This window comes from Pseudopodoces humilis, chromosome 1, assembly GCF_049639895.1.
Source record: "Pseudopodoces humilis isolate 2021_Gansu_Grassland_sample_001 chromosome 1, ASM4963989v1, whole genome shotgun sequence".
Classification (NCBI taxonomy): Eukaryota; Metazoa; Chordata; class Aves; order Passeriformes; family Paridae; genus Pseudopodoces; species Pseudopodoces humilis.
The window spans coordinates 115327750-115399838 of NC_142200.1; the positions used below are offsets into that span (position 1 = coordinate 115327750).

Genomic DNA, 72089 nt, shown 5'->3' on the forward strand with positions numbered 1-72089 from the left:
ACAGCCCTTCTCTGCTTCTTCCTGTCACAGGCAGGTTTTCACATAAGGCAGGCATCTTTCCAGCTCTGGTTTCAGCATCAATAACTATCACCATTTTCTGAGGCCACAAGTATGTAGCAAATAATAAAACCCCCAAATCTCACAGAGGAAGGAGTTCAGGCCTGGAGATTGTGCAAGCTAAGTTCTGACTGTGTCAAAGGGAAGTGAGGAAGAAGCAGTCTCTGGGTGGAGATAGAAACAACATGTGTTAAAGGGAGATAACTGCATATGGGACTTGTCTGTTTGGACACAGATCAGATCCTCGATCCTCAAAGCTCAGGAACATCTTCCATCTTTGGTGATTAAAAAATGGTGATTGTAGTGCTGAACTACAGAAACAGAAAATAATCTTGCCTTACCCTATTAACAGCAAGCAGCTCCAAGTGTCATAGCTAGAAAGGTGTTCCAGAAATATGAGAATTACTGAGACAATGGTATCGTCTGCCATATGAGCCTCACGCTCTGCCTCAGTTCTGTCCCTTTTAGATAGGCCAATGTATGACAGACTAAGCACTGACCAGGAGGCTTTGTTATGACACGTACAGTAAATATGATTTTTTTGCCCTTGAAAACATGTACAATCTCGAACTGGTTCACTCCCCATTCTTCTCCATCTAATTTCTTTTTATCTACTTCTATTTACATCTCAGAACATTAAACTGTGTTGGGTTTTGGCTCCGTGAATAGGCACAGGGAAGCTGCAGTGAGCTAGAAAGCTGAATTTTATCTTTCACTGCGAGGTTGGGAGTGCTTTAGCTTGCTGTATTGTGCTGTCAGTATCTCAGTATTATCCTTTAACCTGACAACAAAAACCCTCCCAGTCTGTATTTGTTCCTGATGAGAGAAATGCAAGGAGAGAAGGAAACACAGACTAATCTTTTTTACTTCATAAGAGATCAGCAAAGTGAACGTTTCTTTTTTTTTTTTTCTTTATTTTTACAAGGTTTTTAGCTATTAACATAAGCAATTTATATTGCTTATGTTAATATAACATAAGCATATCATAAAAAATTAACATCAGGGCTGCCCTTTTAATAATTACAAGCAAAGTTATTGCAACTGAAGAGTTGTAGCCTATCTTGTTACAGGAATTATTATGTATATTATCCTGGTTATTTACACATTGTAATTAACTGGGACTGTTTTGGCGCTTTGAAAATGTGATTTGTTAGCACTTACAGACACTTACCAAGATACAAACCCATGTAAAATGTATGTGAGTGTTAAGGATTCAGTTTGCTGAGATCAAACTAATGTTTTGATGAAAGTTTTCAATTTCCTGTCTCTAATCCAAGGGGCTTTTATATACATTAAATATAAAATGAGTTCATATTTAAAAGACTGACGAAAAATAGCTTACCAGGTATTCTGTATGCATTAGTCCTAATTTTTCTCAGGCCTGAATGCATCATCGTAACGACAGCAGTGAAAAGTCTTGTGCCATCTCTCAGTCTCAAATTCACATAATGCAGAATAAAGGCAAAGGGACCTGCACAAGCTGTTTTATCCATGTACCTCCTTACCTTGCCCTGCTGACATGGTGCAACATTTTCAAAGGAGTCTGATGTTCACCTCTTGTAGAGAGACAGACTTTCCTATAAACTGGTCCTGCATCAGACTGACAGCTTTAGCCAGCTGCAAGCCACCTCCGCAAGGATAAACTATACCAAACTATAAGGGGCTATTAAGTGGTTCTACTTAATACCATCACCCTTTACAGAAGGCATGTTGCAACTGATCTACCTCAGCTGATCAGAGGCACTTGATTCATTAAGATGTATTATGATTAATTTGAGCTGGAGGAGGTTAGGGCTTTGACTTCTAACAAAAATTTATCCAACGATTCCCGCAACAGAAAAGAGGCACGCATTGAAACACAAACTGCAGGAATCCTTATAATACACAGGTGATGGAGAGAAGTAGTAAGACCAAAAAATTGTACTTCCTAGCTGAAATCCTGGAAGAGGAAACAGGTGCAAAATAGTTTATTCAGGTGTGGCTGTAAGGAATGTAAAAAGAGAGACTCAGTAAAAGAATGAGGTGCAAGTAGGATGAAATTCCCAAAGGCTGCTCTTGTAATGTGGCTGTGGGGTATTACTGCTGCTAAACTACCTTCCTTTTCCCCTGGTGATGAATTATCAGCAGTTAACGTAAGATTAACTGAAAGAGAAATCTCATAACAGAGAATACAACAGCATATGCATTTTGTCTGATTTTTCTCATCCATACAGACATAAATGGTAAATAAAAAACCCCATAATCAACTTGAATATAAACACTATGTTTTCATATTTAGTAGATGCATGGAGTATAGGCTGGCAAGCTTAGCTGCTCACATGGTGTCAAGAATTTTTGTGTTATGGTGTCTGTGCATGTATGTCACGTGCCGGTTTAGGGCGAGAGGATATTATGAAAGAAGCAGTTCATACTGACATTTTCCAAGCCTGAAGCAGAATCACTTGGAAAAAAATTCTAGGTAAAATGGCTTAGCTGTTTCTGAGAATTGGATTTGGAAAATATGTTGTTTTGAATGAATTAAGCCAAAGGTCTAATTTTTTCCTAGAGAAGCTCCAAGATGGTCAGGTTTTATTTGGCTGAAATGGCATCAGCAGTGCATCTTTCGTCATCCTTGTCAATTTGCCCAAATCAGAGCAAGTTACACTATTTAGAAAGCAGCACCAGTTTGCCCATGCCAGGTAGAGACATGCCAATGTGCAGGTACTGAATCCAGACAGTAATCTGAATCCTGTGTGCCACCAGGGCTCTGTCAGGAAGCACCTTGTTTGGAGGCTCTACAGCTCTGACTCCTGGCTTTGCAGACCTGGGAATAGCATGGGGCATCCAGAGTGAGGTGAGAGCTGATGGGGGAGACTGGAGCAAGGAGCTGGAGTGGAAGAAGTGGAGGTACACGGGGACAGGAGGAAGATATGAGCTCTGGCTGGAGGATGGGCAGGCTGGTGCTGACTAGAGTCAGCACCCTTGCAGTACTTAAATTCTATACTGCTAAATTCCCTGAGACACATAGGCAGCAGATTCATTATTCACTTGAATTCCTTGTGGATAATCCCACTCCCACACCATATTGTGATCTTGCCAATATCAACAATCCTGGCACTTCTAAGAAAGTAAATAATTATTTAATAAAAGCATTACTGAGTTGCTAAGATAAAAATTCCACATGGCAGAGAGTCATGGAAGACAGGTTTATTGTGCTGGACAACCATGAAAGTAGGTCAGATACATGCTTTCTGTAGATTCTTGATGGCTGTCACGGTGTGACAGCTACAGAAACAATTGTGGTAAAGCTTCCACTTTTATTTCTTGAACAGCTTTCTCACATAGATTCCTCCTACAAAAATAAAAATGAGAAAGAACAAATTCTAGAATTTTTTTTTTGCCACACTAATCAAGGCAGATAACAGGGAAAAAGAGAAGAACCAGGCAACGAGGAGGCCAACAAAACTAATCTATTATGAAAGTGTATGCCAAGTCCTTTTGGAGAATGCAGATTTTTACAGCTGGGAAGGAATGAGGATTCCAAAGTTCACTTTCGTGGCTGTTCAGTGGTAAAAAGAATTCCTAGCGAAGAGATGGATGGCACTGGGGAAGAAGAAAGAAAACATCCTGAAAACAACGCACACAGTTCATTAGCCAGGACAGCCAAAGGTGTTGCTGGGCTACTGCATGTTGCTATTATAGGTAAGTACATTCCACATCAAGATTTTTTTCCCCTTCACCCAATTAGGAGAAAAAAAGGAAAAAAAAAATAAAAAAGGCAAGCATAAAATAATCTAGAGATTTGTTGGCAGTTGGTATCTGGAGATAAAAAGCAGCAATTCCTTTAGCTTGACAATGTGAAAAAGACATGATAAATTCCCTCACAACTGATACTGCTATCAGACAATAATATTCAGCTTACTAGATAAGTAGCCTGAGCACAATACTTGAATTAAAGCATTTAATTCAATCTACTAAAGTAAAAGAGTTAGGAAGCATTCTGTAATACACAAGTGACCTCTTGACCTCTTTAAGAATAGCATGGTTTTTTGTTGGTTTTTTGTTGTTTTTTTTTTCCTTTTTTTTTTAATCAAGAGGTTTAAGGCATCATCACTTTAGGAAAAGCTTCTGATTTTTGATCTGATAAAGTCCTTGTGTCAATAAAACATGCTTAAAATATTCATTCAATTCATTTTTTTCATTAGACTAAGTGCCACCACATTTTGCTACCAGCAAACTGAAAACATGATTTGAGGGAATAATCTCAATTATTACTTTCTGAAATAGGAATCTGTTGTATTTTACTGTTAGAAAGAACTAATTAGACTTGTTTCCTTATGAAATAGAACCTTGCTTTTCTTTAGTACAGAGTCAGTTATTTATCACAATCAGAAACAATGATACATTCCTAATGCTTCTGCACCCACCCCTGCTACAAGGGACACTAGAAAAAGCCCTTGCAGACTAGCAACTCTAGTCATTGTATTGTCCCACATGGTGATTTTTGTTACCACTTAAGCCCTCTTGCGTACATAAAACAGCTGTGAGATTACAAGCAAGATACTTGCTTTCCCACAAAGGTATGCACAAGCACAGTTAGACAAAAAAGCTGGTGAAGAGTTCCAGATGGATTTGTGTCTACAGTTACATTCTCTTCCAGCCTCTGCCTGAAGCACATGCCCAGCACACCACTTTTCCATCGCTTTCCCTGGCATCAGTAAGGAGTGGGCTGACACTGCAGCTGACATCAGAGGAACTCTTTCTTCCTGTACTGTGTGCATTCACACAACTTGTAAGACTTCTTCATATTTTTCCATATGAAATTTTACCAAAATTAACGAAGAGGGTCAAAGATCAGTAGGAAAAGGGAGAACCATCTGAGAAGCTTCATTTTTGTCAGGAAAAAAAAATTAAAAAAATCATGTTCCACATTTGAAAAAAAACCAATTCCAGATTAAAAAAAATGTTTTTGCTTAACGATAATTTGCACTCTGCCAGTCTGAGAAACACTGTAAACCAACCTGATCATGCACTGACACTGAATTAGGTAACTGGTGTATCCCACTGCCTCCATTCTTCAATGCTTGCTGCTGCAGCTGTAGCTCACCTCAAACAAGCTTTCTGCAGCCACATGAACTTTACTGGTACAGGTATCAAAACAGGCTGTTTAGCACTAGCCCAGCTATTCTTTCAGGAAATGCAGTCAACACCTTTACTGGAATACAGCATTAACTCACAAAAAGGCTGCAATGTTTTCAGATGCATTTGTTTCCACCTTATTGGGACAGAAACACATTTTATTCCAGAGATTGATGAAGGCAAGAACTGAGACTGGGTGAATTCTCTACCAAATTGCTTCTGGGTCTTTTTACCTGCCTCCATCCATTCCTTACAGAGAGGATTTCATGCTGGCTGCAATTAAGGATACCATAAATTCAAGCTGTGCTAACAAGTTAAGGTTTGAAGTTCATCAGAGGGACTTAAAACCCCTTATGATTAAAATCCACAATTCTGAACCACCACTAAATACACACTAATTTAATCTAATACAATTAATTTTCCACCAAATGTACCACAAAGGAAAAAAATTCATGCAACATGAACCTTCATTTTTCCCCAAGGAGTGTGTTTTTACAGAAGTACAGATGTTCCTTCAGCTCCAGATAAGCAACTAGAGTATGGCCAGATACAAGGAGCAGGAGATGGTGACATGGGGCATCTTCTTCATTTAGTCCCATATTGATAGGTCAGCTAAGTTTTGATTCTTTTGCCCTATCTCTAGTTTGCAAGAGAGATTCAAGAGAGACTTGAATCCAAAAGGCATGAGATTTTACTCTTTCTGCAGTCAAATTGTTCCACATGGGTTACATTATGCTCTCTGCTAGGATTACAGTTGGTGGTCTTGCTCCAAGGGTTCAAAGAATATTTTACACTTTCTTCTAGCTCTCCACGGAAATCAGAGGAAGGAGGTGGAAGCAAGTACAAGGAAACATACAGAGAACAGCTTAAGGCATCTAAAATTTATAATTAATTAAAAAGGTGCATCCTACAGTTTGGCATTTTGAATCACTTTCTGATTTAAGGCAGAAGCAATCTGCCTTCACAGACTACACTTAAACTGCCCAAGAAACACTACTGTGTAAGCAATGCCTACTCATACACCCCTTTTCAGAGGTCTGTGCCCCAGTCTAGCCAGATGGTATTAAAAATGCAATAAAAAAGAACGCACTGCAGCCAACTTCACATCTAGAAAGCCACCACATCCCAAGCAAGTTCCTTTCACCTGACATTGCTTTTGCCCTTATGTTTTGTCCTTACACATCAGAGCAGACTGAACATCTTCCCTAAAGCAAGAAATGGTCTCCCAGGGCAGGCACAGAGCATCTCAAACAATACAGCACTTTGGTTCTGAGCTCTTTCCTTTATGTGCTGTGTTCAAATCTGACACAACCAGCCCCTTGCTGTGTTGCAATTTCTAACACTTTCAATTCTCAGATTTCAGAAATGTTCAGGGACAGGAAAAATACCTCTTCCTACTAAAGAAAATAAACTAGTCCTCAACTTCCCACAATGCCTAAAAATTCTTGCTCCCTTGGGTGCCTTAACCAAGAGATTTAAGGTACCATGTAAATAAACAGTAAATTCCACATAATGTCCAAATTATTTTCAGGTACTACAAATTGTAGGCTGCTAGAAACAGTCTGAATCTGAAACTTCTTGCTGAGTTCATTCAGACACTTGAAAGCACACATTCCCATAGGAGGGGGAAAGAAAATGAGAAAAATGGAGAAGCTGCACCTTGATTGTTTTTAAACAAGAGTGCACATTTTTCATATTAGATTGCACTTTAAACTGAACTAAATGTCACCTAAGACTCCTCATAAGAGTTTATTTGCAGTCAGGAGATTAAGATTTCAGAACAGTCTTCTAAGAATGGAAGGGGAAAAAAAAGAAAACTTTGCTGTAAAACCAGAAATTGATTCAATTACGGACATACTGTTGCCTGTGAAGTAGATTATTAACTATGACCTCTGTCTTTTTTCCAGTCCTTAAAGAAAGGAATATATACTTTAACAGCACGATCTTTAAAAACCTAGTATGCTATAAATATTATTTCAACTTCAGATGATGTATGTGCAATATTACATATAAATGGAGTCACACCTCTCAAGAGCACAGCACTTCTAATTTGAGAGAAAACACCTCAGAATGGTGGAAACATCAGCGCTAATAAACCAGATTAATAGAAGGATACCTGATACCAAGGGCTCTTGGACATCACAGAGCTCTAGCAAAAAGAACATCTGTTATACCTGTACCTCATATTGCATCTGTCCCTATCAGTGTTACTTGCCAGTTTCTTATTTTGGCTTCTAATGGGCTTTGAGTTTTGGATTACCTGAAGTACTTGCACCTACTCTTAACATAAACTCATTATTTGAGAATGCATGAACGCTGTTCAATGAAACAGGACTTTGTGTGTGTCATTATCTAGTATCCTTCACTGGAAACAACTAACTCCAACACTATTAATCATCTGCCAGATTGAATACAGTTATCTTATTCCAGTAATTCTTATTCCAATGTATCTTCCAATATCTTATATTAGAATATTATATACTCCAGTATCTTATTCCAATAATTTGTGTTTTTTAGAGTGCCTCAAAAGCTGAAACAAAATCAGTGAATATGTTCTAGGAAGAATTACAGGCAACGTAAAAATGGAATTCCTAATAAGGAAACCAATGACCACAAAAATCAACCTAATCCAGAACTGTCTCTTTTCAGTAACAATGAAGTAAATTCATAGAACAGAGATACACTATTTCAACTCTAGCACACAAGGTGACTCTGAAGAACTCAGTTTGAGGGCAGAAAATTTCATCTAAGTTTTCATCCACAGTGAGACTTCAGAGCAAGAAGAAACAAACACTTTCTGTGCAACCTGTCCAAGTCACAGCTATAACAACTGCCAGGGAATGTCCTGGCATCAATGTCTAAAGCCATGAAAATGCCCCCAAATAGACAAAACCATGCTATCTAATTCTGACTCAAACACTCAGAGCTGGCAGAAAAAACGGACTCCGATTCATTTTGTGACAAACTGCAGGTGATGTTGGTCAAGAACTGCTCAAGACTGTATCACCATTGGGTTCAAAGCCACTACCACAGTTTGAAAAGAACACAAAAATATACCCGATCAATTGCAAATCAAAAGCTGCAGAAGCGACACAGTCAGCTCAGAGACACTGCAATGCAACAAGTCACCTTGTGAACAGCTGGCAAAGACTGCATTAGCTGCAGGTTCAAGAGTCAATATTACAATTTTGATCGTACTTCTAAATGGATGTGATACCAAATTACCTCAACATTTAAAGATTTATCATAGGACAACTGGAGTGCCACAGTATATATAGGACAAGCTTATATTTAGCTATGCCATGAATTTATAGTAAGCATCTTAAATGCTGACCCATACAGTGAATCAGACATCTTGTCTGGAACTGTACAAATGTGATAAAACCTTCTGAAACTCTCAATAAGAAACAGTAATCAAAAAATTTTTAAACCACTTTATTCAAACCTGAGCACCTCAATATAAAACTAAACACTGGTGAACTGTCATTTTTCTTGCTAAACCCAGATTACTGCAAATTTAAAATCTGCACAAGTAAGTTTCTATCAGTTCAACATTTAAATAGACTAATTCATCTCTTCTGACACACTTTGTAGATTTCATATAATGAAAATAACTAAACGAATTAGTGCAATATACTGGACTGATCAAAATAAAATGTACTTTGGAAAACAAAGTTGCGAAGTTCATTACTGACAGACAGCAGTACTTATGTTACAGATACAGGAGCATCATTTATTACTGTTCTAGCCATTAAGGAAGAACTCAGAACCCCCTTTGATTAGAGAGGAAAAAAGTTAGCTTTAAGTAACTGTACATTCTGTATACCTTTAAGCAACTCTTAAATATTACAGAAAGTATTAAACAAATGTAGACTACAATGCAGAGTACCTATTTACAGTACATTAATATCCAAATTTAAAATCAAGTTGGATGTACATAATTGTTAGTGCACTATGTTTTTTTCCTTAGGGGAAAAACAAACTGTAATGGCCAGCAATGATCAGAAACAAGAAAGAAGTCACAGACACCAAGTTTGTTGTGGTTTTACTTGAAGAGCTCTTACAGTTTGTAGAGGACAAAAAACCCCATATCCTAAGTTGTAGAGTTGAATTTACTGGTCTGTACCCTCTGAACAGATTAGAAATGAAGTTAGACTTGATTCATCACTAATTCATTAAGACAACTAACTGGGTTGATATAATTTACAGTGTACCAACTAGAACTCCACTTTCTGGCAAGCATAGGATTCTTAAAATTGTTAATGCAAGTATTATTTGTAATAAAATTATTAACCTATGGAATGTATAACTAAACAGTGGATACCTGCAGAAACAACTGGTTGCATCAATACTGCAAATAAGTTTAAGTAATTTTTAGACCCTGTTTCTAAGGAGGTTTTAAAGCACAATTGAAAATTATGAAAAGACCCAATTCTATTTATTATAACAGTGATCAGTATCAAGGCTACAGGAACTGGCCAATTAGGTCCACAGAAAGTATTTCTTCTACACCCCTAATAATAACAACTGATTTTTAAAACCTTTCAACTGAAGGAAGTTTATTCCGCTTCCATCTCTCCTCTACTGCTGAAACATTACAGCCAGTGGTGGATACATGCATGTTAAAATTTTAGGTCAAAAGAAAACTCTGTATCATGAACTTGACTATTATCGTAAGTCTCTTCGCTGTTTGGAAGCTGTACTGGACCAGGTTAAGCACTCCAATTCCATGGTTATTAACAGTTACGAAGCAGAAGAATATTCAGAACAGTTTAAAGCAATTGATCTTTTAGTTACTACAACATTGACTCTTGGGTGGTTGTGTGGGTTCAGTAAGGTCTACTCCTCTTCCTCTGGCAGAGCTGGCTCCTGCATTCTGTGGTTCATTCTTGGGCAATTTTTTTGCTGTAAGGTGAACAGGAAGTAAAGAATTAAACCTGAGATTTTACTAAGATTGAATCACCAGAATAAACAGAACAACACATTATAGGCATATCAGTATACTCATTGTATAATCAGATTTGATTCAGTGCATTGGTAATGGAAGAAGTGAAGACACTTTACTTCTTAATGATTAGCTACTTTGTCTGTGATTTCCAGGAGTGAAATACATTGGTAACTTGAGCAGCAAAATGTATCTGCACAGGTGTGCTATGCCAGCAAATGACAGCTCTTGCGGGAATCCACCCACACAGAACAGGCTTTAAGATAAGGATATTAATACAAAAATATAGAGAAATATTGAAAAGGCACAAAATACAGACAGAAATGGGTCAAACAGTTCCCAGATATCCAGCCAGAATAAGTGTTTGCAGACAACATATAAAATGGCCCTCAGCACCAGATCAAGCCACTCATTTTTTTCAAGCTGCCTCTTCTCTCCAGTTCTTAGGAGTCAATTGACTGGCAATTTCTTTGTTGCCCTTGTAGCTCCAAGGTTCCTCCTCAGTCTTAACATGAAAACTAAGGGTGAAAGCTGCCATCCTTCTGAGCAGTAACTTCTCCTAGATTTCTCTCTATCAGAAAATTGCTAAGTTCTACACAAAGGACTTCCACGGGCCTATCTTACCAGGGCCCAACAACCACCGTTGTTCTATAGGTTGGCTGAATGGCTTCCCTGCAAAGTAATTACTTCTGTCAGTTTTTAAAAGAACTTTATCAGCCAAAAAAAAAAAAACAACTGCAGAGCAGACATCAACTTGTTGTGGTACCAGATAACCTCAGGGTGCTGGGCAAAAGGGTGGGCCACAGGGATCCTCTGAGGGCCCCTCCCACTTGGGCTGTTCTACAGTTCTGTGATAAAACCCAAGAATCCACATGGTACTAAGCTGCTAAGCCAGTACAAAGAGACAATGCACCAAACGAAAAATGTCTTCAGAGCAATGTTTTGGATTCTAGAGCTGTATCTAGAACTGAATTAACGCTGGGTTTTTGAACTGTGAGTTCTGAATGAGTGTTGAAAAAGTCAATTTACAAGCAGCTGCAGCTTGCATCCAACAGCTCTTTCAACATTCTCATTTTTTATTTTCTCTCATCTTTAAGATCATATTTGCACATGGTCCTGAGGAATGCATCCACATTTTGCAGGCTGTTCCAAATTACATGCAATACTTATAACCTCATCAAAATTTCCATTCAGAGTCTATTACTGCACAGATCTTGTTCTGATGCACTGACAAAGACGAATTTCACCCCACTGATGTAAAACACTCACATGGGCAGAAAACATTGCAGACACAGTTACTAATTGGACATTTTTTTCCTCAAATTTACTTTGTAGGCTTCATTAAAATATGGAGGCAGGAATTATTGTTGATATATCAAATTAAAGAAAAAAAATCAGATTTTGGGGATTTTTTTTTTTAAACAGGAAACAAACTGCACCATTAAACACAGTAATTCTGAAATTCCACCAAAACAATACAATTAAGCATTTCTGTATCACTAAATGCAGGCCTATCTTGAACATTTGTGAGAAAAATATACTTTCCTGTCATACAGTTAAGTGATTCTATCCCCTTTCTTCAAGTGTTTATAATAAATATGAAGCAAGTACTTGTTATAAAGTGTTGCTATACTGATAATTTAATTTGCATCTGCTGAAAGTTTGAAAGACACCACAAATTACCTCCTGCTCTCCTGACTTAGAAAGCAGAAGATTAAGACCTCTTTAAAAAAATTTAATTTTAATATCAGTGATGTTTTTTCACAAAAAAGTGGGTTAGAGAGGTGCAACAGAAAAAATAAAATTGAAAAAGTTTATTTAATGCTATACATTACTATTACCCACTAGCAAAGCATCTACTATAATTAAGGTTACTGCTAAATAGTTTATTGGCCAGCCTTGAAAATGAAATCTTTTTCCTCCACCTTCAGAAGTTTATTAACAATTGTATATAATTTTGGGTATCAATGGAACACACAAAAAAATCTTGGTTTATGCTTGCTACTACGTTAGCATCTTGACAGAAATCCCTAAGATTATGTTAAGTTAAAAATATATGAGTAGATTTACTTTTCACATGCAGGGTCCTTTATTTATAACTTGGACACTGAATCTAAGCACACACTGCCATCTTTGGCACAGCTTTTGGATTTCAGATAGGTGTTTAAACAAAATTGAACAAATGAAAAGGCCTAAGGACACTTCAATACCAGAAATAACTTATATGAAAAACACAGATCTTATGTTACGAAGATTGTTGTGGTCTGAATCTCATGAAAACCATTCCCTTTACAGTTCTCAGTTTGTTCATAAACTTACCAATTGCCATGAATATTTCATTGACGTTCATAGATGTTTTGGCAGACGTCTCCATGAACAATAGGCTGTTGTCATCTGCATAAGCCTGTGCTTCCTGAAATTTAAAGTAAGAATACAATACTTCATCAAAACAAAACAAAACAACCTCATACAATCATTACTCACTGTACTTTTAACTGCTACAAAGGAACAATCTCTACAGCATTTTGAAAGAATGACAGTTTGTGGAAACACTCATCTGACAATGTTATACACCAGGTATGGAGAAGTTACAATTCCACCAATCCGTTAAACAATTAGAAGTGGAACCTTAAAGATCCCTACTAATCTTAAAAATATCCAGGTGGAAAAATCTCAGGCGAAACTAAATAATAAATTAAAATATTTATGAAGGAGACAACCCCAATGCAGAACATTAGCTCTGACAGTAAGAACAAAAAAACTTCAGAAAGTGCCATCAAATTTCAGCAAGTCCATTATTACCCTGGAAAAAGGTAGCCTGTGAACTACCTTGAATCTTTCAACCACTGAGGCAGATGGATCAGAACAGTTTTTTTACCCTTATACAAATTCACAATTATAGCAAATAAGCAGTATTCAAGTATTTTGCCACGTTACCTCCCTTTTCAGTATGAATTTTAATCTGATACACTGCTCATAAGAACCTTACTATTTTTGCCCCTTATTAGTCAATTCAGCTGAGAATCTCTAGCTTCTTATGATTATGTAACCGCCTTTGCATTCAAAAAGAAATCTGCAAAAAAGCTGAACTACAGAACACCTATGATGGTAAGAATAATCTACAGCACTCTGTAATTGTGACACCTGCTAAGTTCCATGCAATTATATCTGAAACAACATATTAACAAGTACCTAGAATCTGTGATTTGCAATGAGAAAGGCCTGTCAGGCCCACAAGGAGCCCATAAATCCACAGCAGCAAACCCCCTAACATTTGAAAAACATGAAGACTGTAATTGTTCAAAAAATGGTACATGTAGGTCTACTCTGGTAATTAAATGTGATTACATTATTAACTGCAGTCATGTATGAAATTTTTGTTAAATACCACATTTTTTGATAAAACATCAAAGCCTCCTGTCAACTGTCACAGAAGTATAAAATTAGAAAACTGGCAGCAAAACACCTGAACCACTGCTAACCTTATAATTCAGTTCTCTATAGTTAAAAAAAGATTCATTACTACATGCAGCTGTATCTCATACGGTGACCCCAAACACAGATTAAAACCCGTAAATTACTGAGTAATAAATACACTCTTAATTCAAAATCAGTCAATCATGAATGGACCAAAACTACCTGCAGTCAGTTTAATTCAGCTTAAAGGCTATTTTCTGATGACTTGATTAAACTTTCTAGAAGATAAAATACACCAGTGAGAGCACAGATGTAATCACTAAACCAAAAGAAATGCCATGAAAAGCCCAATTAAAATTTGAACACTGCTTCAACAGTAGAGCCTAAACAAGTTAGGCACATCAATCAGCTTTGTATCATACGATAATCAAAATTCCCTGGCTGACAAGCCAGACAGAATAGTTGTACTAAGTTACTGATATCTCATCCCCTGAAACTCTAGTTACCAGTAATTTTGGACAGAAGACAGAAAGAGGTCACATCAAAGAATGGGTATTCAATTAGCCTTAAAGATACGCAAATCAATTAATTATTCCTCAAAGTAAAATTAATTATTCCAAAAAGTCTATTCCTCCATATTACTTGTACAGAAATAGGTTTTTCAGTAGCATAAATAATTTAATTAGTCTCAGTTGACATTTATATTTAACAGCATGACCTCCATAATAACTAGCTAGGCTATGCATATAATCTCCCTATAGGTTTATTTACTATCTATTCAAACAAAATGTAATTTCTGTGAACAAAAACTATGTACATACCTGGAAATCCACAGCTCTTTTGTTAGCTAGATCAGCTTTGTTTCCTGCTAAAGCTATTACAATATTAGGACTTGCTTGTCGCTGAAGTTCTTTGACCCAATTTTTCGCTCTGGCAAAGGACTCCTGTTAATGATTGCAAAATGATGCAACTGAGTTTTATCATCCTTCTGTACTCACCTATTATCCCCATCTCTGTTATCTACACTTCAAGCATGAAACGCCAATGCAAGGCTTGCTGCCTTAGTCCAAAGGCACATCCAAACTGCCAACTGAGCTTTCAAAATTAAACATTCCTACCTTAGTTCTCAACTGTGCTTAGCTGGGATAATGCTGAAGTAAGTAGGTAGGACAATCTTTGTGTAGACAGAGTAAGGAAAGAAGTGGTTAAGAGAGGATTTTCAGTTTCTCTAGGAGATTCAAGTGTATGAACAGCTATATTGGAAAGGCCTCAAAATTACTTTTTAATTATTGATGACTGTTCATTATGGTATATGATTTCTGGGGTTTTTTGAAAGCTTTGGATTTTGAGTCTCATATCAGAAACAAATGAAGTTTATCTGATCTAAGTTTAAATAAAAAGAAATTTAATAACATTAGGTTTTGGTCCGAATAGCTTGTGCTACTTTTCCAATCCTGAATCAAAATTTGCCAAAATACAATATTAAAATAATGTCTTCACTATCAGAAATAAAAGTGCCAGCAGCAATGTGATGAGAGCAACAGCTCAAACTCTATGAACTGATTTAAGGGTGGTTTAGAAACACTTCTACAAGAGGATTTTTTCTCTTTCTTTGTCTTTTTAATACAAAAGAACACCAAAAAAACAAACAAAAGAAACAAAAAACCCCAAACAAAAAAAACTCAAAAAAAAACCCAAACCAAACAACCACAAGACAAAAAAAACCTCCCCAAAATACCCAAAAATCCCAACCCTAGAAACAGTCTTTTAGCCAGAAAAGTTTAGAGACATAAATTGAAATTACACAGTACAGTATGAAATGAGCAATCTGGTCCAGCAGAAGTGGCAGGAGTGTTGGACCAGATGACTTTTAAAGGTTTCTTCCCATTCAAACAAAGGTTGGATTGTTAGAACTATGATTCTACAAAATGATGAATTGATTTACACAAGTCAGTAAGAAAAAAATAAGTATATATCAGTGTGAGACTGGTAACTTCCAAATGCCCCTTGTGCATCCCTAATCCAGTACCTACCTCGTTTGTAATGTCGTATACCACTATAGCTGCTTGTGCTCCTCTGTAGTACATGGGTGCTAAACTGTGGTACCGCTCTTGCCCAGCTGTATCCCAGATTTCAAATTTTACCGTTGTATCATCCAGACATACAGTCTGGGTTAGAAAAGCAGCTACAAAAAAGACAGAGGTGCTGAAAACAGAAGTTTGCTTTATATCTCTACATTCATATATAGTTATGTTCACAGCCATGCAAAACAATTCAAGCCTACTATTACAATAGATTTGATACAAGCAATAGCTGACAGTCTGCAACTGATAAACACAAAGGAGTTATTTAAACAATCAGACTTTCCTCAAGTTAGACATAAGAAAGCAAAAATTGGTAATAATTCCCCTTTTCAAAATAGTGAATCTGAATAACCGTAAGCCTTCTCTTAAATCTTCTAGATACAGTCTGTTGAAGCAGTCTGTGTATTAGAGTACCAGTAACAGCATCCCATCATGCTGTAATATGCTATCAGCTATACATATTATATATATAGGTGTGTATATATATACACACACAGAGTTGACAGCTCAGATATTTTCAGTTCTACACATTTATATTATTTGACCAGTATCTTAAAACTTTGTTTTTCAACTCCCAACAACTTCACCTTAACTAACAGGTCTGGAAGGAAAAAGCACTTCTTGTAAGCTCTTGCTCTCAAAGCAGCTATATTTTTGACTTTGCAAGTCACCTCAGGAATTAATTTCAGCACGATTTCAACACCCTGCAGTTTGAGGAAAATTTGCAGCCATTGCTACTACAGCTGAATGCCTTAGCATAAATAATGGTCTTCCAAGTTAGAGAAGATACTAAGTAACTCATTCCAAGTCTTCAAACAGTTACTCCTAGTAAAACCTTTCCATTCTGTTTACGGTACAATCAGAAGTATGGAGGTAAGTGGCCACACAGCATAGAAACCAGTATTAAAAACTAAGGAAAGCCCACTACTTAGTTGAAGCAGGAACTCTGATCACTAGGCACACTGACAGATTCTGGCTAACTTAAATCAAATGTCTGAAGAGACTCTGACCCATAATGCTTGCATACCTGGGATTTCATCCTGCCCTACATACTCTGAGACATCATAGCCTATGAATCATTCCAAAACTGCTGCAACCTTCAACTCAACTCATTACAGAAACCAAAATGAAGCCAATCTTGCTCTGTAAAGGACATTGTAACTTGCATACAGAAGTGTCCCTGTCTCAGCTGTGAGCAGCAGCTGCATGGTACTTAGTTGCTGGCTGGGGTTAAACCGTGACCAGAAGCTGACTCCTTAAGTGGTCAGGTGCTCCTGCTTCAGGGGTATTAGCATCCATCACAGATGAGCAGGCAGGCTGGAGAAGGTAAAAGCTTTGATGTTCCAATGTTAAATAAACATAAATCTCTCTAAATGCTACATATCCGAACACTGGTAGAACAGGCTGCACTTGGCAGCTCCCTAGGCAGCCCAGAACCAAAACAGAATGGAAAAACACCATACATCCTGCACTAAACTAAGGGCTTCCTCCCCAGAACCAGCTCAATATTATATTTCTCCAAGGCAGAGACAAGATGTTAAACAAACTGATTTTGAAGTTTTCACACCCATTGTTCTCTTAACAGAAAAATATACCTACACTGCATAAATGAAGGTATGTACTTAGAAAGAGAATTAAACAACTGGCTTATTCTATACAATCCTTTTGTTTTTGTCAAAAGTAACATTTAAACCACTTTAAAATGACAGTTAAGTTTCTTTGACCTTGCCAAGGCCATAATAAATTGACAATTAATCATCTGTTAATTATCTGAAAGTCTATCATCTTTAACAGCCATACTTTTGTCTTAAACAACTAACAAGCTTTGCTACACTAGTCTGAAGTGGCAAAACCACACCACCACCATCCAACATGTCTGCCTCTAACTGCATGCCCTTTCAGATGTTTTTATCCAGATTCACAATGCACATAAGCCTCTCTTTGTTAAATGGCCCTTCTGTATACAAAGAAAATTATGCCTTAGGCAACTACAAGCCACAGAGTTAGACAGCTTTCTCTAAAGAAAACTTTTCTGAATCCTAACATTGCTGCATGTAATAGCTCTCAGCTGTATTATATAGCATCTCCTTGTTTCTATTTGACAGAGAAGAGGCACAAGTTAATACAGATTACACTAAGTCTCATATATCTGAACTTGAACTTAGGCTCTTGTTAAACCTTTGTTTAGATTTTCAAAAGTGTGACAGGGCTCCAGTTATCCCAAACAAAAAAAAACAAAAAAAAAACCAAAAAAAAAAAAAACCACAAACAAAAACCCAAACAAAAACCAAAAAAACCCAAACAACTAAAAGGAGGTTAAATTAATTTGAGATCACTGAAATGGAACAAAACACTTAATTTTAACAGTTTTTTTTTAAACTAAAAACCTTGTTGATACTGGAAAGTTAATCCATTACACATCTTTTGAGAACTCTCCATATTACCACAAAGCTGTTTATCAGAGCATACAGAAACTTTCCTACCAACACCTATCCTTCAAGCCATGATAAAATGCACAAAGCCAGAAGTGTGCATTAGTAAGACTGCTAAAGTAGAAAATATGTGGTTCTCTATTCACACTGACAGATAGGAAAAATAAATACATGTAACAGCTAGAAATAGGGCAAAAGAAGAATGCAATGAAATTCAGCTTGCATTTATTTTTGTAAGCTTTGCAGAGTTTTTACATTTCAACAACTGCTGGTGTGTGAAGACACATACAGAAGACTGAAAGGCCTTCACACAAATATTACAATGGAACAGGCTGACTCATCCAAGCTGCAACAGCAACTACTGGAGAATATTTATCAATTCATAAAATCCATACTTTGTAAAGTCTGTATGCTGTTCAGTAGTTTTAGGATATGTTTCAATTCATCCAAGAAGGAATATAGCTTAAAGCACAAACAACTCCAAAATACAATATAACTGAAGAAATCTGCCAAGGTGAAGACTGTCATAAGATCTGTTTAAAGTTAAACAGATTTTCTTTAATTCTAGTAGCCAGTACCTGTTTTGTCTGAAGTCACAAAATGGAAAAAAAGCACAATAAATTTTGTGATTACCAACACAGAAATATACCCAGAAATGTAGCAAGTTCTCCAAAATCAAAATCGAAGTCAGCATACATGACAAACACAAGCTTTTTGGAAGATGCAATACTTGTTTTTTTTTTTCCTAGAAACTAAGCTCATAATTCTTACCAAGCAGTTACTTCATGCATTAAGCATACAGCACAATTGAAAGAGCCACACACCCACTTACATACAAAATGTAATATAAAGCCCAGATTTCAAAACTACACAGTTCAAGAACACATTTACTACCTCCACTTGAAAAGGATGTTTACATTTAACTCAGAAAGTTACAGTTCTCAATTACTGACACAGGGTGCAGTTTTGACCCTTGCTGCCCATGGCCCACTCTACAAGCGCCACTACATTAAAGGTTTTCAAGGGCAAGGACAACATAAAAACATAACACAAAACAAATTAACAGGGTAATTTTCTCACCTCCAATTGTGCTTTCTTGAAATTCATGAAACTGTCCTTTTACAAAACGAAGCACCAAACTTGATTTGCCAACTGCAGACTCTCCTAAAAGTACTAGTTTGAATTGGCAAATTTTATTTCCAGCATTTGGCCCGTTGGGCCTTGTTGCTCCTCGATTAGCCATGTCCAAATTAGAAAGCAGTCCTTTGTTTCAACAGCTTTTGAAAGCAAGTTCCACTGAGATCTGAATCCTGGTTCTTCGCCAGTAACAACCTATTTTGTGAAAAGACAGCGGGTGCATTAGATTTACAAACCAAGTAAGACAAGTCTCATTCACTAATGCTATGTATTATATATAACTTGACCTAGTATTTACCGAAGTCAACAGTCCAGACTACAGGTACCATCATTGGTAAGTTGTCAACTATAGCCAGAATTTATGACACATGAACCAGTTATCCTCTTCAACACCTAGTCTTCCCATTAAAGCTTCAAATTAGCACATTAAAATCCAATTATGCTTCTTCTTGCAAGACCTCATTTTCCTGTTAGTTCTTAACAAATCAAGACTGATGTATAACACAACAGATTCAGACTTTCAAATTGTCAGTAAAATAACAAATGACAAGAAGCAGTAACTTTTCATAATCCAGCAATCCTATTGCTAACCAGTATTCCAAAATCAGCACTGCAAGGATGCTAAAAAACTGAGCGAATTGGGAAAACTCAAACACCACAGTATAACTTCTTTGCAAGCGTAGTTCATTCACTTCTATCCCATCTATCAAATACAACCTCCTTAAATAGAAGTGCAGATCTTCACATACAAACCATTAATACCCTCTCTAATTAACAACTGTACTAAGAAACAAAAGTGAAGCCTTCCACAAGAAAACCAAGTGACCAGTAAGAATTGCAGGCAACTTCGTACAAGCTACCAGAGAACTACCATAGGATAATAAATTTCTATTTCCAATACTTACACTTGTCCTAGGTCAATATTAACAAGAGAGATCTTTGAGTATGAACAGCATATTGCTTAGTCTGCCTACTCCTCTTTCCAGCTGCTTAAAAAAACCCCACCCACAGTACTTATATACTTCGTATGGAAAGGGAAGCCTTTAGACTCTGCTGGTATCACTTCTGACCCCAATATTTATGCTTTTACACACTTAAGAGTAGATACAAAATAAAAGACCTCTCAAAACTAGCCCCTAATTTTGTCCTATTCCAGCTAATCTTTATTTGAATTGAACACACTTCACAGGGATAAAACTTTTCTAATATCTAGGATGCAAGTCAGGTAACAGCACGTGCTCCTAATGCAAAAAATGGTTTTAATTCCTATGTTGCAAAAAAGTAAGCAAACGTAATAGTTTCAAGTGACTTCCTGTTCTTTATTCCTTGTGATAAAGCAATTACATTTTAAACCAAGCAGTAGTCTTTAGCCATCTTCCTATTTCAAACCCCTTAGCACACAGATCAGGCACTTGAGCGTTCCAGTTTGCTACAGGCCTAGCTCAGATGCTAAGCCTTCCTTCTCCTTCCTAACTCTCCCTTTCCCTCAAACCAAGTCTTGAAGCACCTTCTTTCCTGCCAAGTGCTTCAAGTCTAGCAGAACCATACCCTTCAGTAAGATACTCCCTTGAAAATTAATATTCACAAAATAAATGAGAACAAAATACTCATCATTATTTGCTGAATAACGTTAACAGCTAAAAACAGATACTCCATTTCTCATTTTAAACAGAATACAGATCTTGAAAAATATTTTCAGCATCTTAGAGACATTTCTATTTGCTCATGTTCCTCCTTTTCTCATATCCCTCAAAATAATTTACCTTCTTTGAGGTAGCATATAATGATTTTGCATTGTCCTGAGTTCATGTTCCATTTGACTATTACATCACACTTAAATCACAAATATATATTTTTTAAATTTCGGTTGTACAACAATCAATCAAGCATCACATTTTAGCTATATATTCTTAGAAACATGTGAAAGTGTTCCACAGCGAAAGAATGAAGCAAAAAAGCCCCTGCAAACCTACCAACCATTCTTACCAAGTACCACATTAATTCTATACTAAGATTCTTATTCATTAAACTAATTTTGGTGGAGTATTTCAGAATACAGGAATGGATTCAGTTATTTTAAAAATACCAGACCTTTCATCCTTACACCATAAAACAGCAGTTTTGCACTACTAGTGTGTTGGTTCTCAGGCAAGATGGTTCCCCCTTCATGCTGTGGAAATATGCACCAGAAGTTGTGGAGTGATTTGGATAAAAATGCATCAACAACAACAATTAATCTCTCCCTAATTGTACTACAATAGAGAACGCAGCAAGGCATAACCAAAATATAGGTGGTTCAGAATATTGTGAGCCATTTGTTTATCTTTTCCTTTGGAAAAGTAATGAAGACAAATTAAGTTATTTCTGTTTTAAAATGAAAAAAAAAACCCAAAACATCTGTTGTCTGTAGCATTCCAGTGTGTTTGGACAACCATGAAATAATTTAAAACCCTTTAATCTTAATACATCCCATGCTTTTCCAGACTCTGCAGCATTCATAAAGACATAAGGACAACATCCAGTGACTGTGTGACTTAGTACTCCTGGGGGTGAGTGACTTCTAGATGACACACAGTGAGGAAATCAAGCCATTGCACAGGTTACTTCCTATGACTGCTTTTTTGCTTGCTGTTTCCCATACTGAGAGCAGAAAGAGGTATGAGAAAAAACCATGTAGCTCACATAATATTTATCAGTTTTACCTGAACATTTAGAGTTTGTAGGTAATTCAGATTTTTATCACTCAAAACAGTAATTACTACCCTTTGCAAAACTACTTCAGAACACAAGGCTGACACAGGTTGTCAAGAAAAATATCTAGCTGGATTTTTATAGATGCCCAAGCTACAGAAGCTGTAGTTATCACAGAACTTCAAAGTTTACATTCTTACAGCATCCCTCCCCTGAAATCATTCTATAGTCAGATACCATGTACAAAAATAACCAGCTCTCAAGCTGAATAGCAGACTACAGTACCTCAGAGGAAGGCCATCTAAGAAACATACTGCAAACCTCATTCATTCAACAATTGCATCAATACAGCTAATAAATTAATAATGAAACCTACTAGTCATACCACCCATTTTTCAACAGCTCAGGATAAAAGAAAGTGCAAGACTGAAAACCTAATAGAGCATATCCAGGTGATTGTGACATATTAAAAAAGTCACTAACACCTTCCGTAAGTGCATATGGAAATCATAATCTTTTGAAGTTTCAGATGATGGCAAAAATCTGTAGTTAAAGTTCACAACATGGCAGCATACTTACACAATAAGCAAGGGAAGTATCTGCTTAATCTGAAGAGAAGCAGTAGTGCAGTTTGACAGCCACTACAGAATGGTTTTGGCCTGTTTTTTTCACATACGTGAGCTGAGCACACAGTGTTTCACAAAGATTCAGAAGTAGATTTCAATGCTACACTCTCCTGTGCACACTCCCAAGTCTCAGGTCACATTCATTCCAGTATTTCTTAATTCATCAGTAAAATACAAATCTGGAGAACCTGGGTGGAATAGGACACTCAGTACTCTACATATACATTGCAAACTCAGCTCTGGTAAAAATTTCCTTGGAAAAAATCCATTAACATGGCTCCCCTTCTCTTCCCCTTCCAATTTTGTATACGATGTAATCAATATGTTTGGAATATGTAAAGAAAGAAAACTTGGGTAAGACATTTTCATTCAACTACACAGAAGCAAGTACACAAGTGCTTGACTTGAAACAAGCTTTTAAACTTGTACATATGGGTGTTATGGAAGTGATCTTCTAATATAAAAATCTGCTAAAGAAAATACTGTAATAAAATTTAGGATGGATGGAAATGAGGGACATTTTCTTGCTTTTATAGAGTTTAACATAAAAACTGCATTTTGCAGTCTTGGGCAAATTTTTTATAATCTTGGACAAATACATGGTGCTAAGTAGGAACGTTCACTCTTCCAAATATTTCCACCATGATGGAGCAGGTCCATGCTAAAATGCCAAAACACAAAGCCTGGAGCATATTATTAACCAAGTACTCCTGGTAATCCCACCAACTAATTTACTGGATGCTGGGTATTCATTCTCAGGCCAGAAGAGAAATTTGTATGCTATTGGGCAGTCTGAGCTTTATTTACGAAAGAGTCCTAAGTATTTTAACTGATCAAACACAAATCTTATGCTTGAGTCTTTGTACAAAATACCAATAAGCCCCCACCAATACCTACAAATTCTCAATTTAATGGCATAGTTCAGTCATATAAGCATAAGCACTGGCCTATTTTCAACTACAAGACAGCTAATACAGAAGTATCAAAGTAACACTGGTGACAAAAGCCAGCCTGCTGAAGAGATTAAGACAGTGAGCACTGTTCCTAAAATTAATGTGATTAAGTGTATTATCAAATACAAAGGCCACACAAAAAAATTCACGATAAAATTAAAATTGGAACATTGCACCACTTTTATATTTCATAGCAAACAACACTTTTTCTTACTAATAAACTTCTGGACATTGCATTAACAGACATAAAGCCTACAGTGCTGAGGCTGGAGCTACTATCTATCTAAATTTCTTTATACCGGACTCTTCTGAATGTTTTAAAAAGCAGTAATTTTCTACTTTTATATAGCCTTATATATTAGCCACTCCTACTAACCGAATTTTCTGTTATTCCTCCCAGGTTCAGCAGAATTAGTGTGACACCTTACTGCAGTGTTCAAGACAGTGACGGGAACAACTAGCAAAATGCTTGTCACATGTAAGCCAGTTAACATTGACACATAATGAGACTGTAAGTTAAACAAGCGAATCAATACAGTTGCTGCAAAAAAATCAGAGCCCTACAATTAAAGGTAATAGCAATCTCATAAGCTCATCTGAACGGTGAATGTTACCAATTGCTTTCAGATAAACTGGTTTATCATACAGGAAATGTAACTGATGACTATAATACCATTGTCTCTAGCCACCTCACTTCAGCCAACATTTACCTTTTCCTCGCATTGCTCATTATGGAAGAACAATACCTACATGCAATCTGCAGGTAAGCCTGACTGTAACTCTGAATAAAACTGCACTATAAAACTATAAAAACTGCAAAAAACAAAAAAATCCCACGATTTTTGCTTTGAAACGTTACATGAAAGAAACCGATTGATTTCAGCTGCTTAATCAGCTGTTTACCCTTTCATTTCCATCCCCAAGCTCTGAAAGAGGTATAAGGTAGGAAAAAAAATCATTAAAAAGGCCGAGAGAACAGCGTTTCATGGCCCACTTTTGGAATATTTTGATGGTTCTTATGCAATTCAGCACTTCTCTAAAACATAGAAAGCTTAGGTGTGTTCCTCCACCCTACCCTAGCTTTGTGTCTCGCTCCGATTCAGTGCAGTGCAGAAGATATCCAGCATACTAGGCCTGTCGCGATCCCCCCGATGGCGACGCCTTGTCGGGAGCATTTTACTCCCCACCTAGCTCACCGTCCTTCCAGACGCAAGCGAAAGGGAAAGCGAGGAACCCATCACCCAACCTCCCCTTCCATATCTCACAAGCAACTCGAGGGGCACAGCCCTCACGGCCGGCCCCCGACAGCGATACCTCTCTGCAGGAGCGCCCGCACGCAGGGGAGGATCCCCGCTCTCCCGGGCCCAGCCCCTCCAACCCCCGCCGCCACCTCCCCTCCCCCGCGGCTCCTTTCCAGGCACAGGAATAAGGGGAAGTGGGAAAACCGGGGGCGCCATTTTGAGCCGGGAAGGGAGAGAGAGCAGCCTCCCCTCCCCTGCCCGCCTCGGCCACCCGTACCGCGGCACGACGCTCCCGCAGCGCCGGGGGAGCGCCCGCCGGCAGGAGCCCGGACAAGGCGGTCTCGCTGCCGCCGGGGCCCCCCCACGCCGCCACCGCCTCCTCACCTGGCCGGGGTGGGGGAGCCGGGGCGGCGGCGCAGCGATGTCCGTCCGTCCGCGCGTCGGTCGGGGCCGGCGGGCGCGCCGGGGCAGGGTGGGCGGAGGAGGGGTAAGAGGGGGGGCGGCTCCTCGGTGGGGGCGAGGGGCGGGGGCGCAGCCGTGCCTCACCCAGCCCCGCCGCCGACTTCCGCCGCCGCCTCTGCCCCGACCAAAACACACTCACACACACACAGCACGCACTTCCGCCGCCGCCACGTCACGCCCGCACGCGCCGTGCCCTTCCGGTTCGCCCGCGCCAGTCACGTGGCTTCCTTTCTTTCCCACCTTTTCCCCCCTCCTCCTTTTGTTCCCGCTCCTGCGGCCGCCGAGCCGCGCTCTGGCAGTCGGGTGTTCCCTGGTTCCCGCTTCTCCCCAGCGCCCGGGGGAAGAGTGCCGGGAGCGATCCGCGCGTCTTCCATCTTCCATTTAGGTTGGGGGTGGTGAGACACTGGAATGGGTTGCAGGGAGAACTTCAGGATGCTCCATCCCTGGCAGTGTTCACGGCCAGGCTGGGTGGGGCTCTCAGCAACCGTCTGTAGTAGGGGCGCCCCTGATCAAGGCAGGGTGGTTGGGACTGGATGATCTTTAAGGTCCCTCCCACCCCAAACTATTCCGTGATTTTCTGCCAGTCCTCTAGGGACTGCATTGAAGCCTGAGGAGGCCACTGAGGTGCCAGGGATGGGAGCTGGGTATCACACACACAGACAAGTTCTGCTTTAATCCTTTGAAATAACCACTTTCCGAAGCTATAAATGAGTTGAAAGGAGGAATTGCATAAGAAAACCTGAATTGCCATCGGGAATTTGCCTTTTTAAAACACTGAACAGGCACTGATAAAGCCTTACAGGTTGGCTCATTTTTGTCAGTGCTAAAAACTGAAGAAAACGGGTTACTAATGCAGAACAAGTCTTGATTGCTTCATAGCACGAAGCATGACCTTGTGAGGGAGCAGGATATAGGCCAGCTGGCCACAGGCTGCAAGCGGGTTGTAGCAGAAACGGAGCCATCGTGATAAGTATTTCTTTGGTATAGCACCTTTAACAAGGTGTAAAAGTTGGAATTCGAAAGAAATAATAAACAAACTGGTAAGACATTTAGTAAGTTTATCAATAACAGTATTTAGTAATTGGTATAATTTAATGAAGGTTGGTTAGATACTCCATCACAGGAAATAAAGCAATGTTGTTGTATTCTTAAAATACATGTTTTAGTTCAACCATATATATTTAAATAAAGCAGAAATCAAGTTATGTAAAGCCTGTGGTCAGTATTATGCTACTTTCCCCTTCCCTAGTATGACATTTCAATACTTTAACATACTGAAGTGAATGGAGTGAAAACAATGTTCTTTTACTCTTCATCACTTCTTTTTCATATACTATTCTGTTGGTACCAGTTTACTCTCAGAGTAACAATTTCCCCTTTCTGCTTTATTGAGTTGATCACTTACATAAGTGCTTTGTGAAAGGCCAATATGTAGCTTCAAAGGAAGTAAAATAGTCTTTGCATTCACCAGTGATATAGAGTGCCAGACTAGCTCCAGAGAAACATGTTTGAGAGTATACAAAATTTTTTGAGCTGTGAGTTTGCTAAATGTTTGTAAGAATTGTCCTTTAAATCATGTAATTCTGCACTAATACACTGCTTATTTGTCATAACCCTCTGACTGGTCTCAATATGTTCAACTGGATTTCAGGATTTGCTGAGCAAACAGGAGATTCCTGATAACTAAATGTGTTTTACTACACACCTGATAGGCATGCATTGGAGCACCAGATAGCATCCAGTCAAGCTGGCAGCTGCTCACTCACTCACTCACTCACCCACTCACTCACCTCCCTGCAGTAAGAGAACATAACATGACAAACAAAAGCAGGAAATCTCGTGGGTTAAGACAAAGACAGTGTAATAGATGAAGGAAAGTGCAAGTGAAAAGGCAATACAAAGAAATTGCTGGCTACCTCCCATAAATAGACCAATGTCCAGACAGTCTCCAGCAGCCAACTTGTAAGACATCTCCATTGTCTACCTCCATTTTTTATTGCTGAGCGTAATGCTGTGTGAGATGGAATATCCCTTCGATCTGTTTGGGTTGGCTGTCCTGGCTGTATTCCACTCCCACATTTCTGGACCATCAGCAGCATTTCTGCCTGGGTGGGGCTGATGACAAATTGGGGAAAAAGAGAAAGTCCTCACCCTGTGCGAGCACTGTTCAGCAGTAGCTGAGGTATTGCTGTGTTATCAACAGCAGTTTAGTCACAAATCCACAACACAGCACCATTCAGGCTGCTATGAAGAAAATTAACTCCATCTCAGCCAGACACAGAACACACATGTACAGATTTGGTGTAAAAATATTACACTGAATCTTTAGAATTACTTGAACTAAATTCAGTTTAGAGATTAAACATGTCATACATGACATTTTGTGTTTTACTTAATCTTATAAAACAAAGGACTACACTATTCCATATGTAAAGATCACTATGTTTCTAATATAAAAAAAATACTTTATAAAATTTAAACCATCTTTCAGATTAAGGCTAAGTGGAATTTTTGATTCAGGAGTTCTATTCACATGATACAGTTGCTGTTAGGAAGCCTGTTTTACATCCAGGAGGTTCCCGCTGTCTAACTTAACTCTGACTGCAATGCAGAGCTGTAGCACATCTCCCTTGCTTTGTGAAATACCCAAATTGCTCACATCTGGTTGATGCTGACAGAGTGCGACAGCAAACACCAAAGGTTCACTGTGAATGTGTGAAATAGAGGCACAAAAGAATGTGACAATAATCAAATGACCAAGTTCCAGTTACTGTATTTCAGTCTTGACAGGTCTATGTGAATTCTAGTGGTAAAGACAAGTTTCTTCTGTTGTAGTCTGCACAAAAAGATGTTGAAGGAAAGCTCTGAAATCACACAGATAGCCCCTACTGGTGGTCATGATTTCATGTTTTATTTCATCGTGGTTCATATATATCAAAAATGAAACTGTGATGGATGATATTAACAAATTTATGTTAGTGGGTCATGGTTTCACCAGGTGGCTTTCCATCTATTTTAGCATTTCTCTGCAGAGTTTTAATATTATGTGTTTAAATCTAATGCTAGACATGTAATAATAAGTGGACGTTGACTTTAGAGGACGTACAGAATCTTTTTATTGTGTTTGAACTTCCCAATTTTTGTTTTCTTTAACATTCTTTTTTTCTGTCTTCTCTACTTGTGTACATTTTCTCTGTACCTACATTGGCTTGGTCATATAATTACATACAGAAGGGGTGTAGCATATAAAAACAGTCACGTGCTATCCATAAATTACTCGAATAAAAAAACATGAAAGCAACCAGGCAAAGTAACAGCAAAGTGCATCGACATGGCTGATGTAATCCAGATATTTCGCAACACTTGCAGTGTTTTACATGGAGTTCTCTGGCCTTCAGGGACCTAAAGGAATCTACAAACTTAGTGCTGTGACTCCGATCTATGCCAGCACCATAGTCAGAGCAAGAGCTGTGTTGCAGAACATGGGGTGTTTGCACCCCTTAAGCAAAGTAAAATGCAGGGCTTTAGTTTCCATTCCTCTGTTTTAGCCTAAACAAGACAGAAAAAGGCATTAGGTTGTGGGGATTGGATGTCAGAAACTAGTGAAATGTCAAGTACTGTTGAGAAAAAAAAGTGCTGCTGTAGAATGGAAAATTTTGTTCAACTTTTTCCAAACAGCTTTCTCTAGAGATCCTAGTTTTGACATAGATGACAAATTAATGCTGAAGTAAATAAAGTTTTGATCTTTTTTTCCTGAAAATTGAGTTCAATTGTTTTTTGTTAATTCATCATCTTATCTGTAAATTACAGGTCCTTCCCACTCCACAAATATTCTTTTGTGGCCAAAATAACTTTCAGTATAAGAAAGAATGGATATGACACTGATTCCAGAATGAGAAAAATTATAGGAAAGAATATATATTGTCAGTAGGTTTCAAATTGATTTATAGGGAACCCACGTTTCTGCAAAAAAGAAAAGAAGCACAGAGAGGCAAAAAAAAAAAAAAAAAAAAAGAAGGCTCTGGACTTCTGCTCTACTTGTTTCTGCAATAGGCACTTTTTACATGTCCAAATCCTATTTTTGTGCCTTTGACAAAACCCACTCCATGGAGGCTGAGTGGATGCTTTCAATTAGCAAGTGTGGCCACCTGCTGGGGAAAAAACAAGGCAAAAATAAATCAGCAATGCACAGAATATATAAAAATGATAGAACCTTGAGCACAGGTAGAGAGCCATCTCATATAACAAACACAAGGGCAAGAATTCCATTTCCTGAATTTTATCCTGGGATAAAAAAGTCCCAGTTTCCTGCACCCTATTATTAATATCTAATTTTTACATTACTGTACTTTGCTCTTCCTCTCTATAAATAGTTCTCCCTTCTGACAACTTTACTAGATAGAAATTACACTTTGCAGATGAATGGATCACAAGGCAAGATATAACCAATCATTTTATTTATTAAACTACCAAGGATTATTGCTTTATTTGGTAGGAACACTATGAACTTCAAGCAATAACAAATATGATTGAAATATGAAAATAACTGAACACATTAAGATTTTACAAGAGCTTCTTTAGTTCCCAAGTGGATGTGGATGTTCCGTATTAGGGGTGTGGTGCAGCCATGTCTACAGCAGAAAAACACATAACTTCTTTTGAAAAAGGGCACCAGCATTGCCACAGCTAGATCACAGCTGATGCTATACATGATGGTTCTGCCTGGAGAAGACAAAGATACATATGTATGTGCTGGAAGTTCATGGATCATGGCACTGACAAGTATTGTTGGCAACTTGGACAGCTGGAGCAGATCATTACACAGCAGTAACTGCCGGAGCCTCTCACCTTCCATTTGTAGGAAATTAATTTAGTTTTAATTTAGCATCATTCATTTAAAGTCCTTACCAAACAAATGTTAGAGCAGAGAATAAAATGGCAACACCTGGTAATAGTTTGATTAATTATGATTAAGGTCTGTGTATTTATCTAAAATTTGTTTTGCCACCAAAGGACTATGGAGAATGGAGCAGGATGTGATTAAATGGAGATGCTTTGCCAGGAAGAAGGGGATAGTTTGCTAAATGTCATCTGAGAATAAAAGTCTTTGTAAGAAATGAGGGTCTGTTAAACAGTGGTGAAACTTGTTCAGTCTTACCCACGCTGCTTTTCTGAAATAATCCACATTTGTTTCTAAAAATCAAATACAGTGGGTTAGATATACGAGGTGTTGACTCATTTAAGACAAACAGTGAGAGCACTCACGTGTCTGGGGTAGTGCTGAAGGGCTTCTCTCACCCACATCCATGCTGTGTGTGGGTGGGAGTGGCAGTTTTCTCTAGAGAAACAGCTCCAGCGTACAATATTTTAATATGACATATTTTAATGTGACATCCGTGAAAGGGGCAGAATTTTTTTATTACAGTAATAAAGACTGAAACTTTGATCAAACTTCTGACCATATAAGACCTCCTTTCGACCTCAAGATTCAACCCGCCTATCTGAAAGCCAGTATATTTTTAAAGATTTAACAATCGTTCTAAGAAATATGGGACCTCTGGGCCTTAATTATTTTTCTAGATCATGACATTTACGGAACAGCCCAATGCAATTTATTTCCTGACTTTCGCCGAGGGGTGTGAGATGTAATGGACGTGGCGGGTGCTGAAGGCGATGGAGGGAACGCTGTGAGGGGAGAAGAAATGGGCGCCGGTGCGAGGGGGACGGCGGGGCGCTGTGACGGAAGAGGGGGACGCTGGGTGAGGGGCCAGGATGGAGGGCGCTGGGTGCGAGAAGGATGGCGGAGCGCTGTGAGGGGCAGGACGGGGGGCGCTGGGTGCCGGGGGATGGCGGAGCGCTGTGAGGGGCAGGACGGGGGGCGCTGGGTGCGAGAAGGATGGCGGAGCGCTGTGAGGGGCAGGACGGGGGGCGCTGGGTGCGAGAAGGATGGCGGAGCGCTGTGAGGGGCAGGACGGGGGGCGCTGGGTGCCGGGGGATGGCGGAGCGCTGTGAGGGGCAGGACGGGGGGCGCTGGGTGCGAGAAGGATGGCGGAGCGCTGTGAGGGGCAGGACGGGGGGCGCTGGGTGCCGGGGGATGGCGGAGCGCTGTGAGCGGCGGCCGCACCGCCCGCCTCGCACGAGCGCTCCCGGCGCCGCCGCCAACGCCGTTACCGAGCGAGCAGAATAAGCGGTGGCCATGGCGGAGCAGCCACGGCCCTGCCCCGAAGAGACGGCCCCCGACGGGGCTCCGGAGATGCCGAACGTGAGTGTCTTCGCCGAAAAGGTCCCGCCGGTACCGCGGAGCTGTCCCCCGCTAGTCTATGCCTTTCCAGGGAGGAGTCCCGCCGAGGGAAGGGGCTGGAAGAGGGACAGTGTGTGGCGGGGGAAGGCGCAGCTCCCTCACTGCGAGTCCCCTCTATCCCAGAAATGGGTGCGGCTTCTTCCCATCCCAGTCAGAACGGGGACAGTTGGACAAGGTCCCGTCCGTAATGTCAGATCCCGATCTGACTAGTTGTGTGTATTATTAAAATGAAGTTCGTCAGGCGTTATTTATTTTTTTATTGCATTGTTTAGGCTGGAAAGTTGAGTCCTGCGGGAAGCACGGTTGCGAGTTGTCTCAAAGAGGTGGTACCCAGGGTGAGTTGTTTTTGTAGAGGCTCCTGTGTTTTTTCTACATCCCTTCGCTTTTGAAACTAGCATTTATTTCGTTGTTGGTTTTTGTCATAAGGAATTATAGAGACTAGCTGGCAGGATTGGAAAACACTTCTGGCAGTCCATTTTTTTTTCACATGTTTTACAAAAGTCACCATGCTTGTTTAGTTGGGACTAAATATAATTTGTTTTAGACAATTTTCCCATCTGGTAATGAAATTGGAGTAATTATTGGGAATTATTATTACTTCTGATGCAGGTTCTTCTTTACAAGGGTGCCTACCAGAATTGTGATTCCCACTGGCCCTTCCTTCCCCATGGCCCTGAAGAGTCAGGGGCTACTGAGACACAAATGGAATCTGTAAATAGCAGGTTTCCCTTTAAATGATAATTAAAAAAAAAAACAACACTGTGGTCTAAGTAATTTCCAAAATTGCTTCATTGATGGTGGAATTGCTGTGAATCAGGTTAAGGGTTTCTGAAATTTATAAGTGTAACATCTAGTTTTCATCAAGAACATGTGAAGTAGCTATTGTCCAGATTAAAAAAAAATAATAAATGATGGGAAGTGTTGGAACTTAGCCATGCTGGTTTGATAAAATTTGGTCTGGGTTATTTTGACCTTATGCTCACAGTATCAGCTTCTGCAGGAGCATATGCATGTACTACAGCCCTAAAGCATCCTCATATTTTGTTATTATATCTGGAATGACACAAATGTCTTCACATTTTCTTTTCATTAACGTTTTGTGTATGTCTGTTGTAAACTTGTTTTTGCTTTGCCTTGTGTATAGCCTGTTACTCCGACTGTTGTACGAAAGTTTCGAAATACAACAGATCCAGCTCCTGGTGCTAAAGTAATATTCTATGGTGCAGCAGACGATCCAGATGTTGCAACTCACTTGACACATGGCATAAAGTCAAACTCCAAACTCACTGTAAGACTGTGACTCATTTACTCTTGTTAAAGAATGAACCTCTTAAGAGTGTTCTTAATAAAAGCAGCTGATTTCCTCATAGTCAGGGATAAAGGTACATAGCTGAGTGTTTTAAACTGCAGCATTTCACAGCTGCTGTGGATTACCTGAGTTCTGAGGTCAAATCATAGGACTTACTTAGCATTATTGAAACTGGAAAATATTTGAAGTTCAGTGACTGTTATCAGTGATGTAATTTTTGTAGTGACTACTGAATTATTAATTTCATTTCAAGATTTAAGTTAATGAACAGTCTTCTTCCCAAGAATTTTGCTGCTTGCTTTTTCCAGGTCACAGAGATAAAATCAGCTAAACTCCTTGCAAAAGAGCTGTTATCTGAGAATGTCTTTACAGTTTGGTATAATTATTCTGTATGCTTTCTTACCTTTGGCTTGAAACTGATTTTTTTTTAGCTAAAAAGTGATGGTTTGGATATGCCAGACTATTTTGTGTTGTAATCTGTAATCAAACTGCTGAAGAGATCATTGGTAGTTTTATCACACAGTTATGTTCTTATCTCTAAAAATAGCAGTTGTGTTAGTAAAGTGTATTTTTATAAAGAAAGTAAGGCCTAGTATTAGAGGATATTGAGTAGGACATTGTCCTGGTTTAGGGCAAAATTTGGGAGAAAACCTCCAGTGGGGCTCCCCCCGGGAAGCAAACCCACGTGGCCCTTTTTTTTCCCACCCCCCAACCGGTTCGGGAAGAGATTTCTCTGAGAGAAGTGGAAAAAACCTGTTTATTTCACAGGCACAGCACTACCCAGCACAAAATGAATGATATCACATTACAAAACCTCTCGCCCTTCAGAAGAGATGACAAACTTCAGAGGGTCTCTTTCCTGTAGGTGTTCGCTCTGTTATCAGTCCCTCTGGCGCTGGAAAATGCCGCTGCCCAGGCTGGGCTCCCAGTAGTCCACAGGTGCAAGCTCCTGGTGCTCTCCCGAGTCCCCAGTCCAGAGCAGGTTCGATTTGTTTCAAAAAAGGGAAAGAAAACAGTCCAGGAAGACCTCTCTGCTCCGGCTAGTTGGAAAGCCAAGGCGATCTGTGTCTTGTTGTCTGTCTGTGCTGTAGTCAAAACTCCCGATGCGGGGGGAGCAAGTACAGTCTCTGATAACAGACTCGGTGCTTCTTTTCCACTCACTTTTACTCTTAGATGGAATTTTAAGAATACAAAACCTGTGTCTGGGTTAGGTGGATGAATGGGGATACAATTTAACATCATAATCAACCCAGGACAGACATTTATTAGGCATATCCAAAATGAAAGACAGCCAGGTTTTGGTGTCCTTCCTTGGAAGCTTTGTGTTGAATGGATTGATCTGTACTGGATCTGTACTGGATTAGTCTGCGCTGTTTATTAAAGACTTTGCATTATTAATTACATATTATCTGTAGGAAGGGTCAGAAGCCTAGTCAGTTTTCTAAGCATGTCTTTGGATCAATTGTATTTGCTACTACTTTTTTTCAATATTTCTTTATGTAATGTTCAATGAGAGTCTAATAATAAATTTTCTCTAGTATCCCCATTACTTTGATGGATAGCCTGAAAAATCAAATCACTTCAGTTTTTGTCACAATATAATTTGACTATAGTTTCTAATATGTGCTAAGAAAAGAAAGACTGCAGTTAATAAAATGTATATATTAACAAGTGAAAAAACTAGCATAAAATAAAAATATCTCACAGAAACTATTTTATTTAGCTGGAAGTTTAGCATAGAAGTAGTTATTAGTGTTCTTCTCTCAAGACACAGTTTTGGTTTGCAGCTCAGTGGATAAAATTATATCAGTGTAACCATGAAAGATCTCATTACAACACTTATGAGCAAACTTTTGTTTGTGTAGGTAGTCATAGTGATGTGTGAATGATCAAAGTTTGTTGGTTTTCCTGCCTCTGGTGTTGTTTGTGATGTCTTCAGGTAGCTTCATTGATAAGTCCAGTTGCTAAGAGTGAATTTCAAGAAAAGATGCAAGACAGGAAAGAAGCAATTTACTCCAGTAAACGTGAAGCACCTTTGGGTAGATCACATGATCAATCTTCTAAGTTACCTGAGGGCTTGGATATAATCAATACTACATTTGGAATAAAAGTCTTCAAAGGTAGGAAAATGTGCCATTAAAACATATTTCCTGTAAATACAAGATAATCTGCAATTTATTATCTAGCACATGCTCTATGATTCCAACAACTCTGTTTTAAGAGAAGAGTTATTATATGACAGTTATTGCAAGGCCTAAAATTTTTCAGTTATGATGAAGAAACAAGCAGCTGAAAACATATGGTAACTAGCAGGGCTTTTGGCTCTTTTCCTGATCTGTCTTTATAGATTTCCTGGGAGAACTGCTTAGGTAGCTGTCAACTTCCTTTTCCCAGCAACTCTAATAGGCCTCATGGAAGGAACTTCTTTGGCATGTGTATCTTTCCTCCACAGACTGGAGGAAATCACATCTGTGTTGCCCGTGTAGCTTTCTTGCAAAAGTTCTGTTCATCTGGCTTTCTGTGATTCTCTCCCTAGTTCCATGTCATTATGTTATTAGATTGAATATAGATCGACTAGAAATGTTGTAAGAAGTATCATCCTTCCGCACTATTAGCAACTTCTCTAACAAGGTATTGTTTACAATTAAGAACAAACCAAACAAGACATCCGCCCCCTCTTAGTTCCCCCAGCTATACATTCTTTATTTGTTTCCAGATTTAACAGCTGGAGAGCTTCTAAATCCACCAAAAACTTTTGAGGAAGTGGATAAAGAAGCGAGAGAAGGACATAATTTGTATGTTCTGTCACATGAGGATTATTATGCGGGTAAGTTAAAAGGCTGATAAGAAGCCACATAAAAAGTTCCTCTACATGTGTTCCGTGCATACTGTGTGCTGTTTTGTGAGATGTAAACTATTAATTTTAACCACTGTAGTAATACAATATAGATTATTAAAAAAAATTATGTGAAAAAAATGCAACAGAGAGAGCATGATCCCAGTTCCTAAAACTATTGATCACTTCAGGATGGGCATTTAAAACAGTATAAGAACTTCATGGAGTTAAAATCCTGATTTCTTCTGGGAGCTGTTTGAAAAGCTAAATATTTCCAGGAAACTAGAAACTCACAAATACCCTGGTTGTTTACTGAGTTTGGCATTGTCTATGCCACTGGAAGCAATCTCAGATTTGAAGTCACAGGCTGAAAATACAAATTTTATCTGGTGTCGAGTTTTTTGTGGGTCTTGGGTCTTCAAAGAGACAAGAACAGTTGGTTGTTGTAAAGTTGTTTATTGTATGAATGCATCAGTCTCGAAGGCAAAGAGTTCAGAGTATTGAAGTCTGTGCTAAAAGCTTTCTGGTATAGAATCTCGATATTTTGAGCAGAAGTAACAGCAGCCACAGAAGCAGCAGTGTCTTCTTTCTTCTTCCTCGTGTGTTGTCTCTTTTCATCCTAATACAGGGGGATTTTATTCATAAATCATCCAATCAGCTAAAAACACGATTCTAAAACATTCTTTCTACGCCAATCTGAACTTAATTCTAGTGTACGAAAGTAGTGTCAGTTCTTACCTAAAATCTATTTTATTATCTATTATCTATTTACATAAATAGCTTTATCTGTTCTATCTAGAAGTACAAGCTATGTTTTCGTTATGTCTAGAGCTAAGTTAATTATGTAAAGGGTAGCACTACTGAACTTCAAACTAGGCTTTAGGTCTTTTTACTAGCTAACACAGTCTCTTAAGGCACTTAAGATATATTTCTACTTACTTAAAACTAAAACCTACACTCTTATTTCATGTCTATGTGATTTAATGTATTTCAGTTCCTTTCTCTCTCTGAGGGACTCAGAGAGGCTTGTATTTCATGTTCCAACAATGTGGAGACTCTTACATGGATATGAAATTACAGTACTTTGTTGTCTCACTAAAAAATTCTACTATTCTACTATAAATAATATTGGTATAAATTGGCCAAACCTGTAACTTTGTTTTCCCCCTTCCCTGCCTTCTTGGGTGTTTTAGTGGAATTACTCATTATCTGTCTCTTCCAATGTTCCTGATGTAACTTCCATCTACCAGATCATGGAGAGGCCAAGTCAGAAACAGTGACAGAAAAAAAGAGTCAACTATGTGCCCCAGCAATATTGTAAAAATCCCATGCTGCCAAACAGACTTATGAAGCCCTTATTAGAAAACATGGAGTGAATAATATTTTTTTTGACAGTTCTAAGTATCATTCTTTTTAAAAGGTGGTTGAAAAGAACTTGAAGAATGGCAGTTTTTTCTGTGACAAAAAGACATAGCAAGAGTATATATGAAAATGAAGGACATCAAAAATTTTTTGCATTTTTTAAAAACAGTAAATCAAATGGTACATGTTTCTGAGGTGTAGATGCATGACCATCACCACTTACATGGTTTCATTTATTCTGTTGGGCTTGTCTTTAATCAAACGTAGAAGAAAATCCAACTGAAGCAGTTTTTGCTTTTTATTTTGCCTTTTATCTTCCCTTTTGACAATTGGATTGTTCCTAATTACTCAATAAACAGGGGGAATGCAAGTTATTTATCTTTAATAGACTGGGTTTGTTAGTTATTTTCCTTTGTTTCTTCATTGTTTTGTCTTAAGAATGAAGATACTGGGTACATTTTTCTTCCTTAGGTGTTACACACAGGTTGAAATGCCTACTTCTTCTGCAGGGGAACCAATCAACAGGAAGTATAACTCACACTTCGACAAGTCTTTTGTTTATGGAATGGAAACCCCTCACTATGAAGATGGGCGAAATACAGCCAAGACCTTAAACTGGGTCTTGGACCTGGATTCGTAAGTTGCAATGAGTTAACTAGTTAATAAATGGGATGAATTATCAGGAAGAGTGGATCTTCAAATATGAAGAAAATTGTACATCTCACAATCCTATCCTTAGCTGTATTAAACTGAATAGAAAATGCAAGATGTGATTATCAGTACAGTTTATGCAAATAACTTTTACCATATAACAGCACTTGGTCTTAATCATTATGCAAAGATTTTAAGTAGCAAGATATTTAAATTACTAAGTTGAGAGGAGTTGCTGTTTTTTTCTTATTATATAATAATATTTTAAAATATTATTGAAAAACTTTTGAATATTTTTAAACAAATATGTGCAGAGTTATTTTTGTAATTTTTAGGAAGAGAGCACCACACCTTGTGTCAAAAAGAAGCGATGATTTCAAGGAAAAATTCCAGCCTCTGGTTGGAAAAACTTTTGATCCGTAAGTAAGCAAAATATCTTCTGTTAACTAATAGATCAAGCACAAAATTCACTCACTTTTGCCATTTCTCCAATATCTTTTTATGTCTTGGATAAAAAATATAACTGTGTGTTTAATGCTTCCAGTGCAGCACACATTAAATAGAAAAGGACCTTCTACCTGCCCTAATTAGGCTGATTACAAGTTGCTAATAAGGGCTGTACTGTGTCCATGTAGTAAAGTTAGATCTTACTGTTTAAGTGGTCTGTATCTGACAAGCACTCTTTAAAGACATTTTTCTCCTTTATTTTGCTATTAGGAAGGTTTGAAAGGACTGAAACATCTCACCTAATGTTTTGGGATTCAACCATTTTGCTTAATCTGACACTATTTTTGGTCTTCTTCATTACATCATCTATAATCTCACTTTATTTCTTCCTTGGAAAAGGATGTGGAACTACATTGTGTTATTCTCTAGCAACATTTACCAATCTCTGTTAAATTATTAGAATGACTGACCTTTATGAAGTGATCTGGAAAAGTTTTGTAATTTTACAGAAGAGTGCTTAAGAAGCACCACAGAATTCATAAGGTACAGTGGAGTTAGGTTCCAGATGTACAAATCTAGGGCTCCTGAATGTATCCAAAGGTTGTCTTTGCAGATGCTCTAGATTTCTGCAAAAATATGTCTGAAGGCTCACTAAAAGCATGATTGATTTTGGTAGCAAAACTTAGTTTCGAACTCAAGATCTCAGACTTGATCTGGAGAAGTGTTCCCGTAAGTACATGTGTGGAGCAATCACAAATAGAGTCAGTTTCTTCTCTCCCCTTCACTGTGTCCCAGCTTACTGTGAGATAGACCTGGAGCATGAGCAATGTGAAGGAAGCAGTGTGGTCAGAGATGGGCTGCAGTGCAGGCTGAAACCCAGCACTAATATTACAAGACAGACACAGGCTATCTTAATTTTATTTAGTGAATTTTAAGCTATCCTCATCCTATTTGTGATATGAAAATGATAAAAGAAAAACATACATAGTAGTTTTTAGATTGTGGTGTTACCATTTCTGTGTGTGTGTTTTTGTTTGTTCAGTGCTTTAGAACAAAGCACTGATTATCTTTTCAATTCTGATGAGGATTTTTTGATTCAGATGTTTTAATTATTTAATTACTGAAAATAAAATGAGCATTGCATCTTTTTTAAATTAAAAAAGGAAACAATTCTTTAATTTCACAAACAGAATCTTCAATTTTTGGTGAACAGAACTGAGCCAAGTTTTCTGTATGGATATGGGTTTGGTTGCTGGTTTTGGTAGACATGAAATTGCTTGTGGAAAAGCAGAGATGCAAATCATTTTTTCCACTTTAGCCAGACATAGTTTATTTTAGACATTTCAGTTGGAGATTTTGTCTAAATATTCCTATTGTTTGACTACAAGGACTCTTCTCATACATTTCTATAATTTTCTTTGGAAAAAGGGCATAGGATGTTTTTCCTTTTAATGAGCATAAATGTTCAAAAAGTTTATATTTGGCTGTGTTACATTACAAACAGTGAATGTTCTTATCAGCTTTGTAAAGGGATGCTTTTTCTGGAATGGTAACGTTGAAACGAAGTCCTGGTAAAAAAATTTCAGGTGAACTATGACTGTCACCCCGTTACATAATTGCTTCTTTTTTAATAGTAGCTGAGGTTTTATTTTGGCTATTAATAAACTGTTTGACAATTAACAAAAAAATGTCCTTACTGACAGTATAGCAGAAACTATGAATGTTCCCCCAGACCATACCTTTGGATTGATGATCCCTCCAGATGAATATGGTAAGTTTAAGGGCAGAGTAAAATCTTGTTTTGCTGATGAAACTGCTGAAGTAATAACTGTTGGTTGTATATACAGTTTTCCTAAAATTTTAGAGGCAAGGTACAAAAATATATTGACAGTAAATTTTTGAAATGAAAATTTGAGTGCTTTTGAAGTTGCTAGTGGGAAAAAAGTAAATGTCAAAAATAAAGAAGCTTTATGTTTGGGATTATGATCATGCTGGTATTTTTTTTTTTTTAAAGCCTTAGTATCTGAATGTAACAAAATGGGAAGTGGCAGAAAAACCCTTATTGACATCAAAGTGACAAATTAAAATGGCTATTTAAATCAATCATGCATCTTCCCTCTCAATGATTTCTCAAGCACTTCTGTAAAAAGAATAAAAATAACAAGCAATAAATAGGAATAGGTTTTTGAAGGTTGCAAGGAGATAGAAAGCAGAGTAAGAATAAAAAAAAAATAATTAATTTTCATTATGACAAAATTTTGAAAGCTGGTCAACTCAAATAGTCAGTGTTGGGATTGATGATGTTTTAACATTATGTTTAATAATTAGGGAATGCAGTCAATAATTGGGAAGCAAAAAAATGAAGTGGATCAAAGTCATTCAGTTAATCTGGGCCATAGAAAGCTTGCATAAGCTTTTACATGTTTTACATTTTACTATGTAGTGTATTGAAGTTCATGCTATCAGGAAGAGCAGAAGGAACTGAACAAAAGAATTCATAATAAATTCAGAATTAATAATTAAGTAGAAAATAGTGCTTGTACACTGCCGTTAGAGGGGGATTAGGTGAGCTACTCATGTTTGTTACTGAGCTCTGAATGAACTTCTTGCACTCTAGAAGGTGACCTTGGCATCTTGGGAATTTGGATGAAGATTGTAGCTCAGTGTGCTAAAGTGTTTTAAAACACTAATAATGTTAAGATACATAGAAAATGGGAACAGTAACATAAAAATAGTGCATTGTCTTTCTAGAAACCAATGATATATAATTATCCAAAATACTAAATTGGCTCTCATAAGTATCTGGAACATGACAGACTGGAAGTGGTAGATTAATAAAATATGTTCTTTTTATTTTCAATTATCTGGACATTGAGTAACAACTACTGATTTTAGAAGCTTTGGAAGCAGTGGATAGATTTGTGAAGCTACATTATGATGTTCCAAAATCTTTGATGCTAACTGTGTGTGTGTAGAGAAATAATGATATGATACAATTTGATCTTGTAATGAAATGTCTGTATCACCTGTTCAGCAGTGCTGAAAATCAGCATCTTGAAACTGAAATTCTCCTTTTCTTTATGAATGCAAGCTTTTCTATTTTTTTAAATAAATATCTGTTTATTGTAGATACACAACTAATTGAGGAATTGTTAATTTTTATAGATGTTCATGATCTTCTTCATGACCGGGTTCCATGTGAGTTCCTACGTGGGAAGGGCAGAGAAAGAGTTATCTTGATTGCAGTTCGGCAAAGTCTGAAGAAAGCTAACTATGAGAATTTTGATGTGTTACTAGAAGCATTAAGACATTTTGATAAGGTTAGTGCTTTGAAAAGGTGTAAATGTAAAGAAATGTGTGACATTAGTGCTCCTGTGCTATAGAGATACAGACATGAAGAAACACAAGCATAGCAAGGTTAATATGGATGAAGACTATAACTGTGAAGATAACTTCATAGTTACTGTATGTTTCATCTACTGTGATATGCTATGGAATTGGACACAAGACTATTTGGAGCTTTTCATAGTATCATTTGGAATATCCAGGTTAGAGGGAGCAAGGGACACACTATCAGGAGTCATCTTAACAATTTTTGGATTTCAAAATCTGGCGTTTCTTTGTAAAGGGAAAACAGTGGAAGGGATTATGTTCGTATTTTCTTCCAAGCTGTACCTTTTGACTGAGTTGCCAAGCATCAGAATTCAGACATTTTCTTTTTTTCTCTCTGGAAAAGAGTTGTAACTGACATTTCATATATAACATTAATTGTAATGTATACAGAATGATTGATGTCTTACTTTTAAAGACACCTTGACTTTTCCTCAACATTCATGATTAGATTGTTATCTTGTCACAATAGCCTGTCACACCTTTACTCTCAAATCTGTATTATTTAAGTTGAAAATTACTTTTTGACACTTTTCTATTCAGACTTCTAATTTCTTAAATTACTTAGGGTTTATTTTTGTACTCAGAAATATTACTTTCCTTGAAATGGTGTGTCTGGTGCTATTTGTATATATATCTATATATCTATCCGTATGAATACATACGTGTTTCTTTTGCTGGTTACTTTATGATGGCTGTTAGAGAATCATAGACTATAACAACTGTTTTATTTTCTTTGTAATAGAATGGTGATGGAATCATACACAAGGACAACCTACGAAGGATCTTTTTTCAGCTGAATGTGAATCTAGATGATGAGCTCCTGGATTCCTTATTTGACTGCTGTGATTTGGATAAGGATGGTCTGATTAATTACCAGGACTTTGCAAACTTTCTGAACTGGAAAGATAAAATGGGTGTTAAAGAGTTTGAAGAAAAAATAATTACAAAAGGTAGATGCCTTAATACTGGGAAATTGTGGGGATGATCTGTTTCTTAGAATAGAATTGAAAGGACGTTGATGTTGTAAACTAGGTGCGCCTTTAGAAGGGTAGGATTTAGAGAGTGATTTAATTACCAGCAAAGTCTCAGGTACATATGCATTTCAGAATCCTGGATTTCTGTGGTGCATGCTGAGATTGTCACTGGGAAGTTTCCTTAATAATACAGATCAACAGGAAGTAAAACATCCCTAGAAGCGTTATCAGAAATGTAGATGAATTATGTAACGTCCTTTACAGTTCTTCAAGAAAAGTTTTTTGCCTCTTAGTGTATAATGTGTTGATAATATGTCTTGGCTATACCAAAACTTTTGTATATAGGGAAAAAATTAGATGCCTGTCTTCACAAAGACACAAAGAAAGAGGATGAGCCACTACCAGAACAGGAAGATCTCAAGTTAAAAGAATCAGGAAGCTCAGAAAAAATGCCAAAACCACTTAGAAGATCAACAGACCGTGTATATACAAATTATCAAACAACATCTTCTCAGTATAATGCTGTCGTAGGTGGTATCCCAACATCCTGTAAGTACAGTGGACTGTTCTGCTCACTTATGAGCATTATTTAAGACAAAATTAGGAGCAAATTTAAGTATTGCTACAGGTTCTACTAATGTAAAATAGTGAATTACTTTAAGTTTTTTTTAAGATTGAGACTTGGAAGTTGGAAGGGATAGTCTATTCAAAACATTGGAATTAATATAGATGTATTTGAGAAATTATGCTGGTAATTTTGGGAGAACCATATCTCCTTGTAATCACCTAAAATACTTTCAGCTGGGAATACTAAGTAGGTAAGTAAGTACTAGTATATTACTTCAAGATTCCTTGTTTTCACACTTCATGATGTAGCTGAAGCCAGGATTTCTAAAAATGCAAAAAAAGTTACGAGGAAGAAAATTATATAACTTGTTATTGAACCTATGTCAAGCATCACATTTCTTCTTATTTAATGCAAAATGTTTTATCCTCCCTGGCACTATTTATCCATGCTGCCTGTTGATTGATTTTCACAGGTTATCCATTGTGTGGTGTTCCAACTGTTCGTTCGGATATTCCTGCTCCTCGAATTCGCCGCCTCAGTGACACAACTAATTATGGTGACCAGGGCAATGGTTTTACAGTATTGTTCCCTTCCGTCTTCAGTCAAAAGGGAGTGTATGAAAAAGATCTTTTAAAAAACAGACCAAAAGCAGAGGTATAGTGAATTTCTTCAGAATATTCTTCCAAGATAATTGTTCTGCTAGCCATGTGGGAGTGGGAAGTCATACCAGCAAGTAAACAGGCAGTAAAATTCATAGTGCAACATTTCCATCTTGCTTTACATCCATTCAGCTGAAAAATATGTACTCTTCGCATTTGAAATTATTAATAAAGATGGTAGATATTAATTTTATTGAGATCCAACCTATTCAAATTTCTGAGCAAGATCTCAAGCAACATGGTTTAATTGTAAAGTTAGATTATATCATTGAATGAATGATTTCCAGAGATCTCTTCCAATCTAAGTTATTCTATGATTCCATGAAATGTCTTAAAAAGCCGTACAAAAAGATTTTTACAGGTGTATAAAAATAATTTCTATCACAGAGGGGTGTTTAGTGGAAAATTTTACCAGGAGCGTCTCTCCTTAGACTAACTTGGCAGGTTTTGCTAATGACAAATTCAGCAAACTACTTGAAAGCACCTTGAAAATAAGTCATAGTTGTAGGCGCAGATCTACAAAGGATCTGTACAGTGATGGAGGACATTGGGAGTCACACAGCAATGCTGTGCTGTCTCATAATTCTGAAGACAAACATGGGATATGAGACTCTAGGGACTTGGGGACTCCATGATTTTTCTGATATATCTTCAGCCTCCTTTCACTCTCTTTTCTCACAAACCAGAGTTTCTTTCACATAAATACTAAATCAACTTTGCTGCTTCCTCTTCAGTATTGTTTACCACTATTTTATACTTGGGTACAATTTATAGTGAAAAAATATTGAGAGAGAGTTTTGTTACCTGCAATACAATTTATTAGACAATTGTAATGAGATGTGAAATTCCAATCTGAAATGAGAAAAGAAGCTGTGGAAACCTCTTCCTCTCTGCTTCTCATTATATTAAATATTCAGCAGTCATGTTTGGAAGTGGATCTGGAACTTGAATATATATTTTACAAAAAATAGCGTTGCTAGTTAGTGACTGGGGGTAAAATGTGTGGTGTCATGCTCATCAAACGCCTTGTCAGAATGTTGCGTACATGAGCATTTACCACTTTATAATCTAGCTCTGAAAGCAGGAAATGCGTGCATGCAGCAAATAGCTAACAGTAAATGGAATTCATGCTTCATTGAGAAGTCAATTACATCTGCCAATTACATCTGTCAGGCACTAGATAGGACTATTCTTTGAAGTTACATGTCCTGAGATGTCATACTCTATTGTAGACTACACCAGCTATATAGAATTCAGTGCAGAACCACCTCTGAGTGTTAAAACACCCTATGTTCATGAAATCGGCTGTTTGGACATTTCATAATTATTGTTTTGATATGTATAATTAATGTTTCCAAAACTTTCATGGTTAATAAAATTATTATAAGATTATATGATATTATTATTAGATGAAAGCCCAGAGTAATTTAATACCGTGTTTGTATAATGTGGTAGAAATGAATGCAAATTCTGACTATAAAATAGTTTCATGAGGTGACTCATCTTGTTGGAAAAGAACAAAGTAGTTCTTGGGATTGCTGTTTTTTTCACTGAAATTCTCTCCAGTCTCTTGAAGAGAATAGAAGTTATGTAATTGAGGAATAGTGTGTAATTTGTATGCAGCATGATCTTGTTGATCATAGGTGAAAGTGAGTTTTATCCTGACTGTACGCAATGTTTTTAGTTTCCATGGTTTGGTCAGTGATGATTTTACAGCAGCTGATGAGTCAGGACAGAGTTGTCTCTTAATATGGTGAAGCCAAATTAAGAGCGCATGTAGTCCTTTATTCTCCCTGCAGTGTTGTCCTATGAAGGAATATTACTTTTAATTTAACTTTTATATTTCACTAGCTTGTTGAAGACACTGGATTAGATCTGGTTTGCTTTACTTGTGGGTAATATGATGGATTTAACTGAAACAATACCTATGCTTAAAGAAACAGTGTTCGGTCCCTTTTTACCTCCTGAAATTTCAGCATGCACAAACTCTCACAGATTTATTGCTTAAAATGAAGCTGAAGATTTGCTGTATGGGGGATCAGGCCTATATTTGTACAAAAGACAGTTTTAGAGAAAGATGATCAACAAGGTTGATTTGACTGTGTTAAAGATCTTTATCAAAGCATGCATAAAGTATCCATAGCATAAATATAGCACACATGTACACACACATACATGATACAATTGAAGAAACCAAATGTTTGCTGATACTAACAGAGGCACAGGGCACATCAATATTCTTCTAAAGTTACCTTCCGCTAATGAGTCAACAGGTCAATGTAATGAGGCATGCAACAAGAAGCACCCAAGTGAGAAAATATGGGAAAAATCCCTTCTGCTGAATTATTTTGGTGTAAAAATTATAGCAAGGCTCAAAGTTGATGTGAACCATTCCATTTTAGTCACATCACCCACTTGTCTATACCAGCTGATGACCTTGTATATAGTACTCTTGCTGTGAAATGCAGATAATATAATCTGACTTATGTTGGTAACTGCAGACAGCAAAAAATGGAGTGGATAAACAGAACTTTACTTAGGGCTTTTAAAAAACATTTACTTTTCCCTGAGTCTTCTGTATTTGATTTTTTTCACAGTGTTGAAGTAGTGCATCAACATTACTGTATTAATTACAGACAATTTTGTACAACTTTCATTGCAATAAGATTCAGATTTACTTAAATAGGAACTTCCTTCGTTAAGGATGCAGGATGTGGCCTGTAGTTTTAATTTAAGAGTGGGAAAATATTCTTTGGCAAATAGAGATTGCTAAATATGTAAAAGCCAGACACTGTATAATTTAGCAAAATGTTGATTAGAATTACATGAATTGCATTATTTTGTATTATTTTTGTAGATTAAACAAATTCTCCACAATATGGGCATGAATGTTGCAGATGAAAGGTTTGAAGAAATATGGAAGCAAGTGTGTACAAAACATGAGATAAAAGAGCTTTGTGATTGTGAAGAAAGTATGTGGAATATACTGAATAAGATACATGAATCACGCATAGAATTCTAGTCTCTGATTCTAGTCTTTGGGCACTGCTTTTATTTAACATCAGTCATAATTCTGATGCTGAATAAATAATAAACAATAAATATTTATGTGTGTATTGTCTTTCTGAGTAGTGGGTTCACCTCATATATATGAATCATTGAAGTTGGTAAGAACTGGTATTCATGCTTGTAAATGTAATAAAAACATTTATATTCCATTTTGCATTTTTTTAATTAACTTTTTCTCTTAGAGAAAGGCACTTTTAAAACTAGTAAAGATAAGTGTTTCAGATATCCAAGGCCTCTCAAAGATTATTATCATATAATGGCATTTTCTCTTTCCTCTCATGTTCCATAGTTCTTGTCAACAGAGAAATGGTTGTGACAAAGTATCTGAGATGTTTGGAAGTTCATGCTATAAAGTGCTTTACAGTAAAATAGTAAGGAAGGTACATAGCAATAGGTGTGGGATCCAAAGTGTTGTCATGAAAGAGACTCCATAAAAACCTACAGGTTAAGAAGGACCAGAAATGAATGTCCAGTTGTGTGGCAGAGGGCTCCTATTCTTTATTCAAGCTTCTGACTATTACTTTGTAGTATTCAGCTTTCACTATGAAGAAAAAAGAATGGGTATTGAGAGGTGTTTATGTAATAAACATTACATAAAAGTGCAGGCTGAGTAGTCAGAAAAGTTCGTGAGGTCTTTCAGAAAGCCAGCTGTTCATCTGTGACCAATGTGGTTTCTTGGGAAGAGGGAGAGTCATTAATGGAAAACACTTAAAGATTATTATGCAAGTCTCAATGAGTACATATAAAGTCCAGTAAGAATAAACAATAAATAATACTAAAACCTGCAACTATGAGTTGGAATGTTCACTGTTCTTCTATAGTACTGAACTTTGGTGTAAAACAGATGGAAATTGTTCACTATTAACAGTGAGAAATATTACTTCTAGACTTTCAAATTCAAAAGAAACATCCTTGACCAATGTAATCTTAACATACAGGATTTCAAGAAGGATGTTACTTCATCACCTATTGGTGCTTTAAATACCTTAATAAGATTTGAAGAATGTTGCCAAAAAGCATTACTGAGTTTTACAATGGAAGTAAAGGTTCTGTTTTGTTAAATACTAGAAATGCACATGTAATGCCAGGTTTAAATTTTACTATAAAACTCTCTTCTTGTGTTTGTTAAGATTTCTCTTTTGCCTATGTTCTAGGAGGTGGTCATTTACATGTAACTAGCTTTTTATATGAAATCTGCAAGCCAGACCCTTTTGTGCATTATTTTTGTAGCATTAACAGTAGCTGTTTTACATCAAGTAGAAAGAGTTTGCTTTCTGGTATCTCCAAGGTGCAGGTAGTGGAAATGCTGATTGATGAAGGCAACTTCTTTCCTGCTGTGAATGAATATTCTGCACTGTTGCTGCCTTGCCCCCCCATCCTTCTGGAACTCTACATGCACTCAGAAGCATGCAGGAAGCTGACTGACTGTTCCAAGTGGAATCATGACAGAAAGATAAATGTACAGATAATTACAATTGAATTTATTATGTTAGACTTTTACCACCTTCAGTGAAATCCTCTAAAGCTTCTTTTCTGCTTACATTTAGTGGAAGAATACTTTACCTTTGTTGCAGCTAACTTTCAGTAGCATTGGAGAGAATTACTTTAGAAAAAACCCAAGTATTTTTCCTCTTCAATAGAAAATTTTAGATGAAATATTCAAGCTCACTTCAGGGGAAAATTAAAAAAACTTACTGGATCTGTGTATGTGTGTGTGTACATGTATATGTATGTGTATATATATGAGATCTGTTGTGTTTGTTCAGCAGCTTGAAATTCTGTGAACCCTATTTTTTTTTAATCTACTATAAAAATACTTACTTGTGCTCCTCTACTTTCAGTAGAATCTTTTCCTTTGTCAATAAAATGGAATTAATGTTGTTCTTGGTCAGTCTGCTAAATAAGTTCTGAATAAAGAAGACTGATAAATCACGGTTTACTTTTTTGTGAGTATATTTGTAACCACAGACTAAAGATTTTCTTTCAGGTTCTGGTTTTAAATTACCCCTCTGGAGCTTTAAAAGATAAATTACTGAAAAGAGCTGTAAATTCTGCTTTTAGGTGCTTGTTTTTCATCATGATACTCATTAGGAAGGCCCTGAAAGATTTAATCACTGTGACACAGACAGAGACTTCTCAGGAGTTTCCCAATTCTTTTGCTTCCTTTTATTAAATACTTTGTGTACACAGAGCTTTGTGCAGATTTTTGTGTTTCATGTCTGACTTCCCAAGCTGTGAATTCAATGACATGTTTTTAGGCTTTAAAGCTGCAAGTTGTGTTCTGTATTTTTTGTGGTTTCCTCAATATATTCCAAATGACAGAAAATATAAGGTTTGCTTTCTTCTGTATTTCAGTGTGATTCTAGGCATGGAGTAGGTGTAACCAGGACAGCCCATTACCTTGTACTAAACCAGGGGCTGTATCCAAGGTAAAGTTTTTGGGAAGAGATGTGAAAACAACTCAAAAGCCATGTGTTCTAAGAGCATATGTATAAATTTAGTGCTTGAGGCAATTTATTCTGTTAACAGTTGTATTAATAATCCCATGTTGACTGAGACGGTGGACAAAACTAATAAAAAGCAAACTGTAGCGAAAATTGTTAAAAATTGGTGAGTTCTAGACATTTGGAGTCAAATTTTCTTAATGGAATTTTTGTAAATATCAACACTGGATAAAACACACAGCACATTCAGATACTTGTGCATTATTTCACTATTAATCTCTGTTTCACTGTGATGAGTATTCAAAAAAATAATGTATTTGATAATGATACATTTTTAATTGGTTCTGTCAAATGAACAAAGTTCATTTTAGAGCAGATATGTTGATTTCCAGGAGCGGAGCAGGGAGCTCTTCCTATTTACAGAGATAGAGGCAAATGTTTGGTACTCCCCAAAATCCATGACAGGGAAACTGACTTTCAATACCTAAAGACACCTGTAAAAGATAAGACTGAAGATTTGAATGTGCAAAATTACTTTTCATTCATTCTGTACTTCTGGCTCTTTAGAATGTGAATATTAGCATATATAAGAATGTGAATATGAATGTACACAGTGGTATGACTTATTTGGCAGTGACTTATGCTAAGTAAAGCAGATGTTGGATTTGATTATTCTGTTATTATTACAGTAATTATTTCAGTTTTCTGATGAAAAAAAAGATCTATGCAATGACTTTTGTTTGAGCTGCTGGAAGATCCATCCCACTGTCTTCCATAGAAATGTATGTACAAATAAATGTAGGCCTTTCCTTGATATTATTACTAGATAACATTATTGTGTCTGTCTTAAAAATATTTAGTATTTTTGTTCTATACATCAAGAACTACTGGTTTTCAGTCATTTATCTGATCAAGTAAATATCCTGGTCCTTGAACTGATTCCTTGAAGTGAATAGCCAGTTTTGTTTGTTTATTTGATTTGGTTTTTAAACAGCTGTATATAATTATTTGTGTGCTAAATAGAATGCTAATAATCTCTTATACTGAGTACTTGAAGTGGATGTCTAAGCAGAAAAGATACTGGGGAAAAGTGCCTAGAAAGATGATTAAAGTCTTTGTGTTGCCAACAGATAGGAGCAGGTATGATGTTTTTGGATGACTTAGACAGTCTAATTAGTTGATGTTTGCCATTAGGATGCATTTCTTTGGACAGTAGTTATTGCATTGACAGTCTGTCCTGGAGAAACATCTGCCTGTGTGGCTTCACCTTGCTGGATGGCACTTTTCTAGCAGCTAGGTACAGGTTTAGGCATGCCAGAGAAATACTAAATGCTACCATGGTTGAGTAGTTCAAATAGGATCTATATTTCTTTACTACTCTTTAATACCCTGCTAATTTTGAAGGTGCCAGGATAGATTATGCAAAACTGTAGGAAATATTTTGGAATCTTTGATCAGGACTAATCTGCAAGGGGAAAGGTAGTTAAAGCAGTCGCCGCTATGCTCTCAATTTCCTACCATAGATGCTTGCTGATTTCTGCTAGATGTGTGTGGCTTCTCTGAGGCTTGGAGGATGTAGAGAACTTGTGCATCCTGGGTCCACATTCTTACTTCCAAATGGGGACATTTATATTCCTGGAGACGCAGGTATGCGCAGCGGTGTTCTGAGATTATAACCTAAGAGATGAAGTATTAAATTCTATAATAACTAAAGAGTAGATCTGCTATATTCTGAATGTTTTTAAAGCTCACTCCTCATTCCAGGGCCTAGATATAGATGAAAATGGCAAAACTAAGACTTCATCTGAAAGAAAAGAGAACCTGAGTACTACTGACAGGTTTTAGTTGTGGCTTTTGTGAAGGCTCTATTCCTCTAGTAATAAGGATCATATGTTCTGTATCCTAAAAAAGAAAACCAAACAATCCTGTGTGTGGTATATATGCACTAGATAAGGTTCAACCACACAATCAGATCAAAAGTAGACAGAGGATCTTAAGAACATGTACTTTTAGAAATGGCTTTCCTATAAGCCTTGATATTTTCTGCAGATTCTAGAAATTGTCAAGTATTTTTTTGAACCTAGGATGGAACAAAGGACTGAAATAAGAGGGAAGGGTTTTCAAATGGTACCAGTAAATTACAGGGTGAATTTTTATTTTTTTTCAGTAGTTTTCAACAGATTTTACAGACAGATACACACAATCCCATATGACTGCTTTACTAAAAGTGTGTTCTCCAGTGCATGACAAAATTTAGTGCTTTTTGCTTGTGAGCAATGAATATAACATGGTAATGTAATGAGTATCTGCACAGGGCAGCAGAGTTCTATCTAGCCCATCGTGCCAACTGACAGTGGTCAAAAACATGTGTATGGAGAAGTAGCCCATCAGGGCAAATGTTTCAATGTTTGTTCCAAGCAGTCTCACAGTGCTCCAGCTACTTGAGCCTCTAGTGGTTGAAAGAAAGGAAGACCTTTTCTGAGAAGCATTCTTAACATTCAATGATCTTAAACACGTTTCTCTTCCTAAACTTCCCCAGTGTGCCCTTGAAACTTCGGGATGCTCTAGCTTCGCAACATCTTTTGGCATGGATTTCCATAGCTTTAGCAATACATTGAACAGAAAACCTAGCTCCTTTGCTTGTTTTAAAACTCCTTTCTAAGGTCTTGGTATGATGTAAGATGATCAGACTGTTTGAAGAACCCACAAACAAATCAATTACCAAATGCCGTCAGTGATACAGACATTTATAAACCTTTGTCGCATCCTTCCTAAGTACCGATTGGGGACTACTTGCTTACCTGTTGCCTACATAGAAATTATTCCTAAGTGCTCTTTTGACAGATTATCTTTTTCTCAGACGCTTCTAATTCTGCAGCACATTTTCTGAGGTAATGTGAACATGGATTTAAAAGGGGCAGACAGAGCTTTCTCTGCACTGTCAGTTGATTTCCCTCAGTAACAGTATTAGGAATAGCTACTGTATTTCAAACATGGGAGCAGGGGCAGTTTCAGAGGTGTGAAATGATTTTCCACTGAGTCAGAAGTCATTGCTGAGGGCAACAACCATGTAATATATTGTTGTATGCTTACTGCAAACATAGCTGCCCATGACCTGCTTGCTCTTATGTACTGAGTTAAGTAGGTTTGATACCAGGTTGCATGTTGCTTGGAGAACAGAATTTGGTTCGCTTTATACACCTGGACAAAATACATGTTTTGTTTTTTTTTCATAAAAGGCTTTGGGGGTGTAGGATGGAACATGAAGCCTAAAATTAAATGGCTTTGCTTTAATAAATACTCAGTTGTTGTCCAGCTGCAGTAGGAATGTAGACTAGTGCTATCTCTGTATTTATTAGTCTTATTCCAGTGGATTTTTATCAATAACAAAATATCACTCGTACAATGTTTCACTCAAAAGACAGTCCTGTTGAAAGCTGAAAGTAAATGGATTCCAGACTTCTGATTTTTCAATAAGAATGTCTTTTTAAGTCCTTATTTGCACCAACTTTAGAATGGAAAGCACTACAAAGAATTTCTGAGGCAAAAACCAAGCTGGTGATTAATTACCTCTTATGAACTGGGCTTAAATTGCAGTTAAAATAGTAACATGATTAATAGAGATGTAGGATTGGAGCAGTTTTTGTTTTGTTTGTTTTGTTTTTTTCCAAGTCTTTTTTTGTCCTTATTCTACAGGTGGGGAAACAAACACTCATATTACCATTTTTTCTGAGAAGTCCTAAATTCATTTGTAGCTGTGCAGTCATCTAAGGCAGTAGGCAACTGTCTCTGTACACATGTAGGCATATAATTGTCTGTCACAGACCTGGTTTTCTTTTCTAATTTAATCACACAAGTGGCTAAGTCAAGCCTTGTTAAACCACCAGTAAACCCTTATTAAACCACCATCCCTGCTTAAGAAAGTAGACAGTTTACCTCTCAAGTTGCTTTGACGTGAAACCTAATGCCAGTAACAAAGATAAGATTGAGACCAAAAGCTTAGATATCATGCCAAGTATTTATCACTTGATTAACAGCTGTTGCTCTTAAAATTGTGTTTGTTTGGGTTGGGTTTGTTGTTGTTTTGTTATTTTGTATTGCTGGAAACAATATCAGTAGCCTGAGTATGTTGTCACAGAAAGTGCTGGTACTTTGTTACTGACTCATTTTTTGCTTCATTTCCCACCATTTATTGTGTTTGTCAGCTTTTCTGTTCAGACAATTTACTTTGGGTTTGTGAGATTGACATAGTTGGAACACACAGCCTAATAGTGTTTGCAGGTGGTCAGAGATGTGCTAACAATGTTCCAGTGTCATGATTACTGGTCTTATTATTTGAAAACAATAAGAACTGAGAGATTACTCAATAAAATTCTGCATAACAAACATTTGTTCATAAAAGTAGGCATGGTTCAGATGAGTGATGAATGCTTCCCTTTCCACTGCTGCTCCACTGGAGAATTAAGGAAGCAGATTGCTATCCTGGAAAGAGCTTTGCATGAATTGAAGATTTTCTGCCCCTGGGGCTTGAAAGATGTCAAGTGTCATGTCCAATTCTCCTACTGGTTAGCAGTTAACAGAATTGGTGGGGAAAACTGACTCTGCTTGGAATGAAAGGAAAAGAAATTAATGTTTTGTATGCTGTTACACAGTTTTTGTGAGTTACTTCCTTCTTAAATGCAAAACCAAACCAACCAATCAAAAAAGAATGTAGGGGAAAAGAGTGTCTCCTTTTTAATTTTGTTCCACTGAACAAGTAGAAAAAAATGTAATAAGAAAAATAAAATAGGAGAATGTTGGGAAATTGGAAATGAGTAAGGTATGAAAAGGAATGTTTTTCCTTTTCAAAGAAGAAAAATATGCATCAAAAGGAGTTTGCTTGGTTTTCTTTGATAAGAAGAACAAAAGTATGAAAAGACTTTTCAGTCAGCTCCATCCATTTCTGCCAATGAGTCTACATGGAAGAAAGCTGTGATTCCCTAAAGGGAAATTCCTGAAAGGACATTGAGCCTTTCTTGAAATATAGCAAGGGGTTTGAGAGAAAAACATGTTGTAGCTGTCTGTAGAGTGGTAGTTGTTCTACAGTATTAAAATGTATTTTGAAACGTTGAAAGGAATGTAGTGTATTATATGTATGTATGTATGTATGACAGCAGTGTGCCAGTAGCGTGTGTGCCTGATTCTTTATTTTGAATGACTGTATAAATATAATAATAAATCATTATTCTTCCCTAAGTTGTTAGTCATGCGATAGAAGTACGGCATTTTATTATTCTCTTTAATTTCCTTGGAAACTGTAGGAATATTAATAATTATTACTTTATTGAGTGACTGCTGTTGGGGTGATGTAGAAAATATACTTGCCCAAATATTTTTTAGTGTTTCATACAAGTGGGAGGATATGTTGTATTGCTTCAAATCCATTTTCCTGTCAGAACTGAGAACTGCAACCACTGCATTTCTGACAAGCAACCCGTTTGTTTGAATTTCTAGATGTCATTCACATCTTTAATTCCAGGATCCCAAGTTAGTAATGATATTCTGGAATGGTGAGTCATAACAAAATGGTTTTACCCAGCATTTAAGTATATATTTATTTTTAAACATAAATATTGTGGTAATTGAGATATGTATTTGTGAGATAGGATCATTGGTGATATCAAACACAGGATCCCTCTGTCTTCTTAACTGCAGGCAATCAATCTATTGAAGCACCAACTTTCCTAAAGGTCCCTTCACAATAAACAGAAGAAAAGATTCTCAGTCACATGGCAGCTGAGTTTCTGAAATATTTTTCTCACCATTCCATGACTAAGAGGAGATTTAGAATCTCTTTAAATTAAGCACATGAGCTTGGTGAGTGTTTGGGGCTGTTCAGTGTGGAGAAGAGAAGGCTCCAGGGAGAACTTAGAGCAGCCTCACAGTGCTTAAATGGCGCCTACAAGAGCTGGGGAGGGACTTTCTACAAGTGCATGGAATGAAAGGAAGGGGTGGTGGCTATAAACTGAAAGAGGGCCGCTTTAGATCAGATGTTGGGAGGAAATTCTTTACTGTGAGGGTGTTGAGGCACTGTAACCGGTTGCTCAGAGAAACTTGTGGATTCCCCATATCCCTGGGAGTGTTTGAGGCCAGGGTGAATGAGATTTTGCACAACCTGGTCTAGTGGAAGGTGTCCCTGCCCATGGCAGGGGGGGTGGAACTGGATGGTCTTTAAGGTCTCTTCCAAGCCAAACCACGTTTCTGTGATGTTTCTGGGCTCAGCACTTGTTCTACTTTCCTCAGTTTCTAGGCTTCCTTTGTGCCTTCCATTTCCACGTACATTGTATTATCGTGCGGAACAGAGTACTTTTCCTTAAAATTACTTGTGAGTTTGATCTACGACAATATTTAAAAAACAAAAGATACCTTGTCTTGTAGCAGCTGCCTCAGCGTGTGCTCTTGGTGATCCGCGCGACTTCAATGTATTTACTTTTAGATATATTTCCCGACGGCAGTGAGCAGGGCGGGAGGCGCTCCCGGCGCTTGCGGGATGCCGTTCAGCAGTTCAGGCTCGGCCGTGCCAGCGGCAGGCGGCGCTCCAGGATTTCCAGAGCCGCGGCCGCGGAGCGCCGCTCCCGCGGGGACCGGCGGCTGCTGCCCGACCGAAGGAAACGCCTAACGCTGGGGTTTTTTCCAAAGCTAACACCGTCAGACGGTGTTTCCCTCATCTGTCCAAGCACAGCGTGAATGTCGCCCCTTCCTCCGCGTTGAATTTTAAGGCGGGGACGACAGTAATTTGGGGATGTTTAATGTTGCGTGTTCACTCTGGTCTGTGTAACCTTCCCCGGGAGAAACGCGGTGCAATTGCACTGGAGAATTGTATGTGTAGATAAATACCTTATCGTACTTCCCCCCGTGCTATACTTCCGTATAAGTAACCATGGTGTTTGTTGTAGTAGATATATGACTGGATTTCAACATACAGATTTAAGCAGATAGGAGATTTTCAGTCAAGTCCAATAAGTATCAAACTAACACACAAATGTCCAGAATATTTTTGTCTGTTAGGATTAGCACAGCTACTCTCTGCAGCAGGCTTTGTTCATAGCTCAGACATCTTCAGGAAGCATCACATTTTGTCATTGATGCAAACGACAATGCAAGTTATATAAAAATCTGTAGATACATACTTTAATACCTATGAAATATATAAGTTATGTGAAAAGTTATTATTCCTTTAGTGGTAGGGTTTTGACATATATAGCAGCCACAGTGAATGGTAATTAAAATGGGAAAAAGGAAAACAGTGGAGAAGATTCTTCAAAAGCAACTGCAGGTTTTATGGTAGTATTGCAATAATAATTTACAATAACCTAATAGGTATGGAAAAGATTCATTAGTGAGTACGTGTATCAAGGAAATACTTACATCTTCAGCATTAATATACAGGGTTTGAGCAATCAAAAGACAAAAAAAAAGTGTTTTCTTTATTTTGTGTTTTTGTGGGTTTTTTGGGTTTTTTTTTGTTTTATTTTGTTGTTATTTAAGCATTAGTAATGTAAAATACTCTTGGACTAAAATGATGGAAAAAGTACTTAAAAAATTGCTATTTCTATTTTTTTAGTGATGTGACTGGTAAACATATTTTGAATTAAGCATTTGACTGTGTAATGTTAAACATGGTGTTTTCCATCGTGAATCATTCACTCTGTTGCTTGAACAGACATTGGTAATGTGTTTTCTTTTTGATTCTCATATTTTCTCAATGCTAAGCTCACTTCATAGTAAAATATACTCCAATTTGCACAGTAATAAGTTCACTCTAAACACCTGGCCCCAGGAACTATTGCAGAGCATGGGATCAGAACTGGGGAATGTCACATCTCCAGCTTTTGAAATTGAACTATATTAAAACCTATCAGTCTTTCTCTGTAGAAAGCAAATTGAGCTGAAAATCAATGAAATTTTTCCTGTATTAAACTAATCTTAAGAGTGTACAATCTTTTTTCTCTTAAATCCTCATCTCATAGTCCTTGTTCCAACAAACACCCAGACTCTAAGCCAGAAGATATCTTTCTGTAAGGTTATAGAAAGATGGGGGAAGAAAATCCATCTGTTTAACAGGAGTTGTTTTTTTTTTTTTTTAACAAAAAGGTTTTTTAAATACTGGAGATTTAACCTGCTTTCAATTCTTTTTTCTTTTTCTGGGACCACTTGAATTACTTTTAAGAGGTCTGGTATTTGAAATGATAGGCTACCACTATTTTCTAAAACTAAAAGCCATTAAAATTCCTCACCACTTAACAAGGTATGTGGTCACTCATAGGCAGGAGACATTACAAGCAAAGCAATATGTCTTAATATTACTTCATCCATAATATTCCAGTGATTCATACTCTAACTTTGTTAAAGGGATCCTGAATTTAACTTCTGCTTTTAAAGAAGTGAATAGAAAGCAATAGTACAATTGATATGACACTTTTGTCTAATGACAGAAGAATTGAACCAACATCACAATACTAAACTTTTGTATTACATTTCCTGATGAATGTAGGGAAAAAAATCAAGTCCTAGTCCTGACGTTGTCAGGTTGCCTGATATTTTATTTTTTTTTTTAAAGGTTGGTGAAAATTCTAAAATTTCAGCTGAAGGAGCAAACACAGCCGTAAGTGCATTTAGACAGAGTTTGAATCTACCCTTAGGGTTGAACAGGAATCATGCTTTGCTTGCAAAAGCATATCCTCTCCAGTGCCATCCAACAAAGCAAAACATTGCCAGCAAATCACTGTGGTCCTTGCAAAGAAGTCTCTGTGTTAGCAGGAGCTCTTGCCGCTGGCAGTGCTGCGGAAAGTGATGATAGCGGCACACAAGTTGCTGACAGGCTGACACTGTGTATTAGTCTGTGGACAAATGGTTCATGGTCAGACCACAGTACAAGTCACTCGAGCCACATTTCATCCTGTGTTCAATGTGTGGGCTTGTGCATCGAAGTGGAGTTGTGTAATTAAGGGTTGTTTACCTGCCTACTGTTTTCTTAGGGCTGTTGAAATTTAAGATGCTTTCTAAAGTACAACTGATTAGGTTAAATGGAAACTATTCTCCTGGAACTAGGAAAATTATGCCTTTCACTAATTTTTGTTGTTAAGTGCCTGTCATCTTTAACCGTAATCTTGGACTCCCAAACTGATGGTAAATTTTAGTTCTTCCTTTTTTCTGTAAACTCTTCATTCCTGACATCATGACATCTATCCTGCTATGGTCTCAGGATGAAGACTCGTTTTTACAGGTCTTCTCTCCCAAACTACTCTTGTACTTTCACTCTGCTTTCTCTCCTGGAAGCACAAATTTACCAACTTAATAGGGACTTCTTTCCTGGAGCTTGTCTTGCATCACAGTCCTTCATATGGTCTTTGGCAAGTATTCTAAAGCCTGTTTTCCCTACTTACTGTGGCTTTTGGACAAAACATGATAACAATGAATAAAATATGTTGAAATTTTGTGCTTAAACTGGTTTCTTAAAATGAAGCAATTGAGCTCATGCTTTTGTGGAGATTGCTGGAGTGACCAATGCCTCTGTCTTGAGGGTGAACTGTAGAACATATGTATGACATTGATCTTTCTTTGTGAAAAATGTGTCTGTTTTGTCTAGTGTATATTTTGTATGTGTTTTCAAAGACAATAGAAAGTGAATAAGTCAGGCATCTGTGCCTAAGAAAATGAGGGAGAAAATGATTATTTTTCAAAATAAATTTGGTTAGTTTCCCCATAGAAAAAATACCAAAAGCATAAAGAAACCTCAGAAACTCAGTGAAAGCTGCTGGATTTCTTTGGTTGTTTGTTTGGTTGTTTGTTTCATCTCCATCAAAATGCTTTTAAGCAACATTTGCTGTTGAGATCTCTGCATGTCACTTCCTTTAGGTTTTAACTACCCAGGCACATCAAGCAGCATCAACAGATGCAGTGGACTGAAATTAGTATTAATTCACAGGTGTAAATATTTTAAATGTTGAGACTAATAAGAAGCTATTTCCATTTTAATTTTTTAATGCTCATTCTGTTTAACATGTGGCTGCTGTAATGCTATTTTATTCATTATTTTCCAATTAACTTTTTCCAATTTTCTTTTAGAAATCCACAGTAAATAAAACTATGGGCTAGCTGCAATACTTAATTCTGTGTCCAGCCACTTCTTATTTTATTGTATTCACCTTGTTTACTTTCATTGTTCTTCAGAACAAATACTTTAATTAAAATATAACATCTTTTTGTGCTTCAATGACTCATTCACTAGAGTGAATACTAGGTAAGTTGAAATTGTCAGGAAGACTGTATGACTTCTGTATTGTTAAAGAAAAGACAAAGGTGATCCTTATATATCTTTGTACTTTTAAATGAGAAGCAAAGCTATATTTTCTATTCCTACTCATTGCTTTACAGAATGAAGAAAAATAGTTTTATTGACCTACATGTCTAAGCTTGATGTGTGTCTAAGAGGTGAAAAAAAATTTAAAGTAAATAGAGAAGTTTTACTACTTCAAGTTTATGAAGGTATTGTGGGTTCATGTTCTAGTTACTCAATTTTCCATAAATATGGAATTTCAGAACAAAAAATAACAACATAGAGAAATCAGAAATTTTCAGCCAGGATAATAGAAATTATGGCACAATTCTGCTGTTTTACACCAATCTTACCGAGTCTTCACTAAGCCCTCATATTCCCCTGCAATCTGTTATTCTTTGTGCTAGGTATGTGTGCTTTAATTGCACTGGGATGGTGTTTTAGTTTGGATAGCCTGGCCTCAGCCTGAAAGGGAAAATGGTAATGTCTTTCACACGGGCAGAGTCACAGCTGCTTGTATTAAATGTAAATAACACTTGGATAAGAAGATGAAAAAAAAGCTCCTGGGCTTGTTCGTGGGTGGGAAAGTGTGGTGAATTCTCCCTCTCTGTAGTATGGCAGAGTTAAGTTTCTGCTTTCCCTTGGTCTGATGATTTTGCCTTTTTGTGGTGGGATCCCAGCTAATGCTGCAAAGCTTTCAGGTAAGATGGAATGAAAAGAGGTATGTGATGGTTTTTGTTAATTCTTGTGGTATCGATGTGGTTTATTTGCTTTTGTTCAAGCTGTAGTCCTAGAGGTAAATGGAAGTTTTACTTCTGACTTTTTCTTTGTTAAATAAAAGCCTTTCAAAATCTTACAGCCTTAAAGAAAAATTTGAAAATACAATATGCTATATGGACACTTTATTGTAGAGCTATTTTCCTAAGATGAATAATGATGTTTTTATAAAATATGCTATGAAATATTTCAAATTCACACACAGGATTACAGAATATTCTGAGTTAGAAGGGTCTCAAAATCAGGCAAGCAACCCTTGAAATTGGCATATAGAATTGAGGCAGAGGCCTGGAACTTCAGGTTTAAGTATACATATTTCCTTGTTTTTGCTTTCCCACTGGGACCCAAGAGGTTTCCTTAACAAATGTCAAAACAGACTTAATCAAAATTTATTTTCATTCATTCTCCTAAGCTGTTTTGTTTGTTTACTGTCAGTGTTTCTGAAACTCTCAGCCGTCTATTCTCTGCAACCTCACACCATAAGTGGCACTACAAAATATGCCATCTGGATTTCAGAGGGCCCTCAGAATTGCTGAGCTACAAGTCCTCTGCACTTCAATGCTGTCCAAGTCAAGAATTTGGAAGTGCCTACAGTGATACTGGTTATAAACAGGTTGTAAACTATATTAAACTAAACTATTTAAGGAAGTTGTCAAAAATATGCAAGCAGGACTAATCCTTAAATCTAACTAAAACCAAAGTCATTATAAAAGTGGTGCAAATGCAGATTATGTCTTGATTGGTGCAAAACCAGACAGTGCTGCTGTCCTCAGTGGTGTCCTGGATGAGGAGCTCAGCAGTACAGAACAATGACAATTTATGATTTTCAGCATGATCCTGGGAGATGAGGATGTCATGCATCCTCATGCATGGCAACTCATTATTTAGTACATCTGAGCCCATATGTTTAGGAGATTTGAGTGCTGGGTATTCAGTTTAAGAAAAGGGACTGTAATTCTTTAACTGAATGGCTGCCCTGGCTTTTTATAAACTGCTGAAAACATTCATATCAGGAAAACAGTGAATCTGTTATGAATAAATGTAAAATGAACAGAAGGTGCTCAGACTTTTTTAGCTAGTAGTGATGAGAAATCAGTAAACACATGAATAAGGTGATTGCAGAGCATCCTGTAGGTGAGCTTACAGAAATCCAGCTGACATATTCCTGAAATGTTCCTTGCTTATTTTAATTTTTTCCTGTAACACCAGATATTTCTCACCAAGGGTAAATGTTTTAGTTAGTGTCACTAATGGCCTTAGGTTTTAAATCTACATGTATGTAGTGTTTTCCCTCTTTCTATCTAAAGGGAGAAAAAAAAGCATGAATATTGGCCTTCTCTAGGTAAGAAAACTACAGAGGCATTATTTTTTGTGCCCCCTTCCCCTAAAGGAGGGGGCTGTAAAGAATGAAATTGATTCCAAATACTCTGAAATGCTGCACCTGTTCTTACAACACGCTTCCTAAAATGAACTGTTGTAGCTATATCTTTTGTATATAGTTCTTCTCTCTCAGAAGAAAAAGATTAAGAGTCCTTTTGTTTAATTCTGTTCTCAAGGTTTTTGCTATTACCACGGGTTTTTTGATGCTTCAGAGGGAAAATGATGTCACACTGCTGTGACAGAACGTGTGATTTGACAGTCCTTCCTTTGTGCCCCATGAGGCAGAAGAGAACAGAATGAAAGTGCTTATTCCCGTTTCATTGCGCATAGGTGCACAGGACAGGCAGGCAGCCATCGCTTCATGCAGAGCAATCTGCTGCACCTTGCCCATCAAGGAATAATCTCTGTATCCTTCTTGCAGATTCTACGGGTGTTACTTATGCACAATGGCTCCTGTGCATAAACTTCCTGACTGTCTTTGTACCCAATTCAATGCCTAGGGGCTGACCCTTATGTTTCGAAAATATTTCCTGCATGAATGATGATGTGAAGAGAACATTGTGACTGCTTTATTTTTCCCTAGCACTGACATATACTTAAGTCCATTAGAAAATTAACTTTGAGAAAACTAAGCAAAGTTTATTCAATACAAAGATAACAAAAGGCATTAGTCTCCTAAAATAGAGGATATTGTATGGATGGAAAGCAGTGTTGATTAATTCACTGCTTAAATAGGATTATGAACAGTGGTCCTCTTTTTATTTTTTTTCGTTTTTACACTAGATAGATTTTCAATATTTCTGAACTTCTGAGCTGGTATTTACTGAACTTTTAACATTTCTGGAGGTATTTAACCTCAAATTATAGCCTGGAGTCAGAGGTGCAGGTGTCTGTTGTCTACATCTTTCTAGACCTTCATTCCCTTAGTGACTTGTGTGAGTTCTCATTGAATAATGGGTGATAACTTGGGGAGTTCATTCTGGGATCTTCCGAACTACAGTTCAGTGTCCAACTTGCTGATCTAGTAATCTTCCTCTAGTAAAAGGGGAATACTGACAATAAAAGTATTGAAACAGTCAAAAAAAAAGTGTTTTAAAATTCCCACTCAAAAAAGAAAATCTATGTGATATTTCAAAGGTGGAAATGGTTGGTGCATTGGGTTTGCGTGGCCAAGCTTTTGTAGGAGGGGCTAAAGGGATGGCTTCTGTGGAAAGCTTCCGGAAGCTTCCTTCATGGAACCTTCTGCAGACAAAGGTTAGTGGAGTAGAAGGTGCTCCAGGCACTGGAGCTGAGATTGCTCTGCAGGCTGTGGTGCAGCTGTGACCCTGCAGCCCATGGAGGAGCCCATGGCAGAGCAGGTGGGTGCCTGAGAGGAGGCTGTGACCCCATGGGAAGGAACCCCATGCTGGAGCAGGGTCTTGGCAGGGACCTGCAGATCCATGGAGAGAAGAGACCACACTGGAGCAGTTTTCCTGGAAGGAGTTGTGACCCCATGGGGGCCCTGTGCTGGAGCAGCCTGCACCTAAAGGACTGCACCCCATGGACAAATGATCCATGTTGTAACAGTTTGTAGAGAACTGTTGCTGATGAGATGGACTCACGTTGGAGAAGTTCATTGAGAACTGTCTCCTGTGGGAGAGGCCCCATGTTGAAGTAGGGGAAAGACTATTCTCCTGGAAAAGTGGGAAAAACAACATGGAATGCATTGACCATAACCCCCATTCCCCATCTCCCTGCACTGCTGGAGGGGAGGAGATAGAACTGGGAAGGAGCGGGGGTTAGGGGAGAAGGTGTTTTTAAGGGTTTATTTTACTTCTCCTTATTCTGCTCTGATGTTGCCAGTAATAAATTCAGTTAATATCCCAAATTTGAGTCTGTTTTGCCCGTGATGGTATTTGGTGGGTGACCTTTCCTTAAGTCTTGAATCTTTTGTTTTATTTTCTCTCACGTCCACTCTCCATGGAGGGGAGAGATAGAGAGGCATTGGTGGGTCTGGCATCCAGCCAGGGTCAGCCCACTACAGCTGGAAAAGACCTTTAAGATCATCAAATCCAGCTGGACAACTAACTGCTCATCCAAGAGAATACAGGTGCTAGAAATCACAAAATATTACAGTGGGACTGGGGTTGTCTATCTCTAGTTTATATTAATTTTTCTCTTTCTTTCATGTAGAAATCTGTCACTGAGAAATAACTTGTACAAACAGAAACAAATGTAATTTTTGCCAGGGTTTTCAGCAGTCTGCCACAAATTTTGCGCAAAAGAAAAAAAAACAGCTGTAACTAAAGCATGTGCAAGCAATTTGCATTTGCTTAGTGGTGCTCTTTTTCAAGGCCTAGGAATGGTGTTTGGGTTTATGAATACACAGTTCACCTGTATTATTAATGAAATTATTTAAGTCTCTAAGGTCTTAAACCTTAGAGTTTGGCATTTTAAGCTGACTGTTTTAATTCCTCAGGCCAATAGAGGATATAGAAAAAAAATTAAAATTCTCAGACTCTCTTGTAATAATACTTTGATGCTCCACTAAGGTCAAAACACAGACTTTAAATTTTATAATAGGAAAAAATAGTGTTTCACTGACAACATTTGCAATAAGACAAATCTACATGAACAAAATATCCAAATTTAAACAGGTAACAACTTATATAACAATATCCAGGGAATAAAAAGGGGACCAAAAGGTTATTTGGCCACATGTAGCAGCTAGTGGTTTCAAAACACCATTTCTCTGTTAGGCCTCTTGCAAATGTCTCACAAAGTAAGCATCTGCAGTAGTTGCGTTCCTCCAGCAATTCCCATGCCCTCTCCAGTGTAAGAGGAGAAACTTGTGCAGCTGTGGCTCCACTGTTGCACTTCAGTGTAAATGGATGTTGACTGCAGGTCAGTGGCTAGGACAAAATGCTGTGAATTGTGACAGCTGGACTCTGGATGCTGCTTCTGGTTTTTTGAGGTTTTTTAACTCCTGCTGTGAGGACTGCAACTGCAAGGAGCAAACTACAGAATGAAGAACTGCAGATAGTAACACAACAAATTACCACAACCTTATTTACCAGTTTGTTGTGTATGTAATATTTATATATCTATTATTCAGGGGTAAGGGTAGATGCATGTTAATTTATATCAAACTGAGATCTTCACAGGGCTTTTCATTTACTATTATTCAAACTTTTCTGAATGTTCTTAGAGAAATTCCGCTAAGAACTGCTACAAAAATTAATATTGGTTGCGATTTTCTTTTATATAAAAGTCTTACAAGTCTGGAGAAGTTCCAGGAAATGGGAAGATCTCATCAGCACTTAAACAAAATAGACAAAATAACCTCAGTAGCTGGGCTGGTTGCCTGGACACCGCCACTAGACAAGATGATCGAGACTGATTTGGGGTGCAATCAGACAGTAATGTTAGCACAGCTAATGCCAATCAGCATGGTGCTATGGAAAGCAGGCTGCCTGTTTTATTTTCTGTTGAGTTGGACTGGAAGTGCTAAGTGAGACAGTCTTTGCTTACATTCACGTGTGACATGGAGCTTGTACGCAATGTGAATTTATCGAAGCAACATATGTGCTGACAGCAGACATGAAACAAATTAGAATTATGTCAATGTATATAAAAGTAAAATATGGAAGCATCCAGTAATTATTCTCAAATTGGAGAATTCATGTAGGACTTGTGCCTTTAATTTTAATGGGTATTTTTTTGTAGAAGCATAAAGTCATTGCTGGCTTAAAGGGGGCAGGGAGAAAATGAGAAAAGCTGGCCTTGTGTGCTTCTGAAATGGACAGTGAAATGGACTTGAAAGCAGTGGGATTTTGGGATGCAATGTATTAGCAATAATAATTACTTAAGAGAGTATTTTTGCAGACTAAATACGTGTGCTACACTGAAATAGAAGTCTCCAGGTACACCTATAAATGTGTTTTTAAAAGTACCGGGGCAAATACCTGATCAAAGATTCTCCTTACAAAGACATCAATATGTTATTCCTGTATGCAATGTGAATTTCTTTTTCCCATTTGTATGGGCATGCAAGTCACAGAACACCATTATTAAGAATGCCTATGTTCATTAGACAATAATTAGTAGGTAACTGCTAACTCACTCACACCTTCTCTCTGGTACCCTTTATGGGCTAACCCAAGCTGGATACCCAGAGGCTACCACATTCCAGAGACCTTGTTTCCAGCAGGCACACAAATATCCCTGTGGCTTTACCTCCACCTGATATGGTTTCCACAGCTCCTTGCCAATGCTGGTGTGTGCTAGTGGCCTTTTACAGGTTGAGGTGAGCCTTGTGGCCTGATTTCTTCAGTCCTTGCAGGTTCAATGGGACCATCACTCTCTGCAGTTTATCAGTCTTTGGGCGATGGTCACACACTACCTTCCTGCAGAAGCCATGGAAACGTGAGTTATTTGTTTTTCAGAGCCTTCAGCTGCACTATGTGTTTTATCTCTTTCTGAAAATACAACACTACTTTTCAAACTACTTTTATTGTGTTTAGAAAGACTCGAAAACAAACTCCTCTGCTGCCCATAGCTTAACTGATGTTTTTCAGAAAAAAACCAATTTTCTTGTGATTTTTACCAAACAACAAAAATTCATGTATGCTGTTGACAAATTTGAGATCTAATTTATGTGGTTACATTTGTGCAAGGTGGTGCAAAAGCTTTCAGATATATTGAAGCTGTAGTAGAGACAACATTTTTCCATTTCAGAGAATGAGCAAAAATAACCTTGGAGAAGGAAAAGCTATGTGCTTACTGAAACTGTTGACTCATTCTTTAAGGGAAAACATCTCATTTATAAGTTACCTGTCAGTCCTTCCCCTCTGTGGTTTGTTGGTTTGGGTTTTTTTAATATTTAAATTTTGTTTCAGATTCTCAGTCTCATTTCAAAATTGGGTTTTGAGTGGTTACTAGCTGTAGACTGCCAAATCATGATAACCCATCAAAAGCCACGTGGAAAAGGTTGGTAGTATCCTAAATGGGACTGCCTGAAACAAATCTCTTCAAATTCTACAGTAGCTGCTTCAAGTAAGAGCAGCTTCCTCTGTTCTCTGTGGGTAAACCCTCCCCAAAGGTGGTGTCATGATTGTTCACAAAGAGGTTAAACCCTTTTTTAGCAGTTTGAATTACTTTGTTCTAATTATATGGTCAAACAAAGGGCACTGAAACCCTGGCCAGAAAGAGACCTGTAAGAATTTTATTTATTTATTTATTTATTTATTTTTATTTTTTTAGTGAAAAATAGCATGGAGAAGCTGCAGAAAGCAAATTATATAGAAAATATTTAGAGTGTTTTTATTACACAAATTGTATGGTCAAACAAGAGCTGTAGAAATGGCCCTTAGGGAAAAAAGAATGTCATTGGTGTAAGTGCTGTCTGGAAAGGTCCTTGGAGTAAGGAAAACTAAATTATAGTATGTCTCTTTTCCCTGAATGTGGAAGAATTGGAACTCTTTTTTTTTTTTTTTCCTTCTTTTGGAGAGTGCTGTAAGGCAGGTAGGAATTGTTTTCTGAAAACAATAGAAATAAACTTTTATGCAGCTCTTAAATAGATCAGATATGCCTGAGCTTTTTCAAAAATTGTGGAGAAAGGGTGAATAAGATTTGTTATATTTATTCATTATATAATGTCCATAAACATCTTCAACTAGGCATTGGCATTTTAAACTTTCATAGGGATCAGTGAAGTTTAATTATATATTTCTGAGATATGGAGCCATGCTATAAAAGTGAGCCACAAGACTCAGCTTAAAATATAGACAGCTTGCAAAAAAATGTGAACATCACAAGGCATGATTTAACCTAGCTTGAAAATCCTTGCTTTGTTATGGCTTTAAGTAGATGGCAAACTAAATGTAAAAGGTAAATTTAAAGGTTCAAAACTATATTTTACAGAAAACAATCTTTTCCCAGCAAAGCTGATGTGGAAAATGCTTGAATTAATTGTAGTTGGTTTAATCCATCTTTGGTTGCATTAATCTTTATGATTACTGGTATTATTAGCATCTCCAGAGGTATTTGCACATGATATGGTTCATAACAATAAGTTGCAGACACCAGTCTTCAGAGCAATATAAAAGCACTTGAACACCTCTAAATGTTACTATAGCCTGGAGAAGTCATGGCTGAAGAAAATTATCCAAGGAAGGGCCTTTCATTGCCTTGAGAAAGGCTGCACTTTGTTTGCTGGGTCTGTCACCTAGGAAGGAACTGTGGCTTTCAGATGGTAGCAAGAGCAGCTGCAGCATCAGTCTCTGTCTTTCCACATCCCTTCTGGCCCAGTCCTGCAGTGAGAGAGAGCACAACCCATCCCAGTGCCAGCTACTGCTATGACAGAATGACAGGTGTCAGTCACAACCAGTGGGACAAATGGGAGCTGCTCCTTGTGAGCAGTGCTTCTCTGGGGCAGGAGAGACAACTGGGTTATCCTGCAGGAAGGGTGCAGCACAAGACAGGGCTGCCCTAATAGGAAACTTCCTGGAAAATGGATTTATGCCACTTTTCCAAAATCAATCTCTAAAACAAACAAACAAACCCCAACCAAACAACAAACCCTCACTTGAAGGCAAACTTCTGCCTTTTTTAACTGCTGTAACAAGATTGATTATATTTTCTTCTACTGTTCCTTTTAGAAAGTGCCCGACTTCAAGCCTCTTGTTCTCCTTTTGCCTGAGCTTAACTGTGTTTTACTACAGAAATATGGTACTAGTCTGAATAGGATCTTTCATAGAAACTGGTGAACAGGACCATGTGTCTTCCAGTAGACAACTAAGTATTAGATGTTTGATTGAGAAAAATCCCCAGAACATCAACATTTCCAAAAATCTCTAAAACCCCTCAATGTTTAGTATGAAGATTTTGTTTCTTTTGTGGTTTTATTCTGCCTTCATTTATTAATAAAAATTTTTAAAAGTGGCATAGACAGTGGGAGATTTTGAGAAAGTGATTCGCATCTAAATGACACCGAGGTAGATTAAATACCTCCAGGAGTTCTTGCAGCTCAGGTTTTACACAAATAGCAGAGGTCAAACTTGTTAGAAGGATAAATGTGAGAGCTCCGTGGTGATCACTTGGTTATCACATGGTTATCACTTCTAGAGTCCAGGATGTATTTAACTTTTAAGTGTATGAAGGTAAGGCTCTGTTGCCCCCTGTTATCCTGCACTGGGGAGCGTTAGTCATTCTGGGAAAAGTGTATGGCTTTCAATTTTTGATGAAATGAGGCTGGTGAGGGGACAGCTGTGGTTTGACAGCAGCACAGAAGTGTCAGTGCACAGCATCAAGCAAGACCAATGGGTAGGGGTGAGGGAAAGGGCCAGATCTATATTCCTCAGTAAGTCCATGTCTGCATAAAGGAAATTCTCAGAAATCCTGTAGATTGGAACTGCTGCCAACAGGCAAGAGCTGGCGATTAAAGAAAAGAATCCTTGCCTTTTGATGGCTTGTTCAGAATTTATGCAGAGGATGAAGCAGAGCAGCAAGTGCACCTAAAAAGCAAAATAGATATTTTCTGTTGGCTGACATTTATTTTTTTTTTTTCTTTCATTAAATGGCTTTAAACATCCATTTGCTCAGGATTTTGTGTGACATTATATGTGTATGCTTCACATGTCTGCAAAAAGAGAGGTAACCTTTAAATCCATCACTTTTGTACCATATTAACTCAGCAATGTCCTCATGGGGGTAAAGGCTCTGGAACTTGTAAACAAAAGGGTTGTTGTTGAAACTCCATATGCTCAAACTTCGTTCCTTCTGCATTGGAATTACATATTATCCTAGCTTAAACCATGCTTTTCCAGTGGCTTAGAATGGTCTAGCTGATTTTAATAACTCATTGAAGTGGGATGTGGATGTATAGCTATACAGCTACAAAATTAACAATATAATTAACTTTTCCAATTTTTCTTTCCATTGTGAATGTGGCTATTTTCTATCGTATTAAATGTTGCTTCTAACTCACCTGAGGTGACACATTCTGTGTTTAAAAAATGGTAGCTAGGTATTGAAAGAATCATTAATAATTTGTAATTGCTCTTATGATATTTATAACCGGGATGATTTTTGTCTGCCTTTTGCTCTCTGTAATTTGAAGGTAGTAGTGTGGGGTGGGAGAGGTTAAGGTTCTCAGGCTCCCTATGTTAAGAAATCACTACTGGAGATACTCAAATCTACTAAAGAAGGCTTCTTCTCTCACATTTTGCTGTGGTTCAGATCACTGAACCTCAACTGAGATCCAGACCAACCAGAAAACAAGAAGTCTCCACTGTATTATGGTACAGGTCTTGGAGGCACATGAGAGGGATCTTCATTACCTGTCACACTGGCTTGGTAGGGAATCCACTCAAATTAGCAAATTGATTTTATGCAGAGGAATATGGAAAGAAACCTGCCTCTCTGTGCTGACATCCTATACCCTTCAGGTGGGCTGAGCTGGCCCTACTGCACATTTGGTTTTTCTGTGTGGCTTTGGGAGTGTTGTTGACTTTTTTATTTTTATTTTTAGCATTTCCAGAGAACAGTTCTAAATAGGATTTGGCTGTCCCAGCCCACACCTGTGAGGACAGTGTGAAGAACACCTTACTTGCCATTTGAAAGATTTTTGCTCTGTTCAGAAAATTTTTCAAGCCAAAAAGTTTCTTTGCAATGACAATGAGTGAAACTTAAGAAAAGTGGTAGGCACGAACTGTACAGGACTGTTCCTGCATCCTGTTACTGGTTATCTGAATCCTGCTGCACATCTCAGTGCAAACTGCATTTCAATCTCTTTTCAGGCACTGCAACATAAGCCTCAGCTGTCTCAGTAGGAGCTGAGCCCTGAAAAGACTCTGTGTCCTAAGATCAGGGTCCTGGGGAGCCTATTTGTAGTCAAAAGCCTTCTGCAACAAAGGCAACTGATCTTTGCAAATGTGCAGTAGGATTTCCCTCCCCTGCCCCTCCTTTTGAGAATGATGGCTCCTTAGGATTAAAGGTGTTGCTTTCTGGTGTGCTTCAGAGAGCCAATGTTGATTTGTTTCATTTTGTGTTTGTTTTGTTTTGGTTTGTTTTGTTTTGGTTTTTAATTCCACCATCCCCACCCCCAGCTGTTTCCTCAGCTTGGAAAATAAAGGAGCAGATGAATCATCATTTCAGCTTTCCAATCCTTATTTTTCCTGAAATTTCTACAGCTCCTAATAAGCTGTAGGACTAAGTTGTTGAGATTCCTAATAGGGAGACAAGACATTGCTATGACAAAGCAAATCAGTGGTGCTGTCTCTCACGGGGTAGGTTTCACTGACTCTAACTCCCAGAATAAGCATCAGTAATTTTATTGATACTGGCCATCAATAACTTAATTTGGTTTCACTGCATGCCAGTTAAATCCACTGCCACGTGCTTGCTGTTTTTCATAGTATGTCTTGTTCAAAACAGCATCGTTAGCTGTACAAATTTAATTTATGTTAAATGACATTTCAGCCTTGTGGATAGTTACCTACAGGAAAAATCCGAGCAACTTCTTCCTTCTTTCTGTGAGAATAGACTGGCGGTGTGGGTGGTAATGAATATTTAGAGCGTTTTTATTACAAAAAGAACAAAAGAAACAGCACCCACAACCAAACACACTTTCTAACAGCATTCATTAGAATTTAATTGGAATTTTATCAAGATGAACGTGGTTAAGCACTACATTGCACTAAAGGCAAGGGGGAGCTGCCAATGGACTGTGGAACTATACCAAGAATGGATTTGGCATGTTTTCCACATATCTGCTTGAGGCTGTTTGTTGCAAGGATACTCAGGAGTTAAAGATATCAGTTCAGACAGCATAATGGAGAGAAAAGTACATCTCTGGTCCTCGTGACGCTTTACAGAATTCTCAGGTTCCATTTAGCATTTGTTTCCTGAATACACATGTAAATAAGGGAGTTATTTTCTGGAAGAATTTTATAGGCAAGGAAAACCTTACAGCAGCTGTGAAGGGACTGCACATAACCCTGGAGCAGTTATTCTGTACCAAGAAGTGGTCTCCTAAGATTGTGAATCCATGGTAAAACTCCTTTGTGCTTAACCTTTGAAGCAAATAATGGTTCCCTACATAGTAATAATATGCTCAGCAATATTTTGATTTACATTCACAACTTTTATTCTAATCTGTAAAGCCGTGGGAGCCTCATGAGGGATGTAAGTGACCTAATGAAAAGCTGGAACTGTTTAAACAAAGCAGATCCTGTTCTTGTCAAGCAGTATGGTTTCAAAGCAGGGCACTTGGCTGCAATGCAGAAAAGTTTGGTTTCTTGCCATGCAGCAATTCTGTGATGTTTGGGAAATCTCTCCTTCCTGTATACTTTGTTTGTCTTTCTGAAAATTTATAATGATCTGTTCTGTATCACCATGAGCTTCACAGCTAAAAATCTAGATAAAACAGGATATAATCTTCAGAAGACTTGTTTCCAGG

General features: G+C 37.7%; 3 protein-coding genes across 4 annotated transcripts; 2 read left to right on the forward strand and 1 right to left on the reverse strand.

The window, feature by feature from the left end:
• The first annotated feature begins 2870 nt into the window (after positions 1-2870).
• PP2D1 (protein phosphatase 2C like domain containing 1) lies at positions 2871-8461 on the forward strand. The gene is given in 3 exon segments (XM_088053213.1): positions 2871-3510; positions 3513-3543; positions 3545-8461. Coding segments are annotated over 3 exon segments (906 nt in total). The 5' UTR covers positions 2871-2900; the 3' UTR covers positions 3810-8461.
• Positions 8462-8595: 134 nt separating this feature from the next.
• On the reverse strand, positions 8596-25255 carry RAB5A (RAB5A, member RAS oncogene family). Of its 2 annotated transcripts, none has more exons than XM_014248570.2 (6): positions 25086-25255; positions 19134-19385; positions 15571-15722; positions 14359-14481; positions 12440-12533; positions 8596-10080 (listed from the first exon to the last, which is right to left on the reverse strand). In XM_014248570.2, the coding sequence occupies exons 2-6, from the start codon at positions 19294-19296 to the stop codon at positions 9965-9967; spliced, it is 648 nt and encodes a 215-aa protein (XP_014104045.1). In that variant the 5' UTR covers positions 19297-19385; positions 25086-25255; the 3' UTR covers positions 8596-9964. The 2 variants fall into 2 exon arrangements, with proteins under 2 accessions (XP_014104045.1, XP_014104046.1); XM_014248571.2 differs by lacking the exon at positions 25086-25255 and adding an exon at positions 22461-22625.
• A 6104-nt stretch (positions 25256-31359) lies between these two features.
• EFHB (EF-hand domain family member B) lies at positions 31360-47182 on the forward strand. The gene is made up of 13 exons (XM_088058240.1): positions 31360-31425; positions 31737-31799; positions 32609-32752; positions 34713-34893; positions 35490-35600; positions 37481-37607; positions 37958-38041; positions 39773-39840; positions 41235-41389; positions 42205-42412; positions 42782-42985; positions 43477-43658; positions 46521-47182. Exons 1-13 carry the CDS (start codon positions 31360-31362, stop codon positions 46683-46685), a joined length of 1758 nt encoding a protein of 585 aa, XP_087914366.1. The 3' UTR covers positions 46686-47182.
• The last annotated feature ends 24907 nt before the right edge of the window (positions 47183-72089 follow it).

Excerpts from the sequence above, each read along its gene's own strand:
- RAB5A (XM_014248570.2), bottom strand. The coding sequence starts at position 19,296 with ATGGCTAATCGAGGAGCAACAAGGCCCAACGGGCCAAATGCTGGAAAT. Across the intron at positions 14,482-15,570 it reads TATACGACATTACAAACGAG|GAGTCCTTTGCCAGAGCGAA; the intron begins GTAGGTACTGGA and ends AATCATTAACAG. Across the intron at positions 12,534-14,358 it reads AAAGAGCTGTGGATTTCCAG|GAAGCACAGGCTTATGCAGA; the intron begins GTATGTACATAG and ends TTTAAATTTCAG.
- EFHB (XM_088058240.1), top strand. The coding sequence starts at position 31,360 with ATGGCGGAGCAGCCACGGCCCTGCCCCGAAGAGACGGCCCCCGACGGG. Across the intron at positions 32,753-34,712 it reads AGTCAAACTCCAAACTCACT|GTAGCTTCATTGATAAGTCC; the intron begins GTAAGACTGTGA and ends TGATGTCTTCAG. Across the intron at positions 34,894-35,489 it reads TGGAATAAAAGTCTTCAAAG|ATTTAACAGCTGGAGAGCTT; the intron begins GTAGGAAAATGT and ends ATTTGTTTCCAG.